Here is a 70,203-nt window from a genome sequence, read left to right as displayed (position 1 = left end):
CATCCAAAATAGATAGAAATAGAAGAAAAAGAAGTGTGAAATATATGATAAGTGATGTGATCATATGATCTGATAAGAAGAAAAAATAGAAAGAAAATCATTTTTGTTTTAAAATGAATGTTTATATCATTGAAGTGTATATATTAAGGCTTAACACTTAAGTAATGTGATACAACACAAAGAAGAAGAAAAAATAAAAAAATATTATACAAATATACGATTTAAGAACAAATATTTTATGCATAGTCAGTGCAAAATGATTTAGTTTACAAAATAAGAATGTACAAATTTATATAAAAAATAAAATATTTAAAATCATAAAATATACGCTTAAATAATTTAAATAAATTAAAATTTGAAAAATTTAGGAATGGTATATAGTTATATTACTTATGTCAACCACATAAAAACTCATTTTAATTTAACATGTATGGATGAATAATTTAAGCACGAATAGTTTTGAGTTATATGCAGAAATTACATATTTGTAGAGAAAATATAAAATAAATAAAAAAATTATAAATTGTTGCCCTTACGATAGCTACGAAGAGGAGCGATTCTCGCTCGTGCATGGATGATAAGAGATAGAGATGGCCGAAATTTAGATCACGTGTGACTAGATTCGATTGTTGACAATTTGACTTTTCTTTGTTTTCTTAAAGAGTAAACACCAACTTTTTACAGCCGGACACGTGTCTATAAACCGGACTCAGGTGAAGGATTTTGTAATTTATTCAGCGTAGTGAAATAATCTATTTAATTTTTTATCTTAATTTTTTAGTTTAATTTGATCTTTTATTTAAAAATAAATAAATTTAAATGTTTATTTTTTATTCAGTTTAATCATAATTTTTTAAAAAAATTATTTTGATTATTTATTTTAGTTTTCTTTCAGTTAGCTTAATTTTTCAATCTATTTGAGAATGACATTGTTAATTGTTTAAAAATAGATTCTTTTTAAAAAAAATAAAGTGGAGGGAAAGGGAAAAATAAATTAAAAAATTATTTTTAAATAATTAATTACGTCAATCTTAAATAAACTGAAAAATAAAAAAATAAAAAATACTAACATTAAGGACCAAATAATTTTTTAAAAGAAATTAAAGATTAAATTGAGCAACAAATAAAATAAAATATCAAATTAAATTTTTTAAAAGATAAATAATTAAATTGAAAAAAAATAAAATATCAAATAAGTCATTTAGCTAAAAAAAAATATTATATTTAACATTGGATTTACTTATAATTATTTTTTCATTTAATCTTTATTTTATATGTGCACGTTTTAAAAATATTCCTAAAACACTTTTAATTATTCATTTTTATGTTTAAAAAACGCTTTCTTTTTTGCGATTCTTTTTTCTTCTTCGTCTTTATAATTGCGGTAAGTGGTGTCCAACCTAACCCGCACGAGACTATACCTCTCAGAAATTTCCATAACCAAGTTTAAATTTAGTGAGTTCCTATTCATACACTTTATTTTTTGTGTGTACTATATTCATACAGATTTTATTCGTTCACTATAAAACTAATTCCTTCCCTTGGGTTCACTTTAATTCTTTTTTTTTTTCATCTTTTTTTTATTACTTTTTTCAACGCGGGATATTAGAAATAGTTTTGGACCTCATACCACAATATTAGTCTTTTATTTGTTTTATCCATTAAATATCATTTTTTAAAAATTTCCATAATATCCCATCTTTTATTTAGTTCTTTTGAATATTATTAAAAAAAATTAAGAAAGGAAGCTAGATAAAAATTCAAAGTATTTGTAAAAACCAAAAAGTAAACAAAAGCAATAGGTAGCAGACAAAGAATAAAAAATCCTAACATAAAAACTATATGGGAAAGAAGAAAAAAAATTGTGAAAATTGATTTATAACTTTTTAAAAACGAAAAATGAAATAAAAGTATTATAATATTTAAATGACGTGCAGTATCTGCCGTTCTGGATTTAAACGGCAACGATATTCCATTTTATTGAGATGTGAGTTTCATATATATATGCATGAAGGTCAACAGGATTGAGTAATATATCTACGTGGTTTTTACTTTTATCCCAAACGTATAAAGAACGGGACAGATTTTCTGTTTGTCTTCTATATGGTACGTGTTTAGCTTTTGTGACTTTCCATGTCCCTTTGCACATCCAATTCAAGTTTCGCTTTTTTCTTCTTCATTTTATTGTTTCAGGAAGTTCCCCTCACGGGGCGAGGCAAACATGTGTAATGTCATAAACTTTCTTATTATTTGAAAAGAGGAGAAGAAAATAAATAGATAAAATAAGAGTCCAAGAGAAACTTGTCCCAGAGCTAGTTAGTTGCTAGTACTGAAATGTGATTAAGATGCAATCTTATCACCAAATACTTGCAGGACAAGAAAATAAATAGATAAAATAACTCATTTATTCATCAATTAAAATGAATTTGTTTATCTCATTTTTCAAAAAAACTAAAGTGCATGACTTGATTTTAATTTATGGAAAAGTTTGATTCATTTTATTTTTTTCTATAAATATTTGTTAAATACTTTACCTGAACAAAAACAATTTCAATGTTTCGTGTGTAAACTGTTTTTTTTATATAACAAATGTGACCTTATATAAGCACAATAAAAGCCCAGTAAAAAAAACTCAATAAAAGTGAATGACGAATCGACATCTATATTTCTGACCCTTTAGAGGGGGCCATCTAGTACACACGTGACATTTTTTATTACCATTTTCTTCTATTGAGCATACTTACATTTTTGTTAGTTAAGGAGCCTGAATTGGTCTTCTTTCTTCTTCTTCTTCTTCTTCTTCTTTTTTTCTAGTATATGGTATGAACGAATAAGTTTTATAAAACTGTGGGAAACAGAAAGGTGAAGGTTTAATATTGTGGTTAGAGGTTGAACCCCTTCAAAGTAGATCTTCTGAAACGTTAGACACACAATACACAAATCGTGTAGGCTTGACAATGTCATTATTTATTTGTTGCTTCGCCTAGGTAAACTACGCATCCACAAATTAACAACAAATTTCTTAGAATTTTCATAAATGGATGCTTTAAAGACTGAAGAGAAGACGAAAAATCCAGATTTAGGGGGATCAAATTAATTGTTTAAACGAGAGGCTAAGTTAATAACATTTTTCTATATTTAAAATAAAGAAGAAAAGAGAAGCAAATTACAACTATATTGTTTGACAAGACCAAACAGTCCAGCATATGATACATTACAAATACACCCGATCTCCTTTCTCTTAAGAATTTCCAAGAATATCGTATATGATTATCAACAAATAAAGAAGGTAGGAAACTTTTTCTCCAGTTGCCAAACTCCCCCCTTCTAAGCAGATTCTTGCTAAAGCTTTTAAGAAATTGCTCTTTAAACATCATTTAAATACCTATCCATAAACTTTCATTTGTTTCTAGTTTGCGCAGTTGAATCCATGGCAAACAGAAAGCCAGATAACCAGGACCAAAAGCAACAAAATTCCAAGAACAACCAATTTGATTTTCATGTTCTGATACCACATCTTCCGACGGACATGAGTTCCTTGCTTTTTGAATTCCTGGGCCTGAAAATTTGGAGATCCTTCAGCCTAGAAAACATAAGATTCCAAATGATAGCTGTCAAACCTTATCCAACTTACTTGTGAGTGCAAAGTCTCTGTCTTGTCCGCCAGAATAGTTAGATTTTCTCCTCTATCAATGGCCTGAAAGTATTTATAGCAAAACCAAAGTTGGCACATGTATTACACTGTCAGACTGTCTTGTTTAACATTTTGCAATCAATGCATCTAGCTAAGGCAACTCAGTAGAACGATGTTAATGCAAACAGGACAATATAAGGAAAATGTCTACAGTGATAAAGAATTTAACAGGTTATGATTTAGTCACTGAAAATCTTAAAGGTGAAATGAAAATTTAAGTATTGCCAAACTGTGATTCAAAATCTTCACTGACAATAGTTACAGGGAGGAAAAGGGGCAAGTATAGAAGCATATTGCTTGGCCAGGTATTTCTATTGTGCTCTAAAATTTCAACTTGAGAAATATTCTGAAAGAATTATGAGGAGGCAGACAGAGCCTTTATGATTTTTTCCTAAGTCCTAACCACTCACCAAAAGTTGCAATAAAGCAATCAAATGAGTAATATAGCAATCCTCAAATCCATATTTTCCCTCTCCATTGATCATTTATTTCAAATAAAACGGGCAATATAATTAACAATGGATTAAAGATTAGACCAGGATGCATAAGACAACAGCACAGGGAAATGACTACAAATGAAACTAAGATATCCCGGTGCTAGAGGCTCTCGCTTTGTGAAAGTATGGAGGAGGATAATTGCACACAATCTTTCCCTTGCATATGCAAAGAGGCTGTATCTGGATTTGAGCCCATGACCAACCGGTCACAAAGGCACAACCTTATTGTTGCTCCAAAACTCTCCCTCAGCCTATGACCAACCAGTCACAAAGGCAGAACTTTACCCATTGCGCGAAGGCTTGCCCTTGGGGAAATGACTGAAGATCTGAAAAATATCCCATGTCTTACTCTAAAACATGAACATACCTTATCAATGTTCTCTAACATAATACTTTTAACTTCTGAAACTTGAGCCTTCACTTTTATTAGCTTTTCAATCTCTTCAGCATGGTCTATGATATACTTCATGTGCTCTTTCATAACTGGTCTGCAAATGAGCATCTGTATTATTTACCTTTTTTATACAAGTTCTTTTCTATTCAAGCATTGAATTATCAGTGAACATCATGAGTGACTAGGAAAGAAATAACTCAAGAAGGATACCCAAACTCCTTGTTGAGACTTTTGGCAACAGCCGTGTCTGCCTTTCCACCACCATATCTTTTCTTAAAGTCCGCTTTTACACGTTCAAGGAAAGCAATAGAGATTTGTTTGCTAACAGATTCCTTGGCAACAACACAGTAAGCTGCAATTCACATTAATCCCAGATGTAAAACATTAAGAAGACAAAAATCCACATCAGAGTGCAACTCAATGTTTCAGTAAGCCTGAGTGTTACAACAAAGGCGCAGCAACAGAACACTTTATATTTTTATTTTCTTTTTATCCAAACCCGCAACTCAATAAACCAGTTCAAATCACAAGGAAATACATAAAAATAAGTATAGTGACCTCATAAATTTTTTCCTTAAAAACTTGAGTTCCAAATATCGGGTCAGGTTACAATTGGAAGTAGAGAGTTTGATTCAGAAACCATGAGAAGTCCAACATATAAAAGGTTGCATGGTTGGTTAAACTAATAAGGAGTTAGGCACAAACATTTGGAACTGATAGCAGTTGCTTCATCCGTCATGGTCATGCAAAGACCAATGCGTTTCTATGGCAGCCTAAGTCCAACCCAAGAAACATTCACAAAATGTTTGTCCCATACTTGTTCTCTAATTGAACCAGGAGAACCCAAATTCCGTTTCTCACCATTCATTTGTTCATGTCAAGTGTCAACATTGAAATGAAAAAAAAAAATAACAAAACTTTGGAAGGAACCCCAAATAGTAAAGAAAACCCACTAAGGAAAACCAATTCAAAAGCCCAAAAAAAAGAAAAGAAAAGAGAAATATGTGTGCCAATTAGATGTGACAGAGTAGATCCAGCACTTAAACTGGGGAAGATGCAGCAAAAGAGATCGGCAATACCGTAACCGTCTTCGACGAGAAAATTGAAGGTGTGGTGGTCGCAATTGTAGGTGAACTTGTTATTGGAAGAGGGTAGTTTCTGGAGGCACTGAGCTGCAATTGCAGGGAAGTTCCCAGTGAACTCGGTGTACTCGGCTAACACCATCGTCCCCCGAGCCACGAAGCTATATATAAACGATTCCTGACTCATTGCTCTCTCTGCAACTCGCAACTCGGAACTCGGAAGCAGAGAGAGAGAGAGAGAGCTTTTAGTCTACTTGCTTGAGTTGCTTTATATCAGCAACTTGGCCGCGTTTGGTTTCTTCTTTTTCTTCGTTTGAAAGTAAGAAATCAATTAATTTACTCTTTTCCATGGTACTTTATTAATTGTTGGAGAATACAATGGCTGGCTGATAGGCGTTTCTCATCTGAAAATATAATTAGTTTTATCCGTATGAATTAATTTGAGAAAATTTATAATAATTCATCGATCAAGTAAATTAGATCTCTTCACATCCGAAAATATAATAAGTATTAATAAATTGAATTATTTTTTAGCTGGAATTATTGACTGGCTTTGACCGTGTTTCAAAAGAAATCTATCTATAATGGACGTTCAACAGCACTACAGGGATTATAAGATTTTTAATCACGAGTTCAGACTATTAAACTTTTTAATAAAATGTATATAATAGTAATTAAGTAAAAGTAGCAGGGAACTGGGGGAGAGTTTGGTGTTTGCTTTATTACTTTTCCCCCGGTTTTGTTGATTTGATTGGATTTGTTCCTTACTTAACCACACTGCCTCTTAATATTGGATTCGGATCCTGTCATAAGAATTTTTAAAATTTAGATCTATATATTTAAAGAACAATTCTAGAAAATTGCTTTCCTCGATTAGTATCAGTGTGTTTAGCAGAAGGAAATAGAAAAGATCCCACATAAATTTCATACTATTTATAATTTTCTTTACTTTAAATATTTTTTTTTTTATTTTCATCATCTTAATCGAACATAGTCTATCATATAATACTTAAGTTCAACCTTTAACAAAAATACTATTTAATTAGATTTTGCTTATTTTTCTTCTAAATGAACTTTGGATTAATAAGATATTTTTTTTTTTGGATTAACCGAAGGGTTAACAGAAAAAAAAAACACATTGTACATGTATGTATTTTTTTAAAATATATAACTCCTCTTTCTACAGAGTGTTGTTTTCTTAAACCCTAGCAAGTAGCAAAGCACTTGAATTGATTTTGAAAATTTTGATTTTAAGTAGATTAATACTAGTTTTTGAAAAAAATATATTAAAAGAATCAAGTAATTTGAAAATAATATCTACACATTTCAATTAGAATAACATTTATAGGATAGAATTTGAGTAACAACAAACAAAAAATCTGACAAAATAAATAAAGTAAAATATGGACGGTAAAAATAATAGAGAAAAAAAAACAAAAACATATTATTACGAGAAATCTATCAACAGTATCTTAAAAGACAATAATTAAAAATAACACTTTATCAACATAAATCTTTCAATAGTGACCTTAAGGTCATAATTAAATACAGTCTACAAAAGAATCTGTTAGCAACCAGGTTCACGAAGAAGAAGATAACACTCATGAAGATGCTTCTGTTGTGCCCACGAGACCCGCACGTGCTATAACTAAGCCTAGATACTTACAGGATTATGTTAGTTAGCTACTCATGCATTCACGAGTTAACTCACACATACACTCCCGAGTCAACTCACACATTCACGAGTTACACATGCATGCATGCATGCTTCTTACCCATTAAAGCACGTGCTGATAAAGCTGTTAGGAGTTTGTTAGATCTTTGCATTCCGTTACACGCTTGTATCTCAGCAATATATAGGTGCTGAATATTCCATAATAAGGATAAGAACAAGCTTCCAAAATTTAGTTCCAGGAGGACCCTACCTCGAATAAGGGAACCCTATCTCTCTCCTCACTTCTCTTCCCTCCCTCTAACTCCGCCGTGAATGTAACAAGTGGTCCGACCTGCCGCCGCCATCGCCATGGCTGACCACGGGACCAGGAAGACGACCACGGACCGCTTAGAAGATGCGATCGCGCGCCTCACCAATAGCCAAGCCAACCTCAACGAACGCTACACCAACATCTCCGATAAGGTAGACTCTATACTGGATCACCTACGGTTACGCGACGAGCACCAGAACCAGACCTCCGTCAGCAACACCAACGGCCATCGCAACACAGTCAAACTCGATATCCCTCGTTTTGACGGCCGTGATCCCATGGGCTGGATATTCAAGATGAACCAGCTCTTCCAGTACCAGCACACACCGGAGGAGGAACGTATCACCGTGGCTTCCCTGTACCTTGACGGCGCCGCCCTCAGCTGGTACCAGTGGATGTTTACCAATGGTTTGATCACTTCATGGCAAGGCTTCCTTCAAGCTTTAGAGTCACGATTTGCACCAACTTTCTATGATGATCCAAAAGGCGCGCTATTCAAATTGGTTCAACGCGGATCTGTGAATGAATACTTAACAGAATTTGAACGTTTGGCTAATCGTGTGGTAGGTCTCCCCCCACCCTTCCTATTAAGCTGCTTTATTTCAGGTCTAGTCCCGGAGCTCCGACGAGAGGTACTCGCTCTCCAACCTATATCTCTCCTTCAGGCCACCGCGCTCGCGAAGTTACAAGAGGATAAACTCCGCGATAGAAGACCTCCACCACAGCGTTCTTCTCATCCTTCACCGTCACCATCCTCCTCTATCCCAAACACGAAACCAAAACCTCCGTACGTGCAGCGGACACCGGAAGAAATGGCGTTCCGTCGAGAGAGAGGTCTATGCTACAATTGCGATGACAAGTGGAGTTCCAATCACCGCTGCAAGGGACGCATCCTGCTCTTCGTTGCCGACGATATCACTCAGGATTCCGGTGAACCAGGCTCCACCGAGCCTAGCCTCGTATCAGAAGAAAATTCAGCTAATCCTATTGGCGTGCTAGATCCATCTCCTCCCCATGTCAGCCTCCACGCCATGTCTGGTTTACCTTCATCAAAAACTTTTCGTGTGTATGGTTCCATCCGGAATGCGCGTATCACTGTGCTCATAGATAGTGGGAGCACCCATAATTTTCTCCAACCAAGGGTTGCACACTTCCTCCATCTTCCTATCGAGGACACCCAGCCCCTCCGCGTCCTTGTTGGGAATGGGTCCACATTGGACTGTAACAAGCGCTGCCCCAACACTCCTCTACACATTCAAGGTCACTCGTTTTCGATCACCTTCCACCTCCTTGAGATCAGCGGAGCGGATGCGGTGCTTGGCATTGAGTGGCTGAAGCAATTCGGCCAAGTTACGACCGATTATACCTCCTTCATGATGCGATTCAATCACTTGGGCCAGGAGGTTTCCTTACGGGCTGATGTCGCTACGGGCCCAGAACCGGCTTCCGCAGCACAAGTCAAACGCATGCTTCACACGGGATCAACTTCAGCCTTGTTCCATTTACGTATCATACCCACTAACCCCATAGACGAGACCACTACTCATCTTCCCCATTCACTCGAATCAATAACGAAGCTCATCCTCCGTTATGATCAGTTGTTCCAACCTCCCAAAAGCTTACCACCTTCACGTGAGGTGAACCACCGTATCACTCTCTTGCCGTCCACAGCCCCGGTGAACGTTCGTCCATACCGGTACCCTCATTTTCAGAAGGCTGAGATCGAAAGACAAATCGCAGAGCTGCTCTCCGCTGGCCTCGTACGACCAAGTACGAGCCCGTACTCATCTCCAATCCTTCTAGTGAAGAAGAAGGATGGAACCTGGCGCCTATGTGTTGACTATAGGTCCCTCAACGCGATCACGGTTCGCGATAGATTCCCGATACCTACTATCGACGAACTGCTGGACGAACTAGGGCACGCCTCATGGTTCACCAAGCTCGATTTGAGGCAAGGATTTCACCAAATCCTCATGAATGACGCTGATGTTGAGAAAACGACGTTTAGAACTCACCATGGGCACTACGAGTACCTCGTTATGCCTTTTGGATTGTGTAACGCACCCTCTACGTTCCAAGCCGCGATGAATCGCCTCCTTGCTCCGTTCTTACGTCGTTTCGCCGCTGTATTCTTCGACGATATACTCGTCTACAGCAGCTCCCTTTCATCCCATGTCCAACACCTTGACCTGATCCTTCAAGCCTTGCTACGCAATGAGTTCTACTTGAAACGCACCAAGTGTCTCTTTGCCCAGAGGGAACTCGAGTATCTTGGTCATGTTGTTTCGGGTAGCGGAGTCACCCCGGAACCCTCCAAGATCCAAGCAATCGCGCAATGGCCCACCCCCACCACACCCAAAGAACTTCGAGCATTCCTTGGATTAACTGGGTTTTATCGAAAATTTGTGCGCCACTATGCAGCTATCGCGTCTCCTTTAACAAGCTTATTATGCAAGGACGCATTTGAGTGGTCCCTCGAATCACAAGAAGCTTTCGATACCCTCAAATCCGCTATGATCAACACCCCAGTTCTGGCCCTTCCCAATTTCCATGAACCATTTGTCGTCGAGACGGATGCTTCAGGCACTGCCATGGGGGCTGTGCTCTCTCAGCAAGGGCACCCATTAGCGTTCTTCAGCAAGAACTTCAACCCTCGCCTCCTTAATGCGTCAACCTATGTGAGGGAACTCCATGCTATCACATCCGCAGTGCGTAAATGGAGGCAATATCTCCTCGACAGCTCCTTCACGATCCTCACCGATCACAAGAGTCTTCGCGAGCTTATGACTCAGGTGATTCAAACGCCAGAACAACACTATTACCTTTCCAAATTGCTTGGGTTTGATTACACAATTCAATACAAAACGGGAGCCACCAACGTTGTGGCTGATGCACTCTCTCGCAGACCACCGGAACCAGGCGAGTTGCTGATCTTATCAGTGCCCCAATTCGACTTCCTGCGCGATATCCACCAAGCTCTTGTCAGTGATCCTGAATTTCAGTCGTTATTAACTCGTGTTCAAGAGAACCCTTCAGCCTATCCTCAATATCGGATCCATAACGGGTTCTTGTTATTCAATAATCGTATATGGCTGAATAAAACCAACCCGTACATCACGACCCTCCTCTCGGAATTTCACGCAACCCCGTTAGGTGGTCATTTTGGGGTAGCCAAGACTTTGCACCGCCTCGAAGCAAGCTTCTTCTGGCAAGGACAGAAGCAAGACGTTCAGAAGCATATCAGGGAGTGCAAGGTGTGTCAACAAAGTAAAACGAGCACCCATCGGCCGGCGGGCTTGCTACAACCGCTGCCAGCTCCGGTTGGGGTGTGGGAGGATATCTCTATGGACTTCGTCACTCACCTCCCACCGTCAAGCGGTTTCACCGTCATTATGGTTGTTGTTGATAGGTATTCCAAGGGGGTGCATCTCGGAGCGCTGCCTACGGGATTTTCGGCCTTCAAGGTCGCCATGCTCTTCGTGGAAATCGTCTGCAAGCACCATGGTTTCCCCAAGAGTATTGTTTCCGATAGGGACCCCGTGTTCCTAAGCGCTTTTTGGAGAGAATTATTCCGGCTTAGTGGCACCCATCTGCGCTTAAGCACGGCGTATCATCCACAGTCGGATGGCCAAACCGAAGTGGTGAATCGCGTCCTTGAGCAGTACCTCCGGTGTTTCGTTAACTCACAACCTTCCTCGTGGTTCCGCTATCTAGCACTCGCTGAGTGGTGTTACAACACCTCGCTGCATTCGAGCTCCGGTTTGACCCCGTTCGAGGTTATCTATGGGAAACCCCCACCCACGATACCTCAATATATTCCGGGCTTCACCAATAATGAAGCTGTGGCGTCCCTGGTCCAGTCTCGACAAGATATCCATACCAAACTGCAGAAGCAGCTGAAGAAAGCTCAAGCTTCAATGAAGAAATATGCAGATGCTCATCGGGATGATGTGACCTTTAACGAAGGCCAATGGGTCTATGTGAAGCTTCGACCCACCCGCCAACGCTCCGCCACGGGACCACACCACCCCAAGCTATCAAAACGGTACTTCGGGCCCTTCAAAATTCTCGCGAAGGTGGGAGAAGTTGCTTATCGACTAGCCCTCCCGGCGGAGGCACGCATCCACCCCGTCTTCCACTGCTCACTGTTACGCCGTCATCATGGACCTTCCCCGTCTTCCACTGAACCCTGGAACTTAGAGATAGTTGGTCAGAGACCCAAGCAACGACCCCTCTGCATCTTGGATAGGAGGCTTGACACTTCCACTTACCCCCCGACGAAACTCGTTCTCGTCCAATGGGTTGGCCAACCCCCGGAGGACACTTCCTGGGAATCATGGCTTGAGCTACAAGAAGCCTACCACCTTGAGGACAAGGTGGTTTTCGAGGACGACGGTATTGTTAGCAACCAGGTTCACGAAGAAGAAGATAACACTCATGAAGATGCTTCTGTTGTGCCCACGAGACCCGCACGTGCTATAACTAAGCCTAGATACTTACAGGATTATGTTAGTTAGCTACTCATGCATTCACGAGTTAACTCACACATACACTCCCGAGTCAACTCACACATTCACGAGTTACACATGCATGCATGCATGCTTCTTACCCATTAAAGCACGTGCTGATAAAGCTGTTAGGAGTTTGTTAGATCTTTGCATTCCGTTACACGCTTGTATCTCAGCAATATATAGGTGCTGAATATTCCATAATAAGGATAAGAACAAGCTTCCAAAATTTAGTTCCAGGAGGACCCTACCTCGAATAAGGGAACCCTATCTCTCTCCTCACTTCTCTTCCCTCCCTCTAACTCCGCCGTGAACGTAACAGAATCTTACAAAGATAATAATGTATCTTTTTCTTCAGTAATGCAAGCAATGTAATACTACTTTTCAGACACCTAAATAAGCTTATTTTCTCTTAATTGGAAGCAAACACATCTAGTGAGTGTTCTTGTATCCTCCATGTTCCCTTATTATGTTACGTTTTCTTTGGATAGTACAATAAAATTACTCAATGTACTGGCTAAAGGTGATTTCAATTAAAATTGAAAGCCAAAAATTCTTTCCAGCTGTGAGAATTGGTTAACGCAATTGGGAGCCAAATGTTTTCAATTTTCATTCGACTAAAAATTCTGGTGGCTTTTATGATGGTCTAAATATTTCCAGGACCACAAGTAGAAAACAAAATCATGTACTTTGGTTATTTATGATATAATCCTCAATAGTTTTTAATTTTACAATAAGTCCTCTTTTGTGTGAGTTTTCCATCAGTTTTAACTTAGCACCTGGCCTCCTCATAGAACGTGTAAATCTTCAATTCGTGGAATGATGAACTCGTCTCTCTCTCTTTTTTTAATTAGTTACACAAATCTCTCTGAAATTTTATAAAATTATACAAACATCCCTTGCTTTTTTAACATTCAGATTAGCCTTCCCTCAGAAGAGTCCAATGTAATATACAAGAAAGTGTCACTATATGTTTCTAATAAATAATTGAGGTGAGACCAGTGTAGGAATAGATAAATACAGAAGCTCTTTGTGTAATTATTATTATTATAGGACTTTTTGTTTTGTTGTGCATTAAATTTGGGAGATGGATATCATTTGTGTCAGTGATCAACTTGCTTTAGACAGTCCATAAAAAATGTTGATTATGTATGTGATGAGATTATGTTTTGTTTTTCATTCATGGCAGTGACTTTTTTTGGGTGTGTTATATATATGGCAGCGACTATATGATATGAATCACTTGTAAGCTGTAACATGTATTTGGACGTGTTCATGTTTCCCAAATTTATCCTTAGAAGGCACAAATGGAATTGTATAGAAAATAATGATTATTGGGTTAACGTTGTTGTTTCTTAAATTTAAGTTTGACCTTTAAAAAAATAGATTATAAATTAATGTAACGATATTATAAATTGTGTATTAAAAATTAAATTAAAGTAATATTTGATTTCTACACCTTTCATCTAATTCAATTTAATTAATTATCATTTAAATTATTCAAAATATTGTTTATATACTTTAAATGTTATAAAATGAACAAATATATTTTTATTTACAATATAATTCTGAGTGAAAATATTTTTATATACATGCTATAGAATTTTTGTTGTTTGTTTTTCTAATTAAGTTTTAATTATTATCAAATATTCATATCTAAATAAAAATAAAAATAAAAATTATATCGATGTTATTGCAAAAAAAATTGTGTTAGCACGTATAGTTATATTACATAATTATTTCATTAGATGAAATATCATGTTGGCTTGTACTTTGATATTATTTCACCAAGAAATTAGCTAAAATTGTTGGAAGTGTCTTTTGAGAAGAAGAAAAAATTATTTAAAATTATTTGGTACGTTAGACACATTTTTACTGATTTAGTTTTTTTTTAATTACCTCTATTAAAATTAGAATTAATTGAATAAATTAACTTTTTTTTTCAACAAGTAGTACATAATGCCTTGTAAAATCCATATGTACTCAGACAAATTATAATTAGTATTTTTATGTATTATAATTAAAATCATAAACAATATCACCAATTCATAAGAATTATTTTAAAAAATTTATTACAAAATTAAAAATATTTGTAAACATGTGTGGCTTCACAACTATTTGTAAAAATAGTTGTAAAGATATCTCGTGCATGGCATGGCATGGCATGAGTCAAACATTAACTCCTTTGAATAATAACATTTCATTATGATGATTTATTTTTATATTATAAATTAGAATACATAATTTAGAAATGGGACTTATTTTTTACACTTTTAATTAGATTTTGTTAATATTTTCTTTTTATGTATATTATTCTTGCTACTAATAAAAAAATATCCCGATCATTTTAAATTATTTTCGTTTTATCTTTGTATATTTAATTTTCTTAATTATATGTCATTTTCAATCTATTTTTGTTATCTATATCTCTTTTTTAAATATGATTTTTTTAAAATTGTCAATAATTAAAAATAAATTTACGTTATAATTTAAATTATTCATTGAAAATTCAAAATATAATTTATATATTTATTTAATATTTTTTCATTATGATACTTTATATATTAAAAAACATTTACTCATCATAATTTTTGTAACCCTTGTATACATATAAAAACTTTGGATTTTTTTTTCTCCAAAGGTCTTTTTTATTTAAATAGGTCCCACATGTTTTAAATGGTAATTTTCTCACTCATCTTTCTAGATCCTTAGATTTTCATAGTACTTCAGAAGGCCTCGTTTTCTCTACTTCATATAGAGTCTTTTACCCACATTATGTGTATCCATTTGTCTTTTTTATTTTAATTTACTTGTTGTAATGCCCATTCTCTCATAGCTCTTGCTTTCGTTGTCTCTCTGCACTTTCGCTGGCTTTGCTCTCAACTATGATCTCTCTCTAAGGCTTTTGGTCTCACATGGATATCTATCTCCATCATAAGTTTCTTATGTTGTGATCACCTCTAGTGCAAATGGGGTGGGTCGATGGTGTGATTCCATTCCGTTGGAGTAGCCATGCCTCACGCAAGATCCGCTCCATGTACCTCTACGGCCCAGAATACAACTCCAGCGCCAAACTCGCCCTTCAGCTCTTCCTCCTCATGGCGCGTCCCGCGTGGGACTTCTCCCAGTTGCCCCAATTCTTCAACCTCACCTCCCTCCCTCCCAGCCTCGCGTCCGCCGCAGCATAAGGAGCGAGTGCGAGAACGCCACCTCCTCCTCGGATTCCTCGTACGACACGCTGTGCGAGATTGTGGATTGCTCCAACGGGGTCTGCGAGCACGACCCTGTTCGGTTCATGCGGCCAATGCTTTCGGCTAGTTTCTGCTTGCAGCCTCCCGGGGACACGACCACGCGCCGGTCCACGTTCGACGCGGTACTCGCGGGGTGCATACCGGTTTTCTTCGAGGAGCTTTCGGCGAAGGCTCAGTATGGGTGGCATTTGCCGGAGGCGGAGTTTGAGGAGCTGTCTGTGTTTATACCGAAGGAGGAGGTGGTGTTCAGAGGGATGAGGATTTTGGATGTGTTGCAACAGATACCGAGAGGTAGGGTTAGGAGAATGAGGGAGAGGGTTTTGGAGTTGATGCCGAGTGTCTTTTACAGGAAGCATAATAGTTCCCCGGGTCTCAAAACTAAGAAGGATGCGGTTGATTTGGCCATTGATGGTACATTGGATAAGATTTGATCCAGGCTTCGAGATATTCATCTTGATTTTGTTATGTGATCATAGTTTTTTTTTTTTTTTTGGTTTCTTTCTTTAATCGTTGTGCTCCTTTATTCTAAGTTAGACATTTAAGGTAGAGCATGTCTTTTTTTTTTTTTTTTGTTTAATAATCTATGGAACTTCACACGAAAGCACCAAATTGTGACAGCGTATCTAGTAATTATTTCTGTCACCGGCATTTGGTTGTCTTTGTACATGATAAGGAATAGGTGTATGAGTGTATCTGCAATCTTGTCAAGTAGCTTCTCTGGATCAGCTTCAATTGATGATCTACAAGGCTTTTATTTTGATTCTGTATTTGTACATTGTATATCGTATGATGATTCTCGGGAATTGAATTGTTAATCCAGTTTATTATTGTGATCCTTTTGACTTTGAACAGAAATCTCTTATTAGAAAGTTGAGAGGAAGATTAGGCATGCTCTTGGGGTTTCATGTTATCTTTCTCTTCTGTGATTTAGAAGGTGAACGTTAGCCTTGAGAATTAGTGAAATACAAATTCAGTTTTGGATGTAGGGATTAAGGCACTTGTTTACAAATAAATTGTTGTATTATTGTGGAACTGAAGCATTTGCTGTAGTCTTCTATTCTGTTCTGTTGATCTGCTGCATTGTTTCTGTTGCAATGAAATCTATTTTGAGAGGCTGAGGTGCTGATTGCTGACATTTAACCCTTTCTTCTATTCAACTATGAGTGAGTTTAAGTTTAACTGTTGTCTGCAAAATGGCAAGGTTGCATTTCATGTTCAGGGAACAAGAATATTACGTAAATTACCTTTCATCTTATGTCCTTTTCTTTCGAGTTACAAGTGACGATTCATAAACTCTGTTTAGGGCCCCTGTTCCGAGCCCGTATCACTCCACACAACGCCTCATTCTGTCTGAGAATTTTGACCCAGAACGAATCCATCATGATGAAAGCACATTAAGACTATTGGTAGATAAATCGATTTCAATTGATTACTTTTAAACATTCTGTCTGAGAATGCATGATGATTACTTTTAAACAGTTGTGGAAGACTATTGGTAAATAAATCGATTTCAATTGATTAATCTCGTCTTTTGATGAATTTACCTTCTCATGCGCACCTCCAGCCCCAGGTGCAGCCTTTTTGTGGTCCATTAAGATGCATGAAGGCAATTTACTGTTGTCAGGCTCTGAACTCTGAAGGCAATTAGCAGCAGCCTGGTTTAAGGGTGTTAAGATTTAACTAATTTCTAGTTTTAAAAAATTTGGGTATCCTGGAATTATTGTTGTATTCTAGCTAATTTTACAGATTGTGTATAACTGGTAGATCATCATACCGGAATGATAGAGCATAAGGAATCACATGGATTTTGGAAGAGGAAAATTGCAAGAGACCTGGGTTCAATGCCTTTATAAATGTCATAATAAGTCATCTCATGGTGTTATTACACTGTTGAAATAGGGTAGTTTATTTTATTATCAGGCCAGGTTCTCCTAAATACGTAGTAGTTCAGTATTATCGTATGACAATGATAACAGAGATCAGTAAATTCTGTATGAAATTAAAATCTTGGAGTACTTGGATAAGATTTTCTACTGAGAACAGCAAACAACCGAAAATACAGAATGTGAAGAGATTTCAGCAACGGAGAATAGAAAGAAAAAAAAAAAAACACTGATTCTCTCCAACATTCGTACCTAGTCTTAAAACACTCGAGATTGGGGGATTTTTTTTGTCAACCAATTTATGTGTAAATCGAGATACAAACTGGGTCGCAACATGTAGTTTGTATTTGGGGTTAGGAGTAGGAGGTAGACTTATTCGAACTAAACCTTACCAATACCACTAGGCGAATCCTATTATTCCCTAAACAAAGAGTCAACCATCTATGGGGTGAATGAAATCAGCGGATTGATTTGTTGCTTAACTTATTGGGCAAATAAGATTGAATTTATTGTTCACTTTACAATAAGTATGTTTTGTTTGGACACGGATCTCCTTCAATTATTAAAAATTGGAGAGTGTCCAGTTAAATGATCGTAGATTGTAGGATTAAAATTAATAATTCAGATCTATTCAACAAAAACTCACGTACAACACCTTCCATGTTTCATGATTTCGTTTATTTTTCCCTTTACTCAAATTCATTCCCGGCATAACCTTTACCATTTGGACCTTCACTTTGGGTTGTTCTAGCTAGGCCGGTATGGCATCTCCGTCTCCAATCCAAGCAAACAGAATCTCAATACAATTCAAGGTTTTTTTTCTTTCTAATTTTCTCAGCAAACAAAAGTGGGGCTTGTTTCCTTCGATGCCCTTTTCCAACTCCAAGCTTTCACGCCTAACAAACCCCATTGCACAAATATACTAATCATCAAAGTCCAAGGAAACAAGCCTCACTTTTGTTTGGTGAGACAATTAGAAAAAACAAAAGTCCCTGAATTGTATTGAGATTCTGTTTGCTAGAATGACCAAAAGTGATGGTCCAAATGGTAAAGGCTATGTTGGGAATTAGTTTGAGTAAAGGGAAAAAGAAAAGAAATCATGGGACATGGAGGGTGTTGCGCAAGTTTTTGTTAAATATATTTGAATCGTTAATTTTAATATTACGGTATACGTTCATTTAAATGGACATTCTCCAAATTTTAACAATTGGAGAGGATCCGTATTCATTTTGTTTAGACTTTCCATGAATTTGAGATGTTTTTTCCTTATTGCACCATATATGGACAAGCTTTTGGATGTGTGATCAATGAGTTTTGCTATTAAAGTTTTAAGGGTAGAACTCAGGTTATCACCCAAATTAAGTGTAAGGAATGCACCTTTATTGAATTTTGTGAAGTGTTTGTAGAAGAGAATTTCTATCGTGATCCTGTTAATAGGGTATAGATATAGTTGATTTTTCCACCAATAAGAATCAAGTTGTAAAATTATATTGTTATTTTAAATTTTAATGATAATTGATAAAAAGAAACTTTAAGTTTTTCCAAAAAAAAAATTGTTAAAATTTAAACGAAAAAAAAATAAAACCTTGCTAATAAGCGTATAACAGGCAACATGATATGACAACAATTGAAGAAAATCGTAAAAAAATTCAAATTACTTTTGCTTGAGTGTAAAAATTATATCTATATTTATATATAAATGTGTCTTCTATGCATGTGGACTATTTTATCTATAAAGGTGCTTGAGTTATAAAACAATATAACTGGTACATTACTTTATCTTACAACAATAGCCTAGGGTGTAGGCTTTGATGCATGTGGCCTCCTTGACTAGGACATGGACTCATCATTCATGAATATTATCTATTTACCTTGATAGATTTATGCTACACACAGGGAAGTTTGTTTAAAATTAAATAAATGTTTTTTAAAAAGCAGAAAAGATTTGTTACTTCAAAAAAGAAAACAACTTTAAAAAAAAAATAGAAAATTCTTTATTTTATTAAAAAAGTAGTTTTTTAAAAAATAAACTTAAACAAACAATTTCATTATTTTAGTATAGTATTTTTCCACTTTTCTAAAGGGAACTTTGTCAAAACCTCAGCATACCTAATGTATTGAATTTTTCATTAATTTTGAGGGTTAAGATAAGTAAAAAAAAGTTTAAGGAAAGAAATTTGGTTTGTTTTTTATAAGTTTTTTTTATATAAAAAGAAGCATACACTTAATTTTCTAGAACGTGTCACAACTTTCTTGTGATAATATATGTAGGAGGATATCTTTCAACCCAAAATACAACTCTGGGTTCAGAAATTAAAATAGTTTATTATCTAAATCGTAAAACTCCAAAGCAGCATCTAATGAAACTGTGCTTTGCTGTGTATTTATGTTACACGGTTTAATTTATGAAATGTATCAAATTTAGCGGGTTTAACCGCCTCGCAAGTCCTCATCATTAGGTGTTTAAAATGCAAAATAAAAACAAAAATCAGCATGATTCGGGCATGAGAAAAGTTGCAGAAAGGAAGAACAAAATCGTTGGACTAGATTATGAACTAATCAGAATTATGTAATGGCCACACGGATTATCCAAAAACATTTAAGTTACAATAGTTCTATCTGTAAAAAAAAACCTGTATCGTTGATTAGAAAAAAATTATTAAATTTCTTAACGATTATTCTATAATTAATGGTTAGCAAAACCTTAATTTTAAAGCTTTATACACAATTTTCTATTAATATAGATATATTTAATATTTTCTATTAAAAATAAAATAATTTCTTTTTTTTTAAGTGTTGAGTATTTTAAAACAAATCAAAATATTTAAAGTAGCAAATAATATGAGGAAAAAGAATAGTTAACAGAATTTAATTTTTTATATTGTCGTTTTAATTTTTTATTGTAAATTAATTAGAAAATCCTTTTAAACATTACTTCTAAAATAATTATCATAAAAATAAATAATTTTAATGATATAAAAATCTATAATTAAATATTAATATAAAATTTATATTGTTATTATGTTTGAATTAAATTCATAATTTACATGTTTTTACTAACCAATGCCTTAAAAATAATGAGACATTTAATAGCATTGACACATTTCTTATCATAAATTTTAATGACTTTTTAGTCATTAATTTTTAATAGTTAATACAATTAATCTCCAAAAATCATAGTATGTAGAATATATATACATATAATTAATAGCATTTCTCTCCAAATGAAAAGTACTAACATTTAATTTGGAATTGATATTCCACCCATCAAGTAGTCAAGGCTGGTTGCGTTGCCTTGTGGGTGACGTTTCTCTAGGTCATTAATATGCCTTGGTCCTTGGAGAAGATACTGCTAATAATTCAGCTTCAGCCAAAACAAAAGAAATGACGTGAGTTCTTTCATCATTTATTGATTTTCATAATGAAATTTGGCATGTGAGTGGGTTGAGTAAACTTCATTTTTCAAGAACTGAATTGGGTTTGCTTTGCGCAGCAAGGGACTTGATGACGAGTTTTTATTTAGTTTACCTACCAAAGTACATCTTCCTAAGATCTTAAAAGCTCCCTTCATACACGCTGTCAAAAGTGCACTTCTACGTCACAAATAGTGTAAAAGTAAAACTGTTTACATGGAATGCTGCTTTCTATTTAGAGATATTTTAATACAACAATATGTTTCCTATTTAATTCTTTTCTTATTTTTATCTCTTTTAATCACATTTTTATCTTTTCTATACACATATTTATATTGAGTTACTTTATTAAGTATCATTAGTCATCTAAGTTTTTTAAAGCTCCCGAATCCTAGTGTACCTGACGTCTTTTACAACCATAGTTGGGGGCTCAATATATGTGGGATTTTGTGGACCCATAAAATCCTGCAATCATAACATCAATAATAAAAAATCTTTCATGAAAAAACAAATTTATAGTTGGATTTTCATGGAAACAGAAATATAATCACTAAACGGTTCGTTTAATTAATATTTTTTTACGATTAATTTTGAAAGAATATTAAAATCAGAAAAATATTTTAAAAAAATTATTTTTATTAGAAATACTTTGTTCTTTTAAAACTAAGATACCATTAGTTTACACATTGAAAAACCAAAATAATTATTTACCTCTTATTAGAATTATGCTTACTGTATATACTTGGAAGAGAGTGTCAAACAACATATTTTCTAACATTATTTATTATTAATTAAAATTTATTAAAATATGTAATTACAATTGTAAAACTCAATATGATTTACATTATTTTAAATATGAATAAAACATTATTTTAAGTTTAACAAATATTTCTAACTTGAATGTTTTAAGGTGTTAATTAATCTGGTTGAGTAAGATATATAGTTGTGCAAGAAAAAAAGAAAAAAGAAACTAGAAAAACTTAAGCAATGTACAGTGGGCTAAAGAGGTCGGTTTCAATGTAATTCAAAGGCAAAAATACACAACGTATCTGATGCAGGAAACAGAGTCTAGGGATAGAAGAACACATGATTCAAGGGCCAAGGCAAGGGGTGTGTACGTAGAATTAGATAATCTCCACCCTAGACTTTCTCTTCATTCATATGCCATAGCAGGCTAGTCCTTTCTTTGCTGGACACTAAATTGACTGAACTGGGTAAAATGAAGTGAAGTGATTTTTGTCCAAACTGGAAGTATTTAAGAGACACTTTTTGTTCTGATGAACCGCGATGTGGGTGAGGGCATATATTCTTCACTTCGTCTTTTTCCCATAGCTTTGGCGTTTTTACCTTGTCGTTTTTTATTTTTTAGGTTCTATTTACTCCTAAGCTTCTCTTAACAAATCATTACTTGAAATGACAAACTAAGAAAATTAAATTAAATACAATATAAAATAATGCTAATATTATATTCCATTTCCCCTAAAAAATGGATAAAAATCAAGAGTATTAGCATTAGAGCTTGTTTGGTCTCTTATCACAAACGTAACTTTTTTTTTTTCACATCGGGAAGTAGAACTTATAACTTTCAAATTTTGTAGCATAATAATAAACGTGATTTCCCGTTTCCAAACACGCATCAGGTGGTCAAACTCAATCTGTCAAAGCCCAGAAATTTTGTTTCCATGCGTTTGTACATGCTAGGAACTTTTTCTTCGTGCTTGCTTCCGCACAGCAAATTGGGGAAAACCTGGTCCTAAAGAAACTCACCTCGTTGGCTAAAAGAGCCTCCACCTTTAAGCACGTACAAGACCCATAATAAATTTTAAAACCAACAAGAACCCAAGTTACTGTTTTCCATGATAAATATGACATATGTCTCCATGAATTTAAACAAAAACCATATTAAATAATCTTACAAAGAAGAATAATTATTCGCATCCTGTAAAACTTGCACAAGAAACAAAAGCTCAGTACATCTACAAGGGACAAAAAATTAAGCTAGGAAATAGAAAGAAAGAAATACATGGCAGAATTATTATTATGGTCTTACTGTCCCTAGTGAAAAGAAAAATAGGCATGGCATATTATATTTTTACACCATTGGTTAGATAAAAAAAAATGTGAAAATGAGAGAGTAGAGGGCAAAAGAAAGTAGAGGCAGAGAGCAAGTGTGTCATTGTCACATTATACTTTGATAGCCATTCTGGCATGCTTTCTTTGCTCCACAGCGGAGTACACCACCACTGTCCACTGGTACACTCTTGGCATTTTCCCTTTCTTTTTTCATTTTTATTTTTAAATCCCACTCTCATTTTCCCTTCCACTTTTCCAATTCCTTCACTTCACACTCTCACACTCACAGACACAGTCTCTCTAATCTAATGGATGCAAAGTCTGCTGAAGCTGTTGTTCCCTTAGAACCATTGAAGTATCAGGTGACTCTCTCAGTAGAAGAAAAAAAATATATTTTTGTGTTGAACCCTTGAAAAATTTCGACTAAAGTTTGTTTCTTCTCTGTTTCTTAGACATGGTTCTTGAAAGTTTCGATCCACTGTGAAGGTTGCAGGAGGAAAGTTAAGAAGGTTCTACAGAGCATTGATGGTACCCAGCTTCAACACCCAAATTTTTCCTTCTCTGCATATTCTACAACAGGAAACTATTTCTGCGTACCCTGTTTTTTCTTTCTACAGGGTCTCAAATTTCACTATGCTAACTAAATATCCCTGTCATTTTCCCTTACCGTTTATTACCATGTTTTCACTGTGCTCTACTGTGCACTATTTTTGGGTTGTTATGGTGACAGGGAATTTTCAATTTCGTGTTATTTCGCAGGTGTTTTTACCACAACGGTTGACCCGCAACAGCAAAAAGTAACCGTCACTGGAAGCGTTGGAGTTGAGACGCTCATAAGGAAACTGGTCAAAGCCGGAAAACACGCCGAGATTTGGCCGGAGAATCTCGCCGCCGGGAAGGGAAAGAACTCCGGCAAAGACAAGAAGCAGCAGCAGCAGCAGAAGAAGAAGAAGAACGAACAAGGAGAACCAGAAAGCGCGGTAAACAACTCTACTACAACAAATGCAGAACAAAACACTAACTCTGGCACAAAAAAGGGAATTGAAAAAAATGCTGGCGAAAACAAGAGCACCGGAAACTCAAAGTCCGGCGGCGGAGAAAGTGAGGCAGCGAAACCGGAGAACAAGGGTGGTCAAAGTGAAGGGGGTTCTGGGAAGAAAAAGAAAAAGAAAGGTCAAAGCGGTGGAGTGAGTGCAGCATGTGGTGATGCACCTGCGCACACTGGATCGGAGGTGCAGTGTTCTGGGCAGATGAATCTGAGCCCTACACGTCAGCAATCATACGTGTATCCTGAAACATACTGTTATCCTCACCAAGTGGTGTATCTAGCAACTCACAACAACAACAGGTTATGTCCCATGCCCATGGGAACAATGGGTGGTCCTTCTTACTATGTTTCATCATTGCCCTACATGTGTGCAGGCTTCGACCATGACTCTCCTTATTATCGCTTTCAATCTCCACCCTTCGAAATCTTCAGTGATGAGAATGCCAACGGTTGTTCTATTGTGTGACCAAAGATAAATCAAATAAACATAGTGCTTTTTGTTTCTTTGATGGTCCCAGGTAGAGGTAGTTTTTTTTTTTTTTTGTTTTGTTATGTTTTTGTATTTTGAGGAGGGAAAAATCGAGCTTATGGCATATACGTTGTGCTCTGTCCTTGGATTTTCTAGGGGCTCACTTTGCTGCATTTACTACTCCAACACTGAAATATGCCCAACCTTACCTTATTTTGATCTTTTGGACCAAGCTGTAAATAATATTCTAATATGGACCCTTTTAATATTTCATGTCATGTGTATTAATATGATGTATGCTGCAAAGAGATGGAAGATAAAGATAAGATACCGTGTCAATGTCATGCCCAAAGGGCATTCCATGAGGACTGTGGTGTGGCTGTTCCAGCAAAGTAGAGGCAACAACGAAATGAAGCTTAATAGAAATTATAAATGTGATAAGAGGGGTTGACATTGGCTTATTTTATTCTACATGATTTGAGAATGAATTGCAAATTGTGTAACTTACAAATTAGAATCTTTCTTTCATGCCAGGTAAGTGGAGGATCTTAATTCGAACTTTAACAGTATAACTATTCAAACGAAATGATAATTCAGGAAATTTAAAAAAGAAAATCAATTTGGAGTACTTGAATTTAAAACATTTATGCTAAACTTAACCTGGAGTATAGTTGTTAATCTTCTTTGGGAGTCACGGCTTCATAATTTTCAACAAATTCAGGGGACTCACTGCATTTGCTCCATTAACGAGGACACTTGTGAAGTCCATTGACCGAGCCGTGATTAGTGCCGCGTTTGTTTGCTGTTTTTTTGGTGCATGGTAATACAATTTCCTCGTTGTGAAGAATAAAATTATGCCTTTTATTTAAAAATAGGCTTACATAAAAATAAAATAATAAGACCATTTGGTATTCACCCTATAAAATAGAGATATCTATTAAGAATTATAGTTGTTTATGCGATTTTTTCTTTTTTTATAGTTAATATTGGGTACGAGCAGTGTATAAATTATGAATTGTTATAACTGCCAAATTTGTGTAGAAAAATCAGTATTACTTTATGCCACGGGTTAGTATCACATACCAAAAGGACTTGTCCTTTCTTGAAATTCCACGTTTGGGTCAAAATAGGATCAGCTCAAAGTCAAATTATGTTGTTCGAATAATGTAGATATGCTGAGAGGTTATATCATTGTTCTCTCATTTCGTCCAGATTCCTGAAATCAACTTGTCTTCTTGAAAAAAGCAGAAAGAGTTTGAATCAATTTTTCTAATTGCATCCAAGAAGTATTAAAGAAATGATTATAATCTTGGTCAGTATATGCTTAATTTTTGTTAGCCAAATCCCATTTTACACATTTTTGGCACAGCATCTAATAAAGTCGTCAGTATCTTACTGATGCAAGACAACTGTATGTAAGTACTTAAGAATGTAAAAAAAAAAAGAAAGTAAATAAATAAATTGAGGATAAAATGATTTGAATATTCTAAAAGAAATTAATCAAATTTAAATATTAATATTGGATACAGGCCTGAAAGCTAAATGTGCATTTTTGAGAATCCAAGCAATACTACTACCCGTGTTCTATTCTCTGTGTGCTATCTTGTATACTACAGAAATTTATGGTGTTAGAGTTATGTTGTACTTATACTCTCCCCTACTTTCCAATACTATATAACAATTTTAGCGCAAATAAATATGTATACAAATTCATGGTTCCATGATGAGATATGAGGCAACAATTAATGTTCCCTGCATTTTCCATGTTGTTAAGCCACCCCATGTGAGTCATTCAGCTTGTGGACCAAAACCATTGTGAGCATCAATGAAATAAAGTGGAAAAAAAAAGTATTAAAGGAAGAAACATGTGTCAAGAGTAGTCCATTATCAGAAGGTTGAAGCCCGAGAAGATAAAAAGGTGATGATAGGTGAAACAAGCAGTCGTGCATTGAAGTGAAATACAGAGCGCGATAGGACAGTGCCCTTGAAGTGATAAGGAATAATATTTTAAGAGAGGAAAAACTGTTAAAAATTAATAAACCCTTTTATTTTTAGTATAATTTTTTCCTTAAAAAACACGTGTTTTTTTTATAGAGGGAAATTCTCCTTAAATTAAATAGGATTATTATTATAAATGATAAAATTCTTCCTCTAATTTTTTAATATAACTATAAATTCATGATTTAAATTGAAGATATTTAAGATGAAATAATCTTGTATAAGTTAATTCAGGTGCTTCTAAGTGATTTCAATAGCCTTTTGCTCTTATGTTTTAACTTTAAATTAAATATATTTTTAATTTATGCAAATACTAAAATGCTTTTTTAGTCTCTAGAATTGACCCTTATTCATAGAAATATGTTAAGTGCCATCATTGTTCTCTATAAAAAAATCATCTTTTTGGACCTTTCGTTGAAGAAAATAAAAACTATATATTACGCATTTTCATAAATAAAGAAAAAATACTTTTTAGAAATTAAAAATTAAACATTGTACTATTTAAATTCAAGTGTCTCCTAAAAAATTCACAAGAGTCTATAATGTATGAGATTTTAGGTTATTAATATCAAGTCTATCATGTTTAAATTTAACTTGTTTAAATAATGAAAATTAAAGTAGTAGTTGTTACAAAATAATAATAATCTAGTGGTGCATTTAACATGTCATATTTGAATAGTTGATTGTATTGTAGCTTTCACCTTTAGTATTAATAACTTAGGGTAAATAGTCATTTTGGTCCCTGAAAGTGTAATTCGCTGTCAATTTGATCCCTGAATTGAGATAAATTGTAAAATAGTCCCTGAGATAAATTGCAAAATAGTCCCTGAAAGTGCAATCTGTTAGTCACGTTAATCCCTGCCGTGAATGGAGTAGTTAACGTCGTCAATTTTCGCTGATGTGACACGTTTAGTGCCACACAGACATGCCACGTAATGAGGGACCAAAGTGACATTAAACATTTATTTATTTAAATAATGTTTTTTTAATTAAAAAACAATCAAAAGTCACGTTACAGGGACTAAAACAATATAAACGTATCTCTTTCAGGGACTAAAATGACAGTTACATACAAACACCACCATTGACAACAATTGGATTAAGAACATTTCATAGACAATTGTTCTAAACATCTTCATTTCAATCCCCATACAATCAAGCTTTGAGTTAACTTGAGCCTTCCACATTGTCTTATCTTCCTCTCTTCCAAATTGTCTTCTTTGTTCTATGGAAAATGTCCCAAGTGAATCATCAACTCCAAATGCTTCAATCAATTGATCAACCCAAATAAAGTACCCACAATATCCAACTTCATCTTGAAAAGCCCCAAATAGAAATCCTAAATCAAAACTCCCAATGTGAAATCAAAACCCTAAATCAATAAATGTGAAATAGACATACCTTATTAATTGAACAAGTGAAAAATGTCCTTCCTCTGTTAATATTTGTTCCAGCAACACACCTAACAGCCCTTCTACCACAACCACAAAAAAGAACAACTTGTGATGAAACTCTTGTTCGAGATGATGATGCATTGCTCCTCTGCGACATTGTTGATAGTAAGAGAGAACGAAATGGTGCGATTTTTGAGGTCTATTGAGATGATTAGAAGTGCAAATATGGAGGAGGAGGAGAAGAGAACATAGGTTCTGTTTAAGGGTTATGTTAAAGAAGAAAAAGAAGAGGAGGAAGATATATGAGGGTTTTTTACTTTCGTTTTGGTCCCTCATTTCATTAAAATAAACGAAATTAGAAATAAAAAATCCACATAATCATGTTTGTGTGATACTTAACGAACCACATCAGCGATAACTGACGGCGTTAACTACTCCATTCACGGCAGGGACTAACGTGACTAACAGATTGCACTTTCAAGGACTATTTTACAATTTATCTCGATTCAGGAACCAAATTGACAGCGAGTTACACTTTCAAAGACCAAAATGACTATTTACCCTAATAACTTAATATACCTGCATTATTTTGGGTACATTCGTGGGTCCACCGCCCAAACAAGGAAAATAAACTATACCTTCACATTAAAAATGCTGGGCATATCAACATTTAAGGGTAAGGAGTGTAATTGTTGAGTTCTAAGTGCACATAAAAAACGGTGATACTGCTATGCTATCAATGTTTACAAATGATAGGACCTGATAGTTCTCGTAAGATGTCATATATACATTTTAAATACCACAACTTGAACCTAGGAAATATTACTTAACACGAGAGCGTCCTGTGAAAAAGCTCCATAGGTACAAAGTTTTGTTTTTTCTTTTTTAACTTTTTTTTTTTTTTGAAGTGGCAAGTCTTAAATGCAAGTTGATGCCTTTGAAGTACGCTGATTCATCCCAAGCATGATTACAATTACGGTCACGTCGTCATGGTACTTCCTTCTCCTCCCAGCTGGAATATTCATCAACTCTTCCATGCTAAGACCTGCATGAGCGTTACTTAGCTAACCAATAATCATAAAATACAACAAATAAGCATTTACATTGATGAAAATAAAATTAAATTTAGAATTAGATCTTGAAAATAACCGGCAGAATCAGCTGCTCTAGCTACAAGCTGCTCTATGAGAAACTTTGCTGGATCACCAAAAGGATTGCTCAAGATATAAGACTCCACAAGCTTTACTGCCTCATCATTGCTGAAGAAGTCAAATAAACCATCACTCCCTACTATAACAAATTGATCGGAATTTGAAATTCTATGGACATTCAATGATGGTTGCGTGGATATGTATGGTGGGCTTTTAAGATCCCGAACTCGAAGGATTCCCATCAAAGCATCATTCAGATTTTTCTGCAGGAGAATAAAATAAGAAAATTAAATCTATGTTTGGTACTTGGTAGGACAAAGATTTATTCTTTGCAATCGTCCATTCACAGACACAGTCAGTAGATTGAATTTTAAGGGTTTATAATTATCACATTTACTTGCTAAAATATCAGTACCCAAAATCTTATAGAAACCTATTGGCTGAAGTGTAAGAGAGAATACTAACCTTTTTCAAGTAGCCAACTCCAAAAGCTCGAGTAACCTTCAATTTACCTTTCACTTTTCCTCCTATAACGATCTTGGGATCATCAGGATGATCAGCCAGAAGTCTAGCTCTTTCAACTTCATTATCAACAGTATGATTATCTGTAAGCTGTATAGCCTCGAGTCTCTCTCTCTTATCCATTCGATCAACTGTAGTGCATGTTGCCAATACTGCTCTGCTGTCACCTAGATTAAGGGTATACAAATCATTGCCGTGAAGAAGCACAAGTAAAACACAAGATCCAATAGAAACTAAATCAGGACGTTCCTCCATTTCCTGCTCAACCATGTACAAGAAGTCATTCTCAGCCTGACTAATAGAACGTTCAAGGATATCAAGTACCCCATATGAAAATGAATCACATGATACTTCTGACTTAGTAGATGGACTACACTTTGCAAAACAACCATGATTAGAATCGTTTATTCCCTTAAATCTTGACAGAGATTGATCCTCGTGATAAATAAGACTATCATCCAACTTATATTGCAGGGATCCACCCAAGCATCCATCATCGTAAGCTTTGACGGAACCCGGCTCCAATTCCCAAATTAACTTGTTAAAGTAAGATATGATGGTGTCATACAGGGTACCAGCCAGAAAGTCAGCTGCATCTCTTCCATTAAAGCCGTCATATATTGCACAGAAGAGCCACCCATTTTCTTCAGAACAAACTGCTTGAACTCTATCTTCACCAGCAGCTCCTCCTGCTACTTGGACTTCCTTAGCATTAAGAAAACCTTCACTTCTGGAAGGATCACTCATGGATTTTAATGTGCAAGAGTCATATTCAAGGATATCACTTGTAGTAGAAGGACTGCAGCTAAGGTAAGTGATATGAACCCTCATGTCCTCATCAGTAAGACAGACTATTTGGGAGGGAGGATGATAGTATGTCCAACTTTGAAAGACTTGGTGAAGAGGTTACTTTTCGAAATGAATTAGGAGAATCCCAACTTGGAAGGATTTCTTCTCCTATCTTACCATTGCAGATGTTTGTGTTTGCTAATGTAGCATTTGCACTTAAGGCTGCACCTGAAAAGCAGGAGAAACTGCTTGTTCTACGTACTCCAGGAAGGATTTTGCAGCCACTGGCAACTTCACAAGGAATACCTCTATCGCTATTGCATTTATAGCCAAAACTTATTTTTAAATCTCCTTCAGAATTAAGCATGTTTACCCTGCATTAAGAAATTCATTCTCAATAGTATCAGTATCACAGGTAAATATATATACTAAAAAGCAAACGTATAGTTACAAATTGCAGATTGCAGAAAGGCAAAAATCCGCTATATCAAATAGCAGATAGCATCACGGCCAAATAGCAGAAGTCACATAATGGTTGAAAAATATGATATACATTAATTATACATGAATAGAAAGTTAATATGCAAATAAAAACAAAATGAACAAAATTTGGCATAATATTAACTCAAAAAAGTTCAATTGCCTGGAGACTCATTGGAGATGACAAAAGGATGCAGGACGCATGACACAACCACGACACCCATAGCGGCCGCAATGGCCGACAAAGTGGCAATCGTGGATCCAAGGAATTTGATGCAATAACGCTTTAGCGGCTATTTAACAACTCTATAATAGCCATATTATAGTATAAAACTGGAACAAAAGATTTCCCATATTATGCCCAAACAACAGTGTCATTAAAAAAATTTAAAGCTAACATCCAAATGTTTGTATGTATTTATTTGTGAACAGAGAATGGGAGAAAGAAGGTTGAGAGGGGGGAGTATCTAACAACTAGCAAGAAGCAACAGGCAATTCCCTCCACTTGCTCAGTCACTTAACTTTTCAAAGAAACTCAGGATACCATAACAATTTGATATGAGATCCCAAACAATACAATATATGGCTGGAATTAGATCATCTAGCCAAACAATTTGAATACAAGAAAGGTTCATAACAAGACAACCAAAACAATGAAAGTCCAAATTGTAGTGACTGCACAAATGATTCAAAATAGCTAAGAAAATAAAAGGAAGCATAATTGAAACCAAATATGCACAGCAACATTAGCTTCAACCCCAAGAATGTAAGCAATATACATAAGCCGGATGATGATAAAAAATTCAACTACAGAGCTTATATCCGCTTGTAATAGTGTAAGCCGGTATAATATAATTCTTTGAATTGAAAATCTAATTTAGTTGAACCAAGCTACAGAGCAAACAGCTTAACAATGCCCCCGAATATACCAATGAGCAAATTTTGCTTGGCACGAATGTAAGTAACAGTTGGATAGCAAATGCATTAAGAATCCAAATCGAATCGAAATGGGTTTAAGTGGGATAGTATGCAAGCAATCCAATGAATTGATAAGAGAGAAAGAAAAGGAACTGACCAGTGGAGAGAGAGTATGACTTAGCAAATCACGAAAGGGCAGAGAAAGAAGAAGGAAATATGTTGTGTGTTTGCGGCAACAAGTGGGAATCCGTATCATATTGAAATTGGATTTGGATGGTTTAGATTTGCCAACAAACACTTTCTCTTCTCTTCACTCTTTATAGGCTCACCAACCCTGACTTTCATTTTACCCACGTTACCTTTGTCAGCATTACTAAATCTTGCTTTGCTTGACTCTTTTTCTTAATGTTTTCTATTCACCCTTTATCATTAATAATAATGTGTGCTTTTATATTTTTTTACAATTTTTTTTAGCTCTATGTTGAAGTTTCAATCTTATTATCTTTATATTAATAGAAGTAAAAGAAAATATCTTGAAGGGAATTATTATACATTTGAATGATAAATTTTTAGATGATTTATCTCTAAATATTTTTTATAATTATAAATTAATTATTATCAAGTAATTATGATAAGTATTTGAAATTTTGAATAATTAGATTAGTTATTATCAATCTAATTTAAAATTCTGAACAGTTAAATTTATGATAAATAATAATTATAAATTAATTACTATCAAGTAATTATGATAAGTATCTGAAATTTTAAATAATTAGATTAATTATTGTATATATTAATATAACAAATTCTATAATTTAAAATTAACTAAAAATTATCGATAAATATAAAGATATTTGAAATTAATTGTGAATAATATCAATAGATGCTTTTAAGTCAATGGGATTAATTACATTAATATTTAAAGTAAATTCATTGGGGGTTATTTTAAAAAGAAATATGTTACATTTAATTTTTAAACTTTATTTCAAGTGTAAATTGAAATAATAATTTCGAAATTTTAAAGTAAAATAAAAAACTCGTGCATCTCACAGTTACTGTACTAGTTTATTTAAATTCTTCAGAGTCTCGGAGGGTTTTCAAATAAGAAATAATTTGAAGGTTTAAAGTAAAATGAATTCATGAAATTTTAAGAATTTTACCAGATATAATTTTTATTTTTATAATTTTAGATATAATGTGATAATTTAATTGGTAGATTTTGAAATAGAGAGAGAGAGAGAGAGTTCCAAATAGGTTAATTGATTCAACTCATAGGTATTTTAAGCAGAAAATGAGCATTTATAAAATTTATTCAGGGAAAAACTATTGGAGAAACATCGTTATAATCGGGAGTTGTTATAAATTAATCTACTCTATATGCACCAAAAATAACTAATCTAATCCATAAAAATAGATGAAAAAAATATAAAATATCGAAAATTAAACTGAATTTTCTATTGAATTAGATTTAGAATTTGATTTTAAAAACTGATCCTATCCAAATCAAACTTCAATTATATCTGAAAAGTTGTTCTACTATCAATTATAATGACTTATAAATGAGATATTTGATATTTTAAATCATTTTTATTATATAGCTTATTTTTTATATTATATATCTTATATCTTATTATATAGCTTATTATTTATACAATACCTTTTTCATAGAAATTAATGTAAGACAAAGAAAAACCAATCTAATATAAACTGCATTAGATTGGATTGATTTAAATTTTAAATTAAAACGATTGGATGACCAATTAAGAAAATTAAAGTGATCGAATTACATAATTTTTTTTCTCTTCAAAATTGATTTAGTCCAATCCGAAAACATTCTCAACTGTAATAATAGAAAAACTAAGAAAATAATAAATAAAGAATATTAAAGAAATTAAATAACACATTAATTACAATATAACAATATGAAGTAAAATTACATCTTTATTTTAAAGAGTGATATATTTCACGTGATTTTACCTTGAGTTTCTTTATAAATCTAGTTGGTGTTTGTTTTATACTTTGTTCATAAGGTATTTTTATTTTTCTTCACATTATCAGAAAACAGGAAGTACATAAAAATATAATAACATCTTTTCAATTATAAATAAAAATTTAAAAACTAACCTAAGAACAAAAAAATCAAACGAAATACCATTCGATGTTAATTAGTTTCTTGTTTTAACATAAATTTGTATGACTTGTCATGTTACTTTATGCCTATGGTATGGAATAGGATGCTCATTACGATGTATTACTGCCAAACATATGCACAGATGCTGCCAGTGAATTGAATGGTTCAACGTTGGGTTCCCCTTGTGTTGTTGGGTTTACTTTTGTACTCATGTCATGTGCCTCGATGGAGAGTATTTTTGCCCAAAATAAAATTCACCAACCAAATAGGAAATTCAAAACAATAATAGCAGTAGTGCATTTCAAGTTTGGTTCCTTCCTATCACACTTTTGACCGACCAATGCATGCTACACTGTTACGGCTTATTTATGGACCATATTCATGAAGGATGATGGATGCTGCCACTTTGAACAAAAGGTGGTGGCGGCTGATATCAAAAGAAAGTTGCTTCGCATTATACCCTTCCATGCAGAAATTTACATGGACCACATTGTTGCACCCATATATTTTTTTTTAGTTTGGACTTTGGACAAGGTGCCAAACTCATCACTACCACCCATTCAATTTCAAATTTGAGACAATTCAACTTTCTGATAACAGCTGGGACAGAGAAAGATCAAAATCATTATGATCATGACGTGCATCGCCTCTTTTCAGAGGAGGCGACAAAACCAAATACCTACCTGCATTTTAAAGTGAATTAAGATATCGACTCTCACTTGTCTGGTAGTCAACAGATCAATGCGCGTGAGTTTGAAGCAAATTAAAGGGCCATTGAATAGTTTTGTTTTAGGAAGAACCGGTATTTGGAATGACGAGAATATGACATGTAGAAGGGGATAAACTTGTGTGCTTGGAGAGAGAGAGAGAACAAAATAACAGAACACTTGATGTGTTAGAGCATAACATACAAAAACAAGTATCTAAGTCAGTGTGTGTTTGGATTACATTCCAACACCTCAAATGGGTTCATCTCAATCCACCCAAAGAGAATCTTTTCCATTCGGGTGCATTGGAGTTGTTCAAACACACCCCATAGTGTGTTTGTTTTTCGTTTTTCGTTTTTCAGTTGAACGCAACTGAACGTCAACGTCGTTGCAATGGACAAACAAACACACCCATGATTATTGCTACCCTCAAGCCATTCATTGACTACTGACATGCTTTTAGAAATTGTTCTATTCAAATTCATTATCCAAGTTTTCCCATGACTAGATGTAACTGCTTGTGGTGGTACCAAGAACACAATTGATGAATAGAATTGTCTAATTGTTTTGATAAATTTTTCCATAAAAAGTGACAAAAAAAAGGTAAAATGAATCAAACTTTTCTTGTAAGTGAAAAACAACTTAAATGAAAGAACTTTTTTTAAAAAATTAAAGTACCCAAGTTGATTTTAACTCAGAACTCAGAAGAGAAACTCAATTTATTTTATATTCTTATCTTCTTCTGTAAGTATTTATAGAGAAATTTATCCAACTGAGACCTATATACAAAATACTGATTCAGCTAGTTTCTTGTGATGTTTATTTAAGAGTAGTCATCAGTATGGAGCTCAAATAGCAGTTTCATGGCACCAGACTCAGCCACATATAACTAGGATTCAACATAGTAATAGACTTTTGTCAGCCCCTTCTTTGAGCGAATTTGAGAAACCTGATCAAATACACAGATTACAGAAGCATATAACACAATTATTACCAACCAACCAAATATAACAAGGGAAAAAAAGTCTCTTTTTATGACCAAATAATAAGTCTTAGAACAACCAAGTTTGGATTAATTCAACAGCTTCAATCAAACAACTTCAATGGTGCTACTTATAAAACGTAATAAATGTACAAAGAAATAAAGCCTTATTAGTTACAAAGAGCAAACTGAGTAATTGACACAAAAAATATCAAACCTAACCTATCTAGCTGACTAGTTTAAATAAATGGATTTCATACCTTAATTTGTTTGATGTCTGAAATGTCAGCAACGTGAGTACCACCACAGGGGCAGCCAGGATTATCTCTTATCCTCACAATGCGAGGTGTGCTTTCCTATGAGAGTTGATGTATCAATATTGAAACATAGGGTGGTGCAGAAAAGTAAGAACAAAACCAGATTTGAGATTAAATTAGCATTGTTTTGTATCCTTTAATATAGTATAAGCCGGTAATGTACATAAATGTAAGATAGTGAATGCTCTACATCAGCTAATTTCAAAGAATAGCTCCAGTTCCATTATTGTAAGTTTATAACAAAATACCAGTTTCAACAAGCAAGGACAGTAGCTAGGGCGTTGGTAGATATCTGACATTATAAAACTGCTTACCACCACCATTATCCTTTTGTGGTAATGAATATGTGTTCCTAAGAAAAACAATTTCTCCATTTTTTCAGTTTCATACTTTATAATGACGCAGTGTAAATACAAATACACTGATTGAGAAGTGATATATGATGTATGGCATAAATCCCATGTCCTTTGAGATGTCAACAACAAAAAAACGAAAACATAAAAATACAGTTATTTAAAAACATGAAGAGCCAGTTCGATTCTCTTCTCATTTTTTTTAAAACCATTTTCTAAAGCATTTCCACACTAGTCAGCAATCAATTTCCCATTTAAATTTTGAAAATCATTTTCAAAACAAGTGTTTAAAAAAAACAGAAATAGTTGGAAAATGTTTTCTTAGAGTCCTCTAAGACAAACTTTTAGAAAACAAAAATGTGCTCAGTGGACAAACACATTAAAATATACTCAGGAGACAGACAAATTATAGGAATCATAAAACTGTATTTTTCAAAACAGTAAACAAACAAGGTTGAAGTCTAATATATGACACTCTCCAGGTTGGTTCTACTTCTATGCCAGTAAATACATGCATGTAGGGCAGGCAGGCAGACTGACTGACACAAGCACACTGATATTAAGGCTTGAAATGATTTTATCACCTTCATATTTCACAATGACTGAAATGAGAGTTTCTTCCATTTTCATGAAAACAATTTCATATTTATGACTTATGAGGACTTCTACAAAGTACAAAGTGGATAGAACACCATAAGCGTGAATCTCCTGTCCCACGTAGAATTTCAGCATCAGAGACCAATGGAAGAGACTGTATGAGCTGGAATATTCCTGACGCTATACTAAGGGATACAAAATATAGTACTGTAATTTTGTCACTTGTCAGTGGACCTTTGAAGGAAATTCTAACAGAAGTTGATTGATTTATCCAAAAATAAAAATAAAAATATTTAGGCACTTTGTAAGATAACAATGTGACATGCATTATGGTTATAGCAAAGCCAACAACTAGTTCAGTATAAAGAACACAGGAAATTATTTGCAGTAAGCTGTAAGGTTATATCTTTTATAGACTGACCTTGGGAACATAATCAGGAAGACACCCACCACAAAGCTTAGCAGCTTCATCATATGGTAATATATCAACAGAAACCTACATGGCAAGGTGAAGATTTTCAGAACCTGATGCTACATATAAAAAGCAATTTGTGAACATGATCACTTACTTTTCCTCCCATGGAAATTAATGCATTGGCCTCCAGCTCTAAATCCTTTTGCTTACTCTGCATTTCATTTTGTGAAATTGTACCTTTGTATTCAACCCAAGGCCTGGAAACAATAGTTACAATACAATAGCAAGTATGAAGCAAACTTTAGAACTTCTGAACACATTTCAACGGAATACTCATGGGAGTACAACAGCAGGAGATTGATTAGTGAAGGTTAGATCTTTCTGAGTAAACCCCTGATTAAATTGGTCTTCCACATATTATTCATTATATTAGTCTTCTATAGATTTTTTTTACCATGCAAGTCCCCTCAAAGATGTAAACATCACCAAAAAAATCATTACAAGACCTGTGTCACCATGCAAATCTTTGGGTGACGAAGATAAGGGTTAGACTTCTAGCAAACCCATTTGATCATGATTAATATTATCCTACATCAGCAATGATTTGATGTATACCACACTGCCAGTCAGCTTGGATATTAAATAGATCACTTTCAAGACTCAACCTATTCAGATTAGGCGCATAAAAAGATTCAAAAACAGGAAAATGATATACCCATCAGGAAAATGGTAGGCTTTGCTAGGCTCTAAATTTCCCAATCCTATTCTTGGCAAACAAATATCAAGCAAATGTCCTGCTGAATGCAATCTACACAAATGAAAAAACCAAAAAAGAATTAGATTTACAGAAGCAGAATTAAAATTTTTCTTATAAACGGTGTAGTAATCACACATTGAAGAGAAAAGATTGAAGAATTTCATGGTCTGCAAAAATTTAAACCTGGAGTTGAGTTTTCGCCTGGGCTGATCAACAAAGAGTGAAACCTCCTTCCCTTTCTCGAGTGTAGGCTCAAATTCCCCGCCCAGGTTCTCAAAGAAACCATAGTGAAAAACCTACATCACAGTAATAAAATAATAAATACAACCCAGAGACGGATTCAACAACAAAAAGTAATCTGAAATTTGATTGTTGGAAACTTACAATTCCATCTTTGGACCGAACATCAGAAACCAGAAATTTGTTGTTATCAAAGCCATGAATGAGTACAAAGCCAGTATCCGCAGGTTGACCACCACCTTGCGGATAGAATATTGTACGATCCAATGTCAAGACATGTCGACCATCATCCCCCTATCCAGATTATTAGTTTTAGAATTCTTCATTCCTTCACCATTTGTCATAATTAACTAAAACATTAAAGCAAACCTTCAAGTGAGATAATAGTGTGGCAGTGGATTCGAGCCTCCACATGTCATCAAAGTGTTCCAGCTTCGTTGGATTCTTATCCATGAGGCCTAGCTCCATCCAATCCCAGAATCAGAATCTAAGTCTAATTCACTTTGCTTTAGACCACGGAAATAACACCCACCTGCTTCAATAACATTTTTCTCCAATGGAAATAAATATGCACCATTGATTTGGAATTAACGGTTGGGAAAAACTCACCGTATCATTGGAGTTATCAAACTCATCCCTGATTTGTTTGAGAAAAAAAAAAAAGGGTTATGGTCCAACTTAGATTAAAAAATCTTCAGTCTGTATCATAAGATTTATTAATTTTTAGTAATAAAGTAATTTAACAATAGATATTAAACTCAATTTATTTTAGAGTTGTTGAAACCTTTAATTTATATTAGAGTTGTAACTGCTCCTCGTTGTAAGTGATGGTCGAAAGGGAAGGTTTCACCAGAATTCATTTGGGAAAAGCTGTACAGAAACAAAACTAGAGTTGTTTGACTTGTTTCCGTACGTTTATTGAAACGCTGAGTAATGGTAAATATTCATCTCAGTCGTTAATTTAAATAAATGGTGCACGTTTATTTGAGTGGACACTCTCCAATTTTTTCAATTGCAGAGGATCTTGGCAAAAATATCCTATGGGTTTCCTTTTACAAATTATTTACTTAAATGGATCTGTTCTCAAATTATTTACATGCACTTCTCCGTTGGACGCATTCTCCGAAATGATGGCACGTGATAAGGTGGCAGGGAAGGTGGGACAGGGTTAGAAAGTGTTGGTCTGTCAGGCGTGACCAGACATGTTGGTCTATCAGGCGCGATCACACGTGCTCGTCTGCCAGACGCTATAAAACTCATTCTCCTCCTTTTTAATTTGTTTCAAACTATTTGTACTACTCATTTGACTATTTGCTAACATTGAAATCTTCAAAATATTTTGTAACAGTTATAGTTTTTGAATTTTTAAGCTTCGGTGTGACTCTTAAACTTGTTTATTATATTTTAATTTTTAAACTATATTTAACATAGCATGTTAACATATGTGATGATAATAACAATAATTTAATTCCTTGATTTTTTTCTTCTACTATCTGACTACACGTGATAATTATAAGTTATGTATTCAATATTTTATTTAATAAAAATATTGAATTAAAAAAATAACAGACAATTTAAATACTTTGACCCGTCGATACAATATAACTCAAATCACATACAAATAGATTAATTTGGATTGAGTTTTAAATATTTTTCTTAAGAAACCGACACAAATAAATCCATTTAAATTTGATTGGATTGATTAAAAGTTTTGTGAAACCCAACTCATGTACACCCTTAAACAAGTCATTGTCATTGTCATTCTATTTTTCACCTATTTCCCTTCTTTTATCTTTTTATTTATTCTCTCTCATTCTTTGCTGACAACTAAACTCATCCACAAGAAAAGTGAAAAAAGAAAAAAAAATATAAATATGATTGATGATATGATAATAAGAAGAGAGATATAACCAAATAAAAATTGTTGATGAAATGTTTAAAATAAGTGAGTATTAAAATATTATCACTTTTAAGACAATGATAGCATATAAATCATAGTTATTCTTGTGACATGTTTTGACAAAATTAAAATTAGGATAGATTATGCTGATATAAATCTAATCTAATCTATCGTTTTGACAAAATTATATTAATATTAATTGTTTTTTATATAAAATTAACAAGATTACAATATAATATGACAAAATTTAGATAAGATATTTACATAGATGCCTCTTAGTAACCGATTTTGACTTGGTCTCCAACCGACTTATACACTTACTAGTATATACATATACATTGCGTTTTCCGAGTCATATGTTGTAAGGTGAGAAAGCCTCCCCCTCCTCCAACCTTCCCTGTTAGATCGATTTCAAGATTGAAGCAATGGCTGATTTAAGAGTTAAGAAAGGAAGCAACAAGAAGCATGGATCTGTGTCTGTCACCACCATCAAATCTCTTCCGAAGGAGTTGCAAGTGGAGATTTTTGCCAAGGTGGCCACTCGCTCCATATTTGACCACTGCATGATAAAACTATGTTGCAAAGAATTTCTTCACGCCGCCGAGGATGATTACGTGTACCGTCACGCCTCCATGGAGAATTTTGCGTTGGTGCCGCTGCCATGGTTCACTGGCAATAAAGAATCCTCCTTTCTGAAGCGTTGCAGGGAGAGCGGTAACTCGGAGATTTTGTACCGTGAAGGAATGCTTCAATATTTCACTTCTTCAAGGGTAGAATTGGGTCTCAAGAATTTGAAAGAGGCGGCGCTGGAGGGTCACGATGATGCCAAATATGTTTATTGCATGCTTTTGATGTGTGGTGAAGATGAAGGACAAAGAAAGCAAGGTTTTGATCTCTTTTGTTCCTTGAAAGAGTCCACGTCTGTTATCAGATGCAGAAAGAGGGTCAAATCTTTTGTTCGAAGCATGTGGCTGAAAAATAAGCCAAATGGCAAGTCATCTTTCTGCGGTTCTGGTACGTGCGATAGTGAGAGACAGAAGCAGCTTTCAAAAAGATGGTCGTCTTTTGAGGATAAAGATGGTGGTATTTCATGCCAACGCTGCGGTGCTGATCATGAACTTGGTTTCTTTTGCAACATGTTTGGAGTCTAAGAAGTTAAATTTGTCATCCAGAACCAATCAAGAATCAGAATGGGAAACCAATTAGTACAAATATTTCTATCTTCAAGTTCTTGTTTTTCTCTCCTTATATTTTATATATATTCAACATTCTTAATTTGTATAGTCTTCCAAAGGGAATTTTAGAAACAGAAAAATATGATCACGTTCCAATATTATTCTCACATATATATAGATCCATTTGGTATCCAACAAAGAGTATGATCTTATAACAAGTTTTCCAGAAAAACCATATGTCTACGGGAATGGTCTTTTTACAAACTATCAATCTAATTGTTCCTTTTGAGTTTACTAAGATTTCTATCCGCATAAAAACTTTTCCTTCATTTGTAAATTAAATTCTCTTGTTCTAGATTTGCGTACTTTATGTTGATTTGTGATTAATCATGTAGGATTCTTTCTTGGATGGAAAGTGAGATTTCTATGGAGTTAGATTTAGCTATAGAGTTTCACAACGTCATAATTTTAAAAACTTGAATTTCTAAGAAAAAATTATATATCCATGTTTAGTATTTGATCGTATTTAAAAAATATTGTCTGAAAATTAAGGGGAAGAAGATCGCCGCACCATATTTCATGACCAGAGGTAACACTATATCTTGTGATCATTTTCATTCGACCCTAGTAAGTGTTTGTCTCCAAGTACTACCATGCACTTAGTTTGCGTGTGTTTGTCTCCGACTCTAGTTCCAATCACACTACCATGCACTTTGTAGGTGTATGTGCACGCGTGTGAATAATTAACTTTAACATTTTTGTGACAATCAATTAAGTCTTATAATTTGATTTAATTGATTTTTTTTTACAATTTTTTCCATAATAATCAGTAAAATATACATGTTTCTAATTACCGTTAATATTTTTCAAGAATTAATTAACTTTAATCAATCAATCGATTAACAGAATGAATAATACTAATTAAAATATATAATTAATATAATAAATATTTTAAATCAAGATAATTAAATTATTTTTGTATACAATTCAATTAATTATTTTAATTCTTATTTTCTATAAATAATATAATTAATTTACATTTAATTTTTCATATATTATAAACAGTGATTTTGGTTGCTTTTTATGTTGTGTTTGCTTTTGAACTCAGTAATTTACACTTAGCATAATTTAGAGAGAGAAAAATCTTGTTGACACATGAATTTTCTGGAAAACTATATTATCATTAGTATGATAACCAGGATGATAATATGATACTCTTCGTAGGATTATAATATTTTTATTGGTGTGAAGCTTAATCAATAATCTGAAGTAAAAATTATTTTGTATACGTAACTACGTTAAATATTATATATAAAAAAATTGTTTCTCATAGTGATTTTACATATTTTGAATATGAATAATTGCAAAAAAAATTACATATGATCTCAACAAAAAAAAAAATTGAATCTTAATTCAACATACCGAGAAAGATTAATCTTTGTTTAAAACATTTTTAAACTAATTTTATAAAAATGGAAAATTTTCCATAATCAATATGGAAGTAACTTTTTTTTATAAAATAAAAATATCGATTTTAGTATTTTTACCATATAGAAATATCTATAATTAGACAGCATGTTAGAAAAGTTTAAATTGTCAGTACATTTTATTTAAATTCGTAAAGAAATCTAATTTGGAAAGAAAAAGAATGTAACAGATTTGAAATTCGATTTCACACATTTTGGATTTTCACATTTATTTTCTTTCTAATTTAAAAATACAATTGTACATTAAATGTAAATATTTCACTCATAAAAGCTTATATCTTAATTCATTTTATTGTGAAAGATTAATCTCTTTGTTTAAATCACTTTTAAAGTATATTTTATTAAAATAACAATTTTACCATAATCAATATGGATGCAACTCTTAAATTAATTATTTTAAAATAATAAAAATCATGTTAGAAAAAAATTAAATTGCTAGTAGATTTTAATTAAATTATTAAAAAATTATAATTTTGAACAAAATAATAATGTAAGATATTTGAAATTCCATTTCCATTTTTTGCATTTATTTCCTTTCTAAGACAATATAGTTTCAAACACAATTAGATCCTAAATGTAAATATTTCTCGAATTTTTATTGACCGTATTGTGAAGATTGATCTCTTTGTTTAAAACACTTTTAAATTAAGTTTAAAAAATAACAATTTTTCCATAATCAATTGTATTAATCTGTACAATTGTTTTACTATCATTACTGTAAGACAAATTTAATCTTTTTTTTTTAGATAAAGACAAATTGAACTTACACTCCAAAAATGTTACAAAACAGTCCAAAGTTCATAATCCACACGGCAACATTCACAGGAAATAGCATTGCTACCAGCTTCTTCATCTTCAGAAGATGACGTCCATCTTGAAAGCTTGTTCAGCCTCTCACTATTGCACGTGACGGAAGGGCAGAAAGATGTCTTGCGATTTCGAATCACTGCTTTGTTATTGACCCACATGCTTTGGACAAAAGCTTTCACCCTATTCCTGCATTTCATAATAATAGATGTGGACGCTTTAAATGAACAAAAAATATCAAAACCTTGTTTTTTCTCTCCTTCGTCTTCACTGCACATAAAAAAGCATGCACTTTTTTCCTCATCGTGACCCTCCATGGCGACCTTTTTCAGATTTTCGAGGCCTGACTCCACCCTCGAAGAAGTGAAGTACTCCACCATTGCTTCGCGGTACACGATCTCAGTGTTGCCAGTTTCCTTGCAACGTTTCAGAAACAAGGATTCGCTGTCGCTGGTGAACCATGCCAATGACGCCAACGCAAACTTCTCCAGGGACGCCTGTTGGTATACATGATCGTCCTCTGCGGCATCAAGAAACTCTTCGCAACATTGTTTAACATTGCAAAGGTCAGAGGTGGAAATCTCTTCTAACAACACATTTGAAATATGGGACTCACAAATTCATCATCTCTCACTCTATGTTGTTTCTTGATGTTTTTTTTTTTTTTACTCCTAATAAACCAGCCATTTGTGTCTGCATGGTTCCACCATGCAAGAATTCTGAGTCATTCTCTTAAAGTTCATCTTCTTCACCATAAATGATCTGTTTTTCAACAGTTTTTACTCAGGAAATTTTTGGACTTTGATTTAAGGTTTTTTTTAATCATGGTGAAATTTTTGGTATAACCCTCTGGCAGGACGTGGGCCTCTTTCCTGCTCCTTTTTTTTTTTTTTAATTGCTCTTTTCTAATAAGTAACTGCTACGTAATATGAAAAAATATATTTAAACATTGAAAATGCTATTCAATACCTACTATATATATGTATGATATATAAGTGACATGACATGATGTAAGAGGGAAGAGATAGAAAAAAAATATTAATGAATCACATGTGCAAATTCGGACAGTATATATATATATATATATATATATATATATATATATAAAAGGATAAGGACGATCCTCTCCCACTCCCTCCAACAAAATCCTCACCATTCATAACGTTTACATCTAATGGTCCACACTAGTCAAGTTATTAAAATATTTAAAATTATTTTATAATAAATCTGAATCGTTAGATTTATCGTATGGTTCACAAGTTAAAACCCCAAGCCCAAGTTAAAACGCCTAAAGCGTCCACTTCCACCACTATATAACTCGGTTGGACCAAGTCAAAATGGTTACTTAACCTTATTTGCATCAATGTTTACAAAGGACACATTGATCGAGGATACATCAATTCATATCCAAATTTTGTCAAAATAAATATCATTACATCACTTCATATATAATCTTAACTTAATTTTGTTAGAAAGAGATAAGTTAGATTTATATTTTGTCATAACGTGATTTAGATTCTGAACCTGCTTTCGCATTCTCTTACAAATACAGTATTAACATTCTCAATATTTGTTGGTTTATTTCCCTTGTGCTTCTCTGATTATCAATGTGATAACTTCCGTAAGTTATTGTTTACGTTTTTTTTATGCGACATAGAACTTTGATAATTATTATAATAGTTGTAAAAGTTATATGGATATAATTTAATTCCTCTTTTATATATATGTTGAAGACTTATGGACTTAATTTGTCTGATTTTAGGTTTCTATATATTAGACGATCGAAGAGGATTATGCACTGATATAAAATATGTAGAACAAGGAGGGAAAGCTCACTAAGAAATGGTACGTTATCACGTTGTTTTGAATTGCGGGGTTGGTTGTTCAAGTACGTTGCAGCTCTGCCACTATAACAGACTGTCATTGACCATTTGGATGAGAATGGTATGTATCAATATATAATGGCCATTTTTTCACATTTGCCCTCAGTGGCATAATTTTAAGGACTGTTTTAGTGTTTTTTAAGTTATAGAGAAGGCGCAAAATCATATTATTGCACAATTCTTAAGTTATAGAGAAGGCACAAAATCATATTATACTACTACAAGGATAATCACATCAACAAGCTGACCTAAAGTTAAACCAAACAGATAAGATTCTCAAACATAATCAATCATAAATCAGTGGAAGGTATTTGAGTAAACGAACAAATATTTCTGAATGCAGTGTCAGTCAGTCAAAAAGCAGCTTTCAGCTGAGAAAAACAAAATATTGCAAAATTTATAACTAAATTACCGAAGTTCCACAATCATAATACTGAAATGTCTCTAGAAAATGTAGGACTTCAGACAAAAAATTATTAACACTTCTAGTGTTGCTTAACTTCTGCTTTCTTCTTCTGCCACAACCTATCTAATGCACTGTTAGCATCACCCTGAAAAGGAAAACATAAAATCATTAGGTAAAAATAGAAATCGTGAGTAAACTATATAAAAGCGTGTCCTTGAAAACATCTATGTCCCACAGCAATCAAAGTGTATAACAATTAAATCTAAATTTCCAGCATGCATGCAAAAACAAACAAACTACCAGAAACCTGAATCTGCTCCACTTTCAAGTGTTAATCATATCACTGTATCATAGCTTCATCCCCCGTCAAAAAAAGAGAGTAAAAAGAGGTGAATAGAATGGTATAACTACACAACCAGAGAAGAATTAAACCCAAACGCTCCACACAACCCCCAACCCCACCTACGGTAATTAAGTTATTTTAAAGGATAACCATCGGTAATCAACAATGCTAATGCAGTTATGCAACATAGAGATACTACCAGGTGCTTATTTTAAAACATGATAATTCACTAACCACAAAAGGCAATGTGTGCTGTCATTGGAAGCTCTAAGTTGCCAATACTCTAAATAATAGTAAACCATAATGCAATAAGTAATGTATTTGAAAAATGGTAAACCTGTGCTCGAACGAAGCCAGAGAGAGCAGAAGTGGAAAAATGACCATTATAGATACCATTCTCATCCAAATGGCCAATGTTTATCTGAACCGAGGCATGGTCCTTTGCAGTTATGAGTCTGTTAGTGGCAGAGTTGCAACGTACGTGCTTTAACAATAACATCAGTTCAAATTCCACAAAAGAACCACAATTCGAAAAAACGTGACAACGTAGTACCATTTCCTAGGAACATATAGCCCAGTGAGTTTTCCCTCCTCGTTCTGCATTTTCTAATTTCTATATCGGGGTATAATCGTATAAGCCTCTTCAATTCGTTTAATGTATAGAAACCTAAATCAGTGAATAAAAGTTTCACAATTCCACATCAAAAAACAACAAACAACGATTAACCGAAAATATCACACTGACAACCATAGAATCACTAGGGGAATAAACAAAAATTGAGAATGTTAAGAACGTAAGAGGATGCGAAAACACAAGAATCCAAATCACGTTACAAAACAACATAAAAAACCAAGAGAAAGAACGTACCTCGAGGGGCGAAAGAATTAGGCATTTCCTTTGGAGCAAGTTTTCTTCGGCGGTTTAATGAGTCTCTCCCCCTGTGATTCAAGTTATTCTGAGGGATCTTTTTGCAATTTAATTAAATCTTTTATTTATCTTTTGTTTATGTTTCTTAATTTTTCAGTTTAGAATTGTCTCATTTTCCTAATTTTGAAACCGGTGCGGGTTCTATAGACTAGAAACTCAAATTGCCGGAGAATAGTGAAATCCATCCTCCATTGTTGAGTGTATAGAGAAGTAAGAAAGTAATTACTTTTTTAATCCAATTTAATGGGAAAGGAATCTCAGCCGCTAGATTTGGGGACTACTGTAAAACTGTCTACACAAGATTAGTTCACTTTCCCCCACCATTGGAATCAAAGGACAAGACATTGGTCATCTTCAATGTTGGGAATTTTTAGGAGCTTCACGACCTCCAATTGCTAACAGGTTCTATGAGGAAGAACAAGGCATAAGTGTCCATGTAATGCACATGATGCTTTTCTTTAACGGATTTAATTCTGTCACGGTGTAGCAAAAATTCAGGGGATGTTTCTGTAGGATAAAAATATGAAAAAAGACCCCTTAGAACATCTTCAATCACAAAGTGTCCAAAAGACCCCTTAAAAAATTCAGGGGATGTTTCTGTCATCGTTGGGGTTTGGGCCCGATTAGATTGATACTGAGCCCAAATTAAGGCCTTCTAATCTCCCATGTCGATTTTGTCAATGCTGGCCCTTTTTCTAATTTCAAGCCTACTTAGAACCATTTCTTTTTGCTTTCACTAACCGTGACAAATGTTGACAAAAACACTTTAAAACAGAATAAACAAGCTTGAATAAGATGGTGTTGATCCAAGAATAGCCAAGGTATTAAGGTAATCGTGAAGTTAGGTGACTTGTTAACTAATGACAAAAAAAAGTGACATGTTAAATATGATACTATCAAGCTCTTCATTATTTTTCTTATCCAACAACAATTGGGTAATCTTTCTGTAAAAAAAAAATGATAGGGTAATCTAAGTTGAATTAAATAGCATATTTTACAGCGAGAAAATTCTCCTAACATGTTTTAATATAACCTCATTTTTTCTTCAAAAAAAAAAAATAGATCCTCATTTGATGTAAAAAAAAAAACATTTTAAAAACTCACATTTGAGACCACTCATTAGAGAGAGAATTTTATTACTTTTAATAATCTTATTGAATTTAAGCAGGATTAGTTAATACCTGATAACGTGTTTAGTTCAAATAATAAAATGTAAAATGAGGAGATTTAATGAAGAAGAAATAGCGGAAGGAAAGGAAAGAATCCCTTATTTTGTTTGTTTGAAAAGAGAGAGTATAAGGGTTCTTGGATTTGGTTTCCAAAAGAAGTGGGGGAAATACAAATAATATATTTTCATATTCTTAGCAACTTAGTCAATAAAATTTAAAAATTACAAATCAATTCTTCTTCCTTTTAAAACAAAATCTATTCTCTATCATACCCTATAACTAAATGCACTACAAAGGTGTCTGAATATTGATCCATAGGTCAAACAAAACAAAATATTGCATTTTGCTAATATCAATCTTAACAAAAGGGAGGTTGACTAATTAATTGAGCATGTGTGATTTATTATAAATCTTTTTATATTATTTTTAATTTCTACTAAATGCACTACTACTTTTTAGAGCTGTGAAGGGGGTGTTACAAATTATTTTTATTTATTTTATTTTACATTTTTATTTATGATTAGATGCTGATTTTGGTTATAATTAGAATATTTGAAGTTGTGACAGGTGACCACAACATGCATTACATATTGCATAAGCATATGCATATATTACTACTTTTTAGAGCTGTAAAGGGTGTGGAATAGCCCTTAACGAGTGGCCAAGAAACGTCATTTGCAGTCAAACTGCAGATGACAGCTCCATCCATCGCTAACGCGGGTCCATGCAATAGCTATATACATTACTATAGCTCAATGCTGTAGGCCTATTTACTTTCAAATTTATTAAAATTAATCTTTTAAGTTGTTCAATGTTTAATTTAATCTTGATAATAAATTTTACATGTGTTATAATAACGAAATCAATTATAAATATTTACTATTAAATGAACTCTTGTATAATCTTAAAAACAATATTTACTGGTCTCTTGCTTATACTTTCTCTGACGGTGTTTTGTACATAAATCTACGACTACGATATTACATTACATTATCCCAAGTTCTTTTACCCAGGATGTTGCATGAGTTATTTTAGATTTTTTTTTAATTTAATAAATACATTTTTGATACACCAAATTTGAATTATCTTTGCTTTTCGTAACGAATTTATGATAAAAATGTTTTTGAAAATTATTTAAATACGGGTAAATTAATATTTATAAGAAAAAGTGAAACAATTATTTTCAGCAATCGATACATTTATAATTATCTTTTGTTACAATTAATTGTAGTATAAATAAGTTTTGTAGTCCCTCCGTTCTTCAAAAGAAAAAAAAAAGTTATATGTTAGGCGAAGAGTTAATTTAAAACAATTTATTTCATTTAAATTGCCTAAAACAGGTAAAACTGACCTTCTGTAAGAAAATTATAAAAGCAAGGTATAAAATAATTTATTATAGATAGTTTTATATTTCATAATTAATTATTGAGAATAAAATATAAAAGCAAGAGTAAACTAAAAAATCCAATTCTTCCAAAAAAAAAACTAAAGAATCCAATAACTTTTAATCATAAGTTTTGAAATGTTATCTTTGATAAAAAAAAATCACTTAATAATCTTACCAAACATACTATTTCTTACCAAACTAAAGTGTCTTATTTTCTTATTTAGTGAGTGACCACATTTCTCTTTTTAATAACAATATTTTATTTAAAAAACTTAATTTAATTCTACTTAGATCAATAACATGTTAATAAATTAAATAAGTTTAAAAATATGTAAAGTTCTTTTTAATAAAATTAATTTAAATTATAAATTCATATTAAAATACATATTATTATGATAGGATAAATTTATCTAGATGTTCTTCTAAAAAAATGATCTAAATGTTTTTCAACCAGACACGTAATAGATTCTTTATCTCTTTTTAGGTATTAAAAATCTTGAGCGTACGTAGTTAGTTCAAAATTGAAATGCATATTTTTCTTCTAGTGTTCCTCAAATGATTAGGCGAATTGCATTCGATTTTCATTAATAGCTACTAACTAGATTTGAAAATCTTCCCTGACTCGTCACGCCCCACTAACAACAACTGCTTTAATTATTCTAAAATCTAAATGCTCCTGGGGCCGCCAATTCATTTTCCCTTTAATGATTTTTATTTCCCATTATTGTTTTCAGTTTTGGTTTAAATGTCAAAAGATGAATCAATATTATTTTTCATTTTTTTAGTTTTTTCTTTCTTTCTATATCACCTGTTTTTATTCAACCAACAACACTTATTCTCATCTTATCTCTCACTTCGATATTTTGAGAGAAAATTTCATAATAAAAAATTGAACATTCTATTTTGAATACACTTTTTGTAATACTATCACTAACTTTTTTATATATTAAATAAATTACTAGCTTTTTCATTATTTATAAGAAACATACATTTTTAGACATGTTATTTGCTAACTTTCTTTTACTATATATCCTTAATATAATTTCTAGTAAAAATATTTAATTCTAGATATCTTAAAAATAAAAATAAAATAAAATTTATAATATTATTAATTAAAATAAACTAATTTAACTATTTTTACTGGTTATTATGAATTAGTTATTTATTTTTTATATAAGAGATTAGATGTAATATTGATTAAAAATATAAAATTGTATGGGCGATATTTCTTATTTAATAAATCTCCTTTATAATTTTAACTAATGAATATGGTAAAAAGAATATATTAAAACTCGTACAGCATTAATAATAGTCCTGAATGTTTTTTTTATTGTGAAACCTGTGGTGGAAGTAGAATTATATACGGTATTGGTGGTGTTTATGATAACGAGTGCGTGCGAAGCAATAACGAGTCACGTTAAAGTCAAGTGGCAGCACTCGTAATTACTGGGAGAATCTGATGGTATTTTGGCGTAAACCGTCGCATATAATGTGAGAGAGCAGAAGCTCCTTCTCCTTCTCCTCTGTGACTCTCTCAGAACTCAAGCAACCAATTTCAAATCCAATCATGGGGAGCTCAACCTTCTGTGCCTTCTTCCTCCTGTGTGCAATCTTGGCCGTCCACGTGGCACAATCCTCATCCTCCACCCTCGACCTGGACGCCTTCTTCCTCCCTCTCAAGTCCGGCTGTCGCGGATCCGTCGCCGAGTGCAGCCTCCTCGCCGGCGACGACGCCGAGTTTCTGATGGAGTCGGAGAGCAACCGGCGCATTCTAGCAGGAAGGAGCTACATAAGCTACGGTGCGCTGAGGAGGAACACTGTCCCTTGCTCCCGACGTGGTGCTTCCTATTACAATTGCCGCCCCGGCGCTCAGGCCAACCCCTACAGCCGCGGATGCAGTGCTATCACCCGATGCAGGCGTTGAATCTATTCTTCTTCTCTTTTTTTTTTTATTTCATTTTTTTATTTATATTTTTGTAATTGATGAAAATTGTTATATTATTATTGTCGTGCTACTAAATATATATACACAAGTAGAGAAGAGAAAGAGAAGTAGAGATGAATAAAATCTAATTGCCGCCGTTTGTATCTGTATCTGTGTTGTAATTTAATTTAATCTTAGGTGCACATTATTGATTGTTATTTTGTTGTGTCAAAGTTATTATCATTGTTTGATTTGTGTTTTTATTATTCTTGTCGATCGTCGGTGGTTTCTGTTTGTGCCTGTGTTGTGTTGCTTCTTTTCCTTGTCGGAGATGAAAGGGAGGTTTGGGGATTATTGATGGCGGTGACTACAGATTTGGTACTCTACATGCCAGTGTTTGGTTTGAAAGGTAATGAGAACTGAAATTACGGTTGCTTTCTGTGGCTTTTGGATGAAAAAGTGAAATTATTACACTGATTTGGGATTATGTGGCTTACATTAATCTTCATATAATATGTGTGATTTTTCAAAAGTTAAAAAATATAGTTTCATACAGTATCACATGAAAATTGTCCTAGAATCATATAATAATAATAATAGTTTAATACACTGATCATATAAAATACTTTTGTAAGTTGTTGTCTAATTATAATAAAAATTAATAAATTTATCATTATGATTAAATAAAGGTATACATTTTTTTATATTCAATGTATATTTTTTTTTCTAATAATAATTTTCTCTAAAGAGAGCGTAATGGGAACTAAAAATCTGAGTCTTTTTGGATTTTGCCTTTTGGATATGTGGCTTGAGAGAGAAGGAGTCTGGCATCTGTCCCGTGCGTTGTCCCTCCATGTTTCCTTTTTTCTCTTTCCAGTACACGTTTTTGTTGAAATTGAGGAATAAAAATAGTAGAAAACTAAGCTCATTCTATTTCCAAAAAATGAAAACAAAGGGCAAATACACTGGATGCTCCTCTTTCTTTGTCGGTTCAAGTGCTCAAGATTATTGCTATTGTTATGTGATTTTTGTTTGGGAGAAAAAAGTAACACACAAAATTAGTTTTATACTACAATTTTAATAGTGCAAACATTTTTTTCCAGCCTCCGAGCCGCAAATAGCGCAGCTATCTACTACACAATTAGTAGTATTTTCAACAGCTTTATATTGCAATTTTGACTTTCCAATAATAAATTCAAATCCCAAATACTACAATTACTACTTCGGTTGAGTTTGCTATCAAATTTATTATGGTCTTTATCAACGTTGGTAGTAATAGGGTAGTCATTTCATAAACAGTTAAGAACCTTTAATCAAAATCTTGGTTTTTCTTTTGCTTTCCATTTGAGGAGGAATGGTATTCTTAGTCTTATCCTTGATTAAAGGCAGGCTCACATGCATTATTATCCCATCGGCATCATCAATTAAAATCAGTGGACGCGCTCCTATGATTATTATGATGGCATCTTTACCTTTTTCTGTGTGACAACTAAAATACACCTCACAAACCCTTGTCTCATTATCTTCTGCCCAACTAAAATTAATTTTGTCCCGGACCACCGATTTGAGAATGTAGAGCCCAAACCCCAAAGGCAAAGACTCTTCTACACCTACATACACACTTTGATAGTAATTACATTATTTAATGGCAATCAGTATCTCTAGCTAGCACATATGCTACTCTCAACGTGATTTTGCACGCACCAATACCAAATATCCCAATGAACTTTGTTAAGCTGTCAAAGATCATTGCACTTGATGCAACCACAATTTTTAAAATAAAAAACCCTCAATATAATGAGAGAGAAAATCCAGCACTGCAATTCTTGAGTAACATCAATACTTAGAGTTATGGGACAATCTAGAAAAAACCGCAAATCATTCAAATGCCACCTAATTAAAGAAAATTATCATGCAGATAAATATTTTTTTTCTTACACGGTCCATGAATATATTTACATCATTTATTTTTCTAGATAAGTGTTGCGATTGGGATCACGGACAACGTAAAAAAAATGAAATAGTAATCAATATTTTATTTCGAGAGAAATAAAATATCTTTGAAATTAAAGGTAGGTTTGAGAGTAAATTACGTGCAAAATTATGTAATTTTAAAAATGTTTACTTTACCCCATAAAAATATTTTTTGATTTTTATTATTTTTATAGAAAGAACATTTTTATTTATTTAAAGAAGACAATTTTATGCAGAAAAGTGTTAGACAGTAAATGATTATTCTATGAATTTTTATGGTCTGTGTAACATAAAAGATAGAATTGCTACTCAATTAATATCATAGACCATTGCATGAGTTATATTTTTTTTTTATTTAAAATCAAATTAAAATAATTTTCTTAAAAATATTATTAAAAGAAGATAGCTCTATGCATAAATATTAGATAGCAAATGACTATTTTATATTTTTTATGATTTAAGCAACATCAAAAAGTAGAATTGTTACTTAATTAATGTTATAAATCCTTGCATGAGTTAATTAAAAAAACTACAATAATAAAAAAAGTAAAAATCCATTTTTAGAGGAAAAAAATATTATAAAATAAAATCTCTATCTTACTATTATTAACAAAGAAAATAAAGATAGGAAGGGAAACATGCTCACCACCCTGTGTACAATCCACTCTTTCTATTATAAGATGTAATTGAAACTAAACCTTCCCCATCATGTACATATTTTGCTTCCAAAAGAAAATAATACCTCACACACGGGTGCCGATTCTTATTATTGTTTTTTTTTACCAATTAAAAACCAATGCTAATATCCATTTTATTATGATTTAATATAGTGACAGTGTATAATTATTGCTTTGTAATAGCTTTTGACAATATTGAATGAAAATTAAGTTATTTATTGATTAAATGTGTGAGCTTATTAAAGTTTGACAATAATACTGTAGTTTAAAGTTAATCTTGAGTCGTAAATGATAAAATAAAATATTACATTATTTTTTTTATTGGTTATTGAAGGTAAAAAATGTTATTTTTGTACTATTTGAACATTAAAGAGTCCCTTAATTAATAAATTAATTATGATAAATTTATTATTGATTTATTGTTGAATTTATCAGGTTACACACAAATGAGTATTTTAATCTTTACAAAAGAAAATAATTTATTTGATAATTAAATTAAAAAATTTAATTTAATTAAATAAATATTTTAATAAAATATTATTATATTATTTATCAGTATAAAAAATATAATTAATATAAAAAAGAGAATATTATTTTATAAATATAAAAATTATCCATAAAATAAGAATAAGTTTCTATTGTTACATTTGAGGATGAGATCATGTAATTAGTTATTATAATTAGTTATGTGATTAATTTATAAATTATTTTTTTCTTATATCATCAAATTTTTTAAAATAAAAAAATATGAGATAATTTTTATTTTTATAAAAATATAGAAATATAAAATTATTTTAAATAAAATATTTTCTTTTTTTGAAAAATAACCTAAATCCATATTTCTTTTAACATTATAAATAAATACATTTACATGAGAATAAAGTGCATTAGACAAAAAATACTAAAAAAATTGAAACTTAATTTTACACTAAAAAATAAAAAAATTGATATCGGTAAGAATAGATGCAGAGTCTTCATAATGTTGAACAACTTTATATTTCAATAACTTATATCCGGATATGTATACATTTGATTTTTGCACTAAAAACTCAAAATAGATTAGTTTTTTTATTCCGTTAGGTGTGTTATAAACACTAATTTTTCTTACAAAGATGCCTCCGAATCCAGGACGTCCCGGATTGGTTTCTTGAAGACTTTCAAAGTGTGATGAAGAATAATCCGAATCTTGTTGACAATGCTCCATAGAGACCAAGTCTGATCCTGAAATATTCGAGCATTCCACAGTATCCAACAAGTGATTCCAAACTGAACTCCATTATCTCCTTTGAGGTTTGTAATAAGCCAATCATACACATTGATCGTGTAAAAATCAGCTGAAAAAGCATCCACACGTCCTTAGAAGATGCTTAATGGTCTCCATCTCTCTGTTGCACCTGTTACAAAAGCCATTCATAGACAAAATGTCTAGAGAAGACTACCGTGAAGGGTGACACTCTCAGGAAGTGGTAGTTTCCAAACCCAGCACCAAGTGACTCTCTGAGGATTAGGTGATGAACTCCCGGTGGTAAGTTTCCCTCCTACTATCATTATCAAAATAAATACTCACATCAGTCAGATGCTATATTGGTAACATTGGAAAATAGTGGTGTTCGTGCCTAAAACTATTCAACATGTTCACCCCAAATTACCGATTGCTAAAATGATTCTCTTTTAATATAAAAGTAGTGATGAGTAAGGTTTTTTTTTTCTTGTGAAAATAATGTCTGATTAGTTTAAACAGTTTTTTTCTCCTGGTAGCATAATTCACGTTGCCATGTACGTACCCAAGAACGCAGTACAGAACGGGATTAGGCATGTCGCGCCTATATATTGATTTACATGTAATGTATTGTGGGTATTGATTTATGAAAAAATAATCTACTCCAATATAAATTTAACTGCACTAGGTACATTAATTTCTTGCATCCAGCGGTTCTTGTTCTATTTTTAGTTCTTATAATTACAGGATTACATTTGTAATAAAATTATGATGATGTGGCTGGCATGGTCAGTATTCAGTAGTTGTTTTAGAGCCATATACGTATACAACCCAACTTTTAATTTGTATTTATATAAATATAAATACACAAATATCTATTGAGAAGGGCTTGGCGACCATGATGCTCACTTGTGACGAGTGTTGTTAGGTGCACACAGCATTCTAAAAAAATGATAAAATTGTCCTTACTTGATTTTTCTCTTATGGATCAACTTGATCCGTAAGACGAAAAATAAAATTTTGTTAATTATACAATATTGTATATAGATTTATTATAAATAATTAATGCTAATCAATCATAATCATAATTCATGCTAATCAATCAATCATGCTAGTACCATAGATTAAGATACTAGTTTGCTGAAAAATCCATTGTAACATAGCAATTAGTTATGTAAACTATTTCATAATAACATTTCTCTGGAACTATCAATCCGACACCCCCTCCTTCCAAAAAAAAAAAAAATAGCACCTGAAGCCCGATGAATAAACGTATACACTCTCATTGGAACTTCGAAATGCCATCATTGTATTCAGTCCCTGGTCTAAAGTCTGAAGCCATCACATAAATATCAAGAACAGAATCCCACCCAACTTTTATCATCTATTTACCCTTTTCCTCCACTTTTAAACAATTAAATGTTAGATTCCAATCTCTCAATGGATGCAAAATTCCATCAAAAGAAATAAAGAGTATTCTCAAACAAAGAACCACCCACCCTCACCTTCCCAACATTTGAAACAATACAAACACTTGCAATACACAACTCAGAGAAAATGATGACAAAGTCAAAAGAAAAAATTACCACAGAAAAATAAGGTGGCTTTACTCATCAATTTCGTCAAACTCCCCACTTTTCTGCTAAGCAGTAGAAAATAAATTGAATATTCCATAACCGGACAAATAGGAGACAACTCAATAGCAAGGAAAATGAGTGATTGCTTACCATTTTATTGTTAAATTCTGCCATTGCTCTATCAAATTCTATACGTTTTTCTGAGGCTATATCATAGTATTTAACCTTCTCCTGTCAGATACAAGTGCTGTTAACATAGAACTCGGCTGAAATAATTTATTCTATTTGCTAAGACCTAAACGAGTAAACTATATGCAAACTTCATGCTCCATTTTGCCAAGTAATCAAACATGAAACAAACTTCAAAAACTGGTTCTATATTGATTTTGAATGAACATCAGCAAATGAGCATGGGCGCTAATAAAAACATTAGGAAAAACACACCACAAAAGGTAGTTGTAGTTGAGGGAGTCCAAGGCTCTATAAAACCCCACACTATCTTGTCCTTCTAGCAAGAGCAACAAAACCTTATCCCATTAGGTGAGGTCGGCTACATGAATTACATGATGTCATTCAGATTGGTTAAAGACCAAAGTTTCATCGATGTTATCTACCATAAAATCCGCCCCGCCATTTTGCCATGCTGCCACCATTTAACAATGCAAGAAACTGAAGATAATTACATATATATCATTTTTGGAGATCAATTCTGAGTATACAATTTTTTTAAAACTGAAGAACAAAGCTAAATTTCATGTACCCAATAATATAATTTAATACTATAGTCTGAACTATAGTATCTTAATCTAATTCTGCATTAAATCTCAGTTCACCCCAGAATTCTAATCAGAGGACACAGTTCTGCTACTTGCATTACATCTATATGCTAAAAGGAAGAAAATATGAAAGAAAGGGATGAGCACCTGTAAATCAGTAAATATATCAGTTACCATTACTAGTATCTCCGCCTAGAAATGAAAAGTAGTTACAATTAATTCCAACAGCTTCAAATATAACAAAAATGTTCTTCTTCCTCACATGCTTAATTTACTCAGTTTTCAGCCATCAGACATCACAATCATAATAACGCAATTCAAGTCAATAATAAAAAAGGAAAGGCTACAAAAGAAAACTAACCTCATTAATCATTGATATCCACTTCTTTCCAGATGCATTGCCAATCTGAATGAGCAAAGGGCAGAATAAAACAAAAAAATATATATATTACTTTGCAAATGATAATAATAGAGCTGCTAGATTCACAAAAGAAGAGAAGTATAAAAACTTCTCACTAACTCTTAAAACAACAGGCAAATTTTAAAAATTGATGCTCAAGTTTGTATTAGCTTTTAAGAAATGTATAATTTGTAAATGATTAGCTGTGCAACAATCCTTCTTCTTGAGCAATCAAAAGTATAAAATAAATTAGAAGAAATTCTAATAGAATGGATTCTACACATACATCACGCCTTGACTTTACATCCAAATTCTGCTCTTGAAATTCTTTTTGAAAATCCTCCCTTAAGAATGAAAAAGAACTTACAGTAAACACAATAAATTTGAAGATAAGACTTTCCATATAAGAAAGATGCAGTTGGCTTTTAAATATAGCCACTATGAAAGATTCAATGGCCATGCTACATATAAAGTAAATGGCAGTATATTGAAGTTGAACATAGAACAATAAAACATGCCAGAATCAAGGAAAGAAATGTATCACAAGAAAATCATGTTTAAATGTCACAACAATTAAAGATGAATGGTCTTTTTTACTGTTCAACATGATTCGATGAATGCCAATTTTGTTAAATACCAGCCTGGCAGAATGGCATGGCAGATTTTTTGCCAACCGCCTCAAGAAATTTATAAAATTTATGAAGGGAATCCCGCCATGGCGACGCAATGGCGTGTTTATATGGTGGAATTTTGGCCTTCCACCGTTTTTACCATTAGCCATTAATGACTAAATTATATGTTTTTATAAATGACATAAAAACTGAAGTCAGTATTGAATTTTCCAATGATGAATATGTAATTCAGCCATATTAAAGGACTCAAGCATACCATATATTTTGGGTCATTAAGCCTCAAAATAGCATATATTTTTCCATGATGAATATAAAATTCATCTCCACCCACATTTTAAGGACAACTCAAGCATACCATTTGATTTGGGTCATTGAGCCTCAAAATACCATTTCTTTTTCCGATGATGAATATAGAATTCATCTTGCACTCACATTAAGGGATAACTCAAGCATACCATTTGATTCGGATCATTAAGCCTCAAAAGATTATCTTTATTTTTCGATGATGAATTTTATTCATCTTGCACCCACATTAAGGGACAATCAAGCATACCATTTGATTTGGGTCACTAAGCTTCAAAATATCATCTCTTTTTCTAACGATGAATATAAATTTCATCTTGCACCCACATTAAGGGACAACTCAAGCATACCATTTGATTTGGGTCACTAAGCTTCAAAATATAATCTCTTTTTCTGACGATGAATATAAATTTCATCTTGCACCCACATTTTAAGGACAACTCAAGCATACCATTTGATTCTGGTCATTACGCCTCAAAATACCATCGTTTTTTTTCACAATGAATATAAAATTTATCTTACACCCACATTAAGGAACAACTCAAGCATATCATCTGACTAAGGGTCATTAAGCTTAAATAAGTATCATGTATTTTCCCAATATTGAATACAAAAGTCATCTTAAAAAGTTAAACTCAAAAACACCATTCAATTTAGGATCTTTCAGTCACATTGAAGTTAAACTCAAAAAGATCATTTAATTTAGGATCAATGAGCATAAAAAAAACACCATATTTTTTTCTGATGTTAAATAATAAATTGAACTTGCAACTGGGTTAAGTGACAACTCAAACGTACCATTTTAGTTTGTTTTAGGATAATTATGCATAAAAAATAGGATATCCTTCTTCAGGCGATGAATAAAGAATTCATCTCATAGTAGCATCAACGTTTTTCTGTTTTCATGGTCAGGGTCAACCTTTTAGGGTTTATATATACCCTAATACCTATTCTTGCACAAGATCGTGCGTTCTTGAATAAAGAAGAACCAGACAGTGTAAAACCAAATAATGTAGCCAATAGGCAAACAATTTAAAACGAAAGTGCCAAAACTATGGTTTAAAGAAACCCTCATTGATGTAGCAAACGAAGAAACTGCCTCAAAAAATCAAACACGATTTTGGGACAAAGGGCGTTTGCTTGAGGAACACACCAGTTAGAAATTACAATGGAAATACATTAAAAATTATAGTATATTAATAGCACTTTCTTATAAGATTTTTTTTTTATATTTTGTTTCTTTAACTAATATTTTAAGGATCTTAGTTAACATTCTCCAATAGTTTTTCCCTTGTCTTTATCATAAAAAGAAATTAGAATGAAAACTAACCATGCATAGTTACATACCAATGGCAATGGAAAGCACCGAAATTTTTTCCTAAAAAGATATCCTCCTAGTATAGTAGTATTGTTAAGTTTTTTACTATTTTTACCCGGGTTTCACATTTCATCTTTTTTCAAGGCGAAATATCTTCAAAATTGTAATGCCTGACAAATCACTGAATAGTTAAGTATGCATTTAATTGAACTTATTTTGAAAGATAAAAAATAAGTTTTTTTAAAAATTATTATTTCTCGAAATTAAACTCTTAACTAACATAGTTGCAATTAATGGAAAAAAAATCATTTTTTAGATATTTTATTGAATAAATGTACACTATTTAGAATTGGAATTTAGAATATTATTCAAAAGATAGCTGAATTATATCCGGAACATTAGTGTCCTCCTCGACAAGTCTGTGTACAGTGTCGATAGCCCCACAAGAATCAAGGCAGTGAATAACCCAGTAAATTGGGAAAATCTTGCTTGTTGCGAAACATCGGATACTATGGAACAAGAAAAAAGAGAAAGAAGGAATAGAAAAAAGTAGCACAATAGTGTACGGAAGGGTCAGCAATAGTGCAGTACCCTTTCTAATTGCATTTCATTAAAAGAAATTACATCTTAATTTAATTTTTAACATAATAAATAAATATCTTGTCATCAACTGAATCCTTCTCTTGGTCAGAAAAACTCTGAATTTCACGTGTTAATGTAGCAAGTAAGTAATAAAAAAAAATTAAGAATAAAACTCCCATATATCTCTGACACACAGTAATTCTTCCAAACCCTTTCTTTGGCGGCTTTCAATTTTTCGAACCCCCAAAACCCTAGTTTCAGTTCGATTTATTCTCTAATAATTACACTCGCGCATAGTTTCACGCGTCTTATCATTCATGATCCTATTTATTTATTTGGTTTGAAAGAAATTAAGTAAGACAAAGTGGGTTGTGACTGGGTGGGGAAAGAGAGAAAGTAATAATGGAGGAATCGTTAGGGCAGAAATGGAAGCAGCCAGAGTTCGCTTTGGCATCAGTTTCCGACCTCTCTTTGGCTCCTTCTTCTTCGGCTTCGCCGGGAATTGCTCGCTTCAACTCTGACGGTCTCCAAATTCATCACCAATCTCACCAGATTCCATTCAATGTTGATCCTCGAACTGTTCAGGTTCATTTTCACCTTATGCTTCTTTCCTTAGCTATTGCGATAATAAAAAATAATTTTGAGCTATGATACTATGCTGTGCGTTTTATCTTATTATTCGGCGGCAGGGTTAATTTTGAAAATTTGTTTTTCTTGTCGTTTTATTGTTATTTTTCGTCCAATTCTAATGCTGCGTTTTGCTTTTTTTTTTTTTTTATTCACTTAATGGCGAGAAATTCACTGAATTAGACGACAATCTTCATTAGGATCTCTTAATTATTATTGTTAATTTGTGGTTTAACTTAACAGTTATTCAAGGTGAGTCCTGTTCTATCGGTTTGCTTGGTGGAAGGATCCGATGTTGGTAAAAAGGTACGGAGCAGAATCTTTGTGATAAACTATATAGGTTAGAAAATTAATTACAATACTCGTGTCATTGTTGTTTGTGTTCATAAACATTTGATGTTACATTGTCTTAATGCATTTTTTTCTCTCTTCATTTTATCACTGTATACTGGGTTTGCGAGATACATTTTGTGATACAGGCGTGATACTGCTGTTAAGTAATTCATTGGTTTGTTCCCAAATGCTGATGCATTTTAACAGTGCTATTTTTGAACCAGACATTGTATTCCAGGGGAGTCACAATCCAGTTTAGAAATGATGAGGAGAGTGCAGCCTTCCATTGTGTAGTTCAACAGTGGAAGAAGGAAGTAAATGCTCAAGGTGCTGCTTTGAAAATTTGTGTAAAACTTGTTGTGGAATAGTCTCTGTCATATGACATTATTCCAATTGCGCATCAGCAACGGCTTTTTTTTTTTTGTGTTTTCATGTTTTATTATTGTTAATTATTTGCTCCAGGTCATGTTTGGTGGTCAGAGTGATATTTATTCACCAACTAACTATTAGTTATTAGACCTCTAAAACATGGAATGAAAAGGTGTAAGCCTTTTCTTTTATGCCGTGTTTGGTAGAGAGGAAAGAAATAGAGGGAGCGAAATAGGTAGGTGAGAGAGATAAGAAATCAAGTGGAAATATTGGTTTAAGAGAAATAGAAGAGAAATAATGTGGAAATAAAATTATGAGGTTGTTTGGTTAGAAAGAAAGGAAAATAAAGAAATTAAATTATTACTAAAAATACCATTTTACCCTTTAAATATGTAATCACTATTTTTTTTCTGACCGTTGCCACTCCTATGGCTTGCCATAATTCAGGAAGCAAGCTGTGCAGAATTGATTTTATTTTTTTGTGTCAACAAATAATCGAATATGTGTGACAGTGTGAGCATAATTGATTGTGACCATTGTAAATCAATTATCTGCTTAAAAAACACTGTCTCAGCATGAGTACTTGAGTAGCACGAGAAAGTGAGGGTTAGTTTTGTAAGATGTTTTTATTATTTGTGCTTAGGGCATAACTCAAACCCATAAAATTGGCTAGTAACGGGAGGACTACCCAAACTTTATAAGCTTTACTTAAGCCATATCTCTAGTTGATGTGGGACTAACCAGTAACCACCACCTTGGAGGTTGCAATTAAGGCAATCCCCAAAGATGCTGCAGTTAAGCCATGTTAGAGGTAGGGAACCAACATGTTCTTCTGCAGAAGTTAGGCAGCTAGTAGACCACCTCTGTGAAACTTCAATGGAAAGAACACCCAGAGCTCTTGCAATGTGGATGGCTAGGCTAATGCTAGCATTCGCAATCTCCATAGCACTTGCTTTAAAGGTTCGAGGTTATACTCGTTATTAATACGAGCAATTACGGTGGCTTTCCAATGCTCCCCCCTCACGCCCAGTGCTATCAGCCTGGAGCATGGCAAATGCAGGCGGCCCAACAATGGATCTAGGAAGGCTTTGATACCATCTTAAAATTTGGGCTTGAGGCGTAATTTAACCACACAAAACTGACTTGTAAGGTGAGGACTACCCAAGCTTTATAAGCTATACTAAAGCCATATCTCTAGTCATTGTGAGACTAACCACCACCCTTGAGATTGCAATTAAGTCAATCTGAAAGCGGCCACAACTAAGGTGGGCTTGGGGCAACCACAATTAAGGCGACTTTTCAACTGATGTCAATAAGCTAACACACTTTCATGCTATTTCTTTGCATATGAGAGTGGAAATATACTCATGTGGGGCCCACTGTTTTTTTTGTAATCTCTCCTCTGTATTTCTCGCTTACCAAATGAGCGAACTTCACCGCTTCACCCCTAGTTCTCTTCCCTCTTTGCCATTTCTTTCCTATTTCATGCGTACCAAACAAAGCATTATTAATCTTATCTAAAAACCTTTTTCCTTCATCACAGTTGTAACTTGTCTGCTGGCTAAACAAATTTTCTTCTTTTATGCACTAAATAATTTGGAAGTTGATCTTTAGCAAACTTAACAAATTTTATTAGGCTAGTTAATGCTAGTGAAACCTTGTTTGATGTCAAATATCGATGTTTAAAAGAGGAATTGGGATATTTTTAATTTTATTATTTAAGAGTAAAGAAATTTCATATTGCAGTAATTCTCATGTTATATTGGATGACGTTGCTTGTACTATTTTCTACGTAGTGTTGATTGTTAGTTTTCCACTTTTCCTTAATGTTGCTGGCACCTAAATTGTTAGTTCTCCCTCCTGCCAAACATTTCTGTTGGTTATATTTTTTAAATTTTAAGCATGGATTATAATCAGAGGTCCTTTTATTTTACTTGTTCTCATACATCACTCTCTTTTTTCCTTTTCTTTTTCAGCAAAGCATGATATTGTTTAATTTTATATTTATTTATTTATTTTAATCCAGAAGGAAATGGACGAAATGGAACTATTACAACTTCTAAAAGCAAATTTGATGATAAGATAGAGTCATCATCTTCTAAAATGTATTTTCATTATTATGGACAACTTCTGCATCAGCAAAATATGTTGCAGGACTATGTGCGGACAGGTTATACTTTGTGTTCTAGCAGTCCTTATTTTGTTTGTTTGAATTCTACCTATATATGTTGCCTTGATCTGACAAATTAGTTAATATTGTTTCAGGGACCTATCATGCTGCTGTTCTTGAGAACCGTACTGATTTCATTGGTCGTGTTGTAGTTGATGTGGGTGCTGGTAGTGGTATTTTGTCATTATTTGCTGCTCAGGTAAGCTAAGCACATTAATTGGGCATATAAGTCTATTTGTAGCATATGATACGTGTCATTGTTTGATTGATTCTTATTTAATGAAAATTCTTGGTGTCTCCTTGCCCCCTACAATTAGAGCTTTTTATAAGTTTTTGTCATTTTGGCATTCACTTTTAGGCTGGTGCAAAACATGTTTATGCTGTGGAAGCATCTGAAATGGCAGAATATGCACGGAAACTTATAGCTGGAAACCCAACACTGGCTCAACGAATTACAGTGAGATCTGTCTCCTAGTTTTTTTCTATAATCGATATTTATTGGGTATCTTATTATTCAGAGTTGTTTTATTTAATAATTTTATATAGGTGATCAAAGGCAAAGTTGAGGATGTTGAATTACCAGAGAAAGCAGATATTCTGATATCTGAGCCCATGGGTAAGCTCATATTCTACTTTCTTCCAGCAAACTTGAAAATAATGCCGATTTTCACTGTATAATTTCTATATGTATCTATATTGTCAAATATGTTTTGATTTTGCTGTCTGTAGTGGAGTTAAGTTGTAGCATGGCATGCTGAAGTTCCACTCTTTTTATAGGTTGGAAAAACTTCTTTGTTGTTATGCAGGCACCTTGTTAGTCAATGAAAGAATGCTGGAGTCTTATGTCATTGCCAGAGATAGATTTCTGGTTCCTGCTGGAAAAATGTTTCCAGCTGTGGGAAGGTAAATTAGCACTCTTTTCTGTCTTTCTTTGAGCTTCTAGCATGTGACTGAGTTATGACAAAATGATTCTACTGAGGCAAGTTATTGGCAAATATTTCTCTGCTTATTCAAAGTGACATTTCTATTTAAATTTAATTTTACCCTAACATCTATTGACATATTAACAATTTTTATAAATGGTAACATCTATTGCTATTTCAATCACAGTTAACAATAATATCAAGTACATTATGTTTAAAAAATGTCATTCAAGTTTTACACCTACATTTTGTTTGAATAATTGTGCCAAATATGAATTTTCAAGGTCTAGCTGCTTGCTTGTTCTGAATGATATATATGCCACATTGTTCAATTTCAAATGATATAGGATTTTTGGTGCATTTGGATAAATTTTTAAAAAACGTTTATGATTTGGCTTTATTTTCATAAGCTATTCTTTGCAACTTATGAGAAATGAGAAAAGCAGTAAAACTTTTTTTTCTTAAAAAAATAATCCCGAACTACTTTAACTGTCAAAATTATTTTAAACTTAATTATCATAAAATTCTCTAAACATTTTCTTAAAATAAGAACATTTTTCCTTAAAAAAAATGAACATGCCCTTTAAAGCATTCAGTTTTTCCTTCTCAATGCTTGTAATCATCTAATTATTTTATTGTCTTATCCTAACCTTGAATTTATTACTGGTGTAGGATTCACATGGCACCTTTCACTGATGAATATTTGTTTATTGAAATTGCTAATAAGGTGTGTAATTAATGCATGTTTGTGTTTTTTTTTTTTTCTAGATGAGTGTGTCTCTATGTCTGCATTCTCCCTCACAGACATTTTGTTCTATAGCTCATACTTCTGAGAAGTGTGTGTGTGTGTTCATTATCTATTTCTTGAAATTATGTTGCATAATTGTTTGCACATGTATGTTCAGACACCCCCCACATTTTTGTTTCAATATCTCATAGCAGTGTTATCATTGGTGGATGGTGGTGTATGGCGGAAGGATAAAATTTGGCCACATAAACATTAAACATGCCATTGCAGCCTATGGTACTGACATAGCGGGTCTCCCTTCACAAATTTTCAATGGCGGTTGGCAAAAAATCTGCCATGCTATTCCTCCAAGGTAGCCATGGTGCCGTCATTTAACAACAATGTTTAAAAGGATTGTTTTGCCATCTGGAATTGGCATCAAGATATAATGATGAAAGAGGCTAATCTTTGTAAAAGCATTTATAGGATTACAAAGAAGCCAGTCTGGAGTGTCTATCTCAGAGCTTTGCTTCAGATGTCCAGTTAAATGGATTTCAATGACGTTCAGCTATGATTCCTTACACTACAGGGGGATTAGGGAAAAAAGCAAATATGTTTAGAATTGCATCATGGTGTAAAGCATCATAGTGATTATTGTTCAGTGAAAACTTGCTGCTTTTCTGCCTGTTCCTTTCTGTGTCTCTATGTACTCCTTTTCTTCTTTTTAACTCGTTATTTGTTGTTGTTCAGGCCCTGTTCTGGCAGCAGCAAAACTATTATGGTGTTGATTTAACACCCCTACATGGGACTGCATTTCAAGGATACTTTTCTCAGGTATCAAATCTTTGCTGAAATTTACTGAAGGTTGCTATACAGTAGACTGGATTACAGTGTGAAATGATTGTTTTAGGGGAGGATCCCTCCTTGAACAGGGAAAAGATCAAATGTGATGCTTCCTTTTCTCATACTATTAATATGTGTAACAAACTAAATTTTTGCTTCCATTTTTACTTTTTCAACGTCTGATTACTTGTGAGCTTATGGATTTTATAAGAAATTGAGACTCTTATAATTTATTCAGACGAGAATGATGTAAACTTAGAAATGCACTGTTGTAGTTTGAATTGGCAAACAGAAATAGGTCTAGATATTAAAACATTTGTTAGCCACTATTGCTTTCAGCCTTTAGGGATATATTTTTAGTGTTGTGTATTACTCGTATACTTTGTTGGTTTTATTGCCATAAATTTGGTCTATTAATAAAAATAATTATGTCACTAATGGGGTCTACCCATTTCATTTCCTCCATAAAGCCTGTGGTGGATGCTTTTGATCCAAGATTGTTAATAGCTCCTTCAATGTTCCATGTGATAGACTTCACCAAAATAAAGGTAAGAATCAGTGAATCACCTTTCCTTTGTTTCATCTTGTTAGGGTCTTGTTGGTTCTGGTAAATTGCACTCTGATCAATCAAGCTGATTTATTTTGATTGCATTTCAATTGTCTATTTAATCAATTTCTTTTAATGCAAAAACACTTCCTTTTTGAAACCCTTTTAATAGTAGTCCCTGTTAGCTTGTAATTGTTTCTTGAGTTGTTCCCTGGAAGAAGAAATTCTTTGAAACTATATAAAAAGGCATCCATTTTTCTGGCTATGAATCATTGTTTTGTACAAATAGTATACTGTTGGCCAAGGACTTAGTTGTGTTCATTCCTTTTGTTTTTGTTATATTCTTTCAATGCTTGAACTAAAGTTGACTATGAATTTTTTACCACTGACCAGATCACTTTCTACTCTGTAGGAGGAGGAACTGTATGAAATTGATATTCCTCTGAGATTCATAGCCTCTGTGGGCACCAGAGTGCATGGGTTGGCATGTTGGTTTGATGTGCTATTCGATGGAAGGTACACATTCCTCTTTATTAATAAGGTCTAGCCTGTTCTATCTTTAGAAGGTTCGGTTATTGTTCCAGTCTGTTGATTTTTCTCTAATTATTACAAATCCACAGTACTGTGCAAAGGTGGCTTACCACTGCTCCTGGGTCACCAACAACTCATTGGTACCAGTTACGCTGTGTTCTCTCTCAACCAATTTATGTCATGGCAGGACAAGAAATTACTGGCAGGCTTCACTTGATTGCCCACAATGCACAGAGTTATACAATATACTTGACATTGTCAGGTTGGTAATCTCTCTTTTCTTTTACTTGTTATTGCTATACTTGCACGATCATGTTAATGAGCAAAATTTCAAATTGCATTAGCTAAAATGTGGGGTCCTGGTGCTGAACAAGGAGGAATTCTTCAAACATCATCCTGTAAACTTGATCTAAAAGAACCTTACTATAGAATGTCTCAACCGCAAGCTTATGCATTAGCTCAAGATCAGCAATCTCAACCACTTATACAAACACAGGTATTGAATTTATGGTCTCATCTGTCTGTTTCCTTGCTCGCTTCATGAGTTGAAAATCAGAAAAGTTTGAAGCTTGAAAAAGCTTTTTTTTTTTTGTCTTCAGAGTTTGTCAGATTAAATTTAACGTAGAATACAGAGAATGGCATAGTAGGAAATCTTAATAAGTATGTTGTCGGTCTTTTGACTAAACTAAAGTATTCTTATAGGCATTACTACTAGACTAAGAGGCCCAACATTCAAATTTTAGTCTTCTGTTTAGAGAGAATTAATCAAAGTCAGAAATAATTGTTATTTCATTATCAAAAATGATTAATGATCAATTGGAAATTGCCCAGATAAGAAAATGAAACTGAATATTGGCTATTCCCATGTTGGCTCCCTAGGGCAGCTAGTCTATTGGATTAATTGCCTCAATGATTTAACAGCAATCCAATCTCGGGTTTTATTTACTGTTGGTGTTGTCAGTGACAATGACTTTCTTTGACAGGATATACATATTCAATCTCAGGATTTGGATGAACCAGAAATAGTGCAACAGCCTTCGCTTAATTCATGTGCTCAGATTGATTCACTGATGCGGAATGTTTAACTTGATAAATCCTAACCCAAATTTCTGTTTGTAACATGAATTTACCATGTTGCAGCAAGTTGGGGGCCGTTTGTCTGTATTTGGACATCCCCCTTGCCTGTAAATTATCAACATTGTTTTCAATTTATTGCGGGTGATTGTGACCCATTCACTCGATTGCATATTTTAACAAACAATATATCGGATTCTTATGCCTGGCAAATTTAGGAATTTACTTAGCTTGTTGAGCTCAAATTTGCCCTTGTAAGGCTATCAACGTTTGCAGAGAATGAGGACTCGTCCTAAACATACTCTCTGCTTGTACTAGTGATTGGGCTAATTAAAGCCATGCTTTTCAATGCATGATTATTTATTAATTTATGATTTGGAAATCATGTTTTTATTGGTTTTAAAATTTCATATTTCATGTCTTTGGCTCTCAAATTTCACTTAATAGAAAGCTAAATATGTGAAAAAAGATGAAAGCTTATTTTTGAAGTGGATCTATCAGGTCTTGTATAGGTAAAGCCATGTTATTATGAGGATTATTCATTGCGCCACTGCTAGTTTAAAGGTTCTTTGTACCATTTTTTAGGAAGTGTTCGACAGAAATTAGGAATAAAAATTGAAATGAGACAGAAATCATGACATGCATTTGGAATAAATTTATTAGTTGTGTTTGGATGGGGAATTCATTTTTTTTTTGGGGGAATTTCAAATGCGTTGTGGTAAAATTTGTTGACGGGATGGAGAATTTAAAAAGAAATTGGAATTTAGTTATTTATGAAAGCATTGGTTACTTTAAAATTGTATTATTTTTAAAATCTATAAAAAAGTAAGAATTTGAAATTCTTTATGCTCACTCTTCTTTCTTTTCTCCCTCTCTCCCATCTCTCTTCTCTCTTTTATCTCTCTATCGATATGGAAGGTTGGTTCAAACGACGATGTTTTTAGTGTGGTCGAAGAGAATGGCTCTGTTGTTGGGGAAAAGGTGGTTGGTGGAGCACCGGATGCGGGCAAAGAAGGTGGTAGAAGGGAGTTTGAGCCAGTTGCAGGTGACAGTGACTGTGGGGCGGGGAGAAGGTGCATACTTTCTTTTTGCCGTTGATGGTGGTGGAGCATGGGCAACACCGCATTCGTTAAAGAGGGAGAGA

At 33.3% G+C, this 70,203-nt stretch overlaps 11 protein-coding genes across 13 annotated transcripts in view; 6 read left to right on the top strand and 5 right to left on the bottom strand.

The window, feature by feature from the left end:
* Positions 1-3,114: 3,114 nt before the first annotated feature.
* Positions 3,115-5,947, bottom strand: LOC114420047 (vesicle-associated membrane protein 724). The gene is made up of 5 exons (XM_028385890.1): positions 5,665-5,947; positions 4,796-4,937; positions 4,559-4,679; positions 3,635-3,697; positions 3,115-3,559 (listed from the first exon to the last, which is right to left on the bottom strand). Exons 1-5 carry the CDS (start codon positions 5,852-5,854, stop codon positions 3,410-3,412), a joined length of 666 nt encoding a protein of 221 aa, XP_028241691.1. The 5' UTR covers positions 5,855-5,947; the 3' UTR covers positions 3,115-3,409.
* An 8,958-nt stretch (positions 5,948-14,905) lies between these two features.
* LOC114420046 (probable xyloglucan galactosyltransferase GT19) lies at positions 14,906-16,244 on the top strand. Its single transcript, XM_028385889.1, has one exon. The coding sequence runs from the start codon at positions 15,456-15,458 to the stop codon at positions 15,840-15,842; it is 387 nt and encodes a 128-aa protein (XP_028241690.1). The 5' UTR covers positions 14,906-15,455; the 3' UTR covers positions 15,843-16,244.
* Positions 16,245-22,814: 6,570 nt separating this feature from the next.
* LOC114420044 (heavy metal-associated isoprenylated plant protein 35-like) lies at positions 22,815-24,569 on the top strand. The gene is made up of 4 exons (XM_028385888.1): positions 22,815-22,960; positions 23,070-23,142; positions 23,233-23,308; positions 23,540-24,569. The coding sequence occupies exons 2-4, from the start codon at positions 23,089-23,091 to the stop codon at positions 24,292-24,294; spliced, it is 885 nt and encodes a 294-aa protein (XP_028241689.1). The 5' UTR covers positions 22,815-22,960; positions 23,070-23,088; the 3' UTR covers positions 24,295-24,569.
* Positions 24,570-28,245: 3,676 nt separating this feature from the next.
* On the bottom strand, positions 28,246-31,852 carry LOC114420043 (probable protein phosphatase 2C 40). Of its 2 annotated transcripts, none has more exons than XM_028385887.1 (5): positions 31,707-31,852; positions 30,209-30,525; positions 29,306-30,177; positions 28,839-29,103; positions 28,246-28,734 (listed from the first exon to the last, which is right to left on the bottom strand). In XM_028385887.1, the coding sequence occupies exons 2-5, from the start codon at positions 30,516-30,518 to the stop codon at positions 28,607-28,609; spliced, it is 1,575 nt and encodes a 524-aa protein (XP_028241688.1). In that variant the 5' UTR covers positions 30,519-30,525; positions 31,707-31,852; the 3' UTR covers positions 28,246-28,606. The 2 variants fall into 2 exon arrangements, with proteins under 2 accessions (XP_028241688.1, XP_028241687.1); XM_028385886.1 differs by lacking the exon at positions 31,707-31,852 and adding an exon at positions 31,360-31,643.
* Positions 31,853-35,074: 3,222 nt separating this feature from the next.
* On the bottom strand, positions 35,075-38,715 carry LOC114420042 (alanine--tRNA ligase). Its single transcript, XM_028385885.1, has 8 exons — positions 38,418-38,715; positions 38,193-38,342; positions 37,992-38,104; positions 37,767-37,859; positions 37,206-37,308; positions 37,058-37,132; positions 35,630-35,725; positions 35,075-35,336 (listed from the first exon to the last, which is right to left on the bottom strand). Exons 1-8 carry the CDS (start codon positions 38,514-38,516, stop codon positions 35,277-35,279), a joined length of 789 nt encoding a protein of 262 aa, XP_028241686.1. The 5' UTR covers positions 38,517-38,715; the 3' UTR covers positions 35,075-35,276.
* A 1,509-nt stretch (positions 38,716-40,224) lies between these two features.
* On the top strand, positions 40,225-41,196 carry LOC114417675 (putative F-box protein At1g67623). The gene has a single exon (XM_028382775.1). The coding sequence runs from the start codon at positions 40,374-40,376 to the stop codon at positions 41,097-41,099; it is 726 nt and encodes a 241-aa protein (XP_028238576.1). The 5' UTR covers positions 40,225-40,373; the 3' UTR covers positions 41,100-41,196.
* A 2,193-nt stretch (positions 41,197-43,389) lies between these two features.
* LOC114420740 lies at positions 43,390-44,104 on the bottom strand. The gene is made up of 2 exons (XM_028386553.1): positions 44,098-44,104; positions 43,390-44,003 (listed from the first exon to the last, which is right to left on the bottom strand). Exons 1-2 carry the CDS (start codon positions 44,102-44,104, stop codon positions 43,390-43,392), a joined length of 621 nt encoding a protein of 206 aa, XP_028242354.1.
* A 1,517-nt stretch (positions 44,105-45,621) lies between these two features.
* Positions 45,622-46,901, bottom strand: LOC114417780 (40S ribosomal protein S21-like). The gene is made up of 2 exons (XM_028382844.1): positions 46,387-46,901; positions 45,622-45,851 (listed from the first exon to the last, which is right to left on the bottom strand). Exons 1-2 carry the CDS (start codon positions 46,603-46,605, stop codon positions 45,786-45,788), a joined length of 285 nt encoding a protein of 94 aa, XP_028238645.1. The 5' UTR covers positions 46,606-46,901; the 3' UTR covers positions 45,622-45,785.
* Positions 46,902-51,033: 4,132 nt separating this feature from the next.
* Positions 51,034-51,675, top strand: LOC114420040 (protein RALF-like 33). The gene has a single exon (XM_028385883.1). The coding sequence runs from the start codon at positions 51,101-51,103 to the stop codon at positions 51,455-51,457; it is 357 nt and encodes a 118-aa protein (XP_028241684.1). The 5' UTR covers positions 51,034-51,100; the 3' UTR covers positions 51,458-51,675.
* A 9,364-nt stretch (positions 51,676-61,039) lies between these two features.
* On the top strand, positions 61,040-69,430 carry LOC114420038 (probable histone-arginine methyltransferase 1.4). Of its 2 annotated transcripts, none has more exons than XM_028385880.1 (15): positions 61,040-61,500; positions 61,786-61,848; positions 62,100-62,202; positions 64,274-64,414; positions 64,510-64,613; positions 64,773-64,871; positions 64,961-65,030; positions 65,221-65,317; positions 66,010-66,064; positions 66,815-66,898; positions 67,378-67,455; positions 67,867-67,970; positions 68,075-68,247; positions 68,330-68,481; positions 68,969-69,430. In XM_028385880.1, exons 1-15 carry the CDS (start codon positions 61,318-61,320, stop codon positions 69,068-69,070), a joined length of 1,608 nt encoding a protein of 535 aa, XP_028241681.1. In that variant the 5' UTR covers positions 61,040-61,317; the 3' UTR covers positions 69,071-69,430. The 2 variants fall into 2 exon arrangements, with proteins under 2 accessions (XP_028241681.1, XP_028241680.1); XM_028385879.1 differs by having other exon boundaries at positions 61,042-61,500; positions 64,271-64,414.
* A 498-nt stretch (positions 69,431-69,928) lies between these two features.
* Positions 69,929-70,203, top strand: part of LOC114420039 — a 3,050-nt gene continuing 2,775 nt past the window's right edge. Inside the window, exon 1 of the mRNA XM_028385881.1 lies at positions 69,929-70,203. This exon is cut by the window's right edge and continues 1,506 nt beyond it. The gene's annotated coding sequence lies outside the window, so the exon portion shown is untranslated.

This window comes from Glycine soja, chromosome 7, assembly GCF_004193775.1.
Source record: "Glycine soja cultivar W05 chromosome 7, ASM419377v2, whole genome shotgun sequence".
NCBI classification, from domain to species: Eukaryota; Viridiplantae; Streptophyta; class Magnoliopsida; order Fabales; family Fabaceae; genus Glycine; species Glycine soja.
This window is presented reverse-complemented; position numbering and strand designations above follow the sequence as displayed.

Coding starts and splice junctions, on each gene's coding strand:
- LOC114420040 (XM_028385883.1), top strand. CDS start 51,101: ATGGGGAGCTCAACCTTCTGTGCCTTCTTCCTCCTGTGTGCAATCTTG.
- LOC114417675 (XM_028382775.1), top strand. CDS start 40,374: ATGGCTGATTTAAGAGTTAAGAAAGGAAGCAACAAGAAGCATGGATCT.
- LOC114420042 (XM_028385885.1), bottom strand. CDS start 38,516: ATGGAGCTAGGCCTCATGGATAAGAATCCAACGAAGCTGGAACACTTT. Junction 37,309..37,766: donor GCCTACCATTTTCCTGATGG/GTATATCATTTT, acceptor TATTGTTTCCAG/GCCTTGGGTTGAATACAAAG. Junction 37,133..37,205: donor TAATTTCCATGGGAGGAAAA/GTAAGTGATCAT, acceptor CTTGCCATGTAG/GTTTCTGTTGATATATTACC.
- LOC114420044 (XM_028385888.1), top strand. CDS start 23,089: ATGGATGCAAAGTCTGCTGAAGCTGTTGTTCCCTTAGAACCATTGAAG. Junction 23,143..23,232: donor TAGAACCATTGAAGTATCAG/GTGACTCTCTCA, acceptor TCTGTTTCTTAG/ACATGGTTCTTGAAAGTTTC. Junction 23,309..23,539: donor GGTTCTACAGAGCATTGATG/GTACCCAGCTTC, acceptor GTTATTTCGCAG/GTGTTTTTACCACAACGGTT.
- LOC114420043 (XM_028385886.1), bottom strand. CDS start 31,412: ATGTATATTGCTTACATTCTTGGGGTTGAAGCTAATGTTGCTGTGCAT. Junction 30,526..31,359: donor AATGTTGCTGTGCATATTTG/GTTTCAATTATG, acceptor TTCTTAATGCAG/GGTAAACATGCTTAATTCTG. Junction 30,178..30,208: donor CTCCCTCCCAAATAGTCTGT/CTTACTGATGAG, acceptor GGGTTCATATCA/CTTACCTTAGCTGCAGTCCT.
- LOC114420046 (XM_028385889.1), top strand. CDS start 15,456: ATGCGGCCAATGCTTTCGGCTAGTTTCTGCTTGCAGCCTCCCGGGGAC.
- LOC114420047 (XM_028385890.1), bottom strand. CDS start 5,854: ATGAGTCAGGAATCGTTTATATATAGCTTCGTGGCTCGGGGGACGATG. Junction 4,938..5,664: donor TCTCGTCGAAGACGGTTACG/GTATTGCCGATC, acceptor TGTGAATTGCAG/CTTACTGTGTTGTTGCCAAG. Junction 3,698..4,558: donor TGTTAGAGAACATTGATAAG/GTATGTTCATGT, acceptor AAATACTTTCAG/GCCATTGATAGAGGAGAAAA.
- LOC114420038 (XM_028385879.1), top strand. CDS start 61,318: ATGGAGGAATCGTTAGGGCAGAAATGGAAGCAGCCAGAGTTCGCTTTG. Junction 61,501..61,785: donor TTGATCCTCGAACTGTTCAG/GTTCATTTTCAC, acceptor TTAACTTAACAG/TTATTCAAGGTGAGTCCTGT. Junction 65,031..65,220: donor TCTGATATCTGAGCCCATGG/GTAAGCTCATAT, acceptor GTTGTTATGCAG/GCACCTTGTTAGTCAATGAA.
- LOC114417780 (XM_028382844.1), bottom strand. CDS start 46,605: ATGGTACTACGTTGTCACGTTTTTTCGAATTGTGGTTCTTTTGTGGAA. Junction 45,852..46,386: donor CTGGCTTCGTTCGAGCACAG/GTTTACCATTTT, acceptor TTTCCTTTTCAG/GGTGATGCTAACAGTGCATT.